At 49.9% G+C, this 68820-nt stretch overlaps 4 protein-coding genes, 2 long non-coding RNA genes and 1 pseudogene across 14 annotated transcripts in view; 4 read left to right on the top strand and 3 right to left on the bottom strand.

The window, feature by feature from the left end:
• Nucleotides 1-2847: 2847 nt before the first annotated feature.
• Nucleotides 2848-6866, bottom strand: LOC115250392 (uncharacterized). 5 transcript variants are annotated; one of them, XR_003888939.1, is made up of 4 exons: nt 6843-6866; nt 6697-6738; nt 4118-5650; nt 2848-3899 (listed from the first exon to the last, which is right to left on the bottom strand). It is a non-coding gene; the product is annotated as an uncharacterized lncRNA (long non-coding RNA). The 5 variants fall into 5 exon arrangements; XR_003888941.1 differs by having other exon boundaries at nt 6705-6738; nt 6843-6857; XR_003888940.1 differs by lacking the exon at nt 6697-6738.
• Nucleotides 6867-8675, bottom strand: LOC115250360 (carbonic anhydrase 14-like; annotated as a pseudogene).
• A 14421-nt stretch (nt 8676-23096) lies between these two features.
• LOC115250359 (circadian-associated transcriptional repressor-like) lies at nt 23097-26793 on the top strand. The gene is given in 9 exon segments (XM_029838557.1): nt 23097-23288; nt 24813-25083; nt 25115-25157; nt 25258-25333; nt 25640-25693; nt 25696-25717; nt 25926-26109; nt 26198-26355; nt 26502-26793. Coding segments are annotated over 8 exon segments (1098 nt in total). The 5' UTR covers nt 23097-23288; nt 24813-24814.
• Nucleotides 26794-34326: 7533 nt separating this feature from the next.
• Nucleotides 34327-39690, top strand: LOC115250372 (U4/U6 small nuclear ribonucleoprotein Prp3-like). Of its 2 annotated transcripts, none has more exons than XM_029838654.1 (17): nt 34327-34517; nt 34866-35019; nt 35396-35526; nt 35694-35861; nt 35935-36006; nt 36117-36340; nt 36420-36538; nt 36619-36806; nt 36898-37064; nt 37562-37641; nt 37729-37872; nt 37959-38058; nt 38160-38273; nt 38352-38470; nt 38729-38806; nt 38892-38947; nt 39057-39690. In XM_029838654.1, exons 2-17 carry the CDS (start codon nt 34875-34877, stop codon nt 39204-39206), a joined length of 2055 nt encoding a protein of 684 aa, XP_029694514.1. In that variant the 5' UTR covers nt 34327-34517; nt 34866-34874; the 3' UTR covers nt 39207-39690. The 2 variants fall into 2 exon arrangements, with proteins under 2 accessions (XP_029694514.1, XP_029694513.1); XM_029838653.1 differs by having other exon boundaries at nt 36408-36538.
• A 49-nt stretch (nt 39691-39739) lies between these two features.
• Nucleotides 39740-58162, top strand: LOC101074155 (threonine--tRNA ligase, cytoplasmic). 4 transcript variants are annotated; one of them, XM_029838617.1, is made up of 18 exons: nt 51653-51859; nt 52679-52848; nt 52927-53041; nt 53170-53291; nt 53558-53666; nt 53742-53803; nt 53879-53957; nt 54419-54565; nt 54640-54738; nt 55176-55345; nt 55474-55636; nt 55949-56086; nt 56383-56460; nt 56888-56988; nt 57303-57404; nt 57489-57561; nt 57678-57792; nt 57878-58162. In XM_029838617.1, exons 1-18 carry the CDS (start codon nt 51779-51781, stop codon nt 58018-58020), a joined length of 2067 nt encoding a protein of 688 aa, XP_029694477.1. In that variant the 5' UTR covers nt 51653-51778; the 3' UTR covers nt 58021-58162. The 4 variants fall into 4 exon arrangements, 3 of the variants coding, with proteins under 3 accessions (XP_011615373.2, XP_029694477.1, XP_029694478.1); XM_029838618.1 differs by having other exon boundaries at nt 51661-51878; XR_003888925.1 differs by lacking the exons at nt 51653-51859; nt 52927-53041; nt 53170-53291; ... (12 more) ...; nt 57678-57792; nt 57878-58162 and adding exons at nt 39740-40079; nt 42359-42488; nt 42609-42766; ... (5 more) ...; nt 45829-45987; nt 46070-48080 and having other exon boundaries at nt 52679-52816.
• A 344-nt stretch (nt 58163-58506) lies between these two features.
• LOC115250397 (uncharacterized) lies at nt 58507-63351 on the bottom strand. Its single transcript, XR_003888947.1, has 3 exons — nt 62940-63351; nt 61733-62136; nt 58507-58692 (listed from the first exon to the last, which is right to left on the bottom strand). It is a non-coding gene; the product is annotated as an uncharacterized lncRNA (long non-coding RNA).
• Nucleotides 63352-66826: 3475 nt separating this feature from the next.
• The window catches only part of LOC105418228 (ADAMTS-like protein 4), a 20306-nt gene continuing 18312 nt past the window's right edge, over nt 66827-68820 (top strand). Inside the window, 2 exon segments of the mRNA XM_029838555.1 lie at nt 66827-67004; nt 68484-68547. Coding sequence (XP_029694415.1) covers nt 66982-67004; nt 68484-68547 — 87 coding nt within the window. The 5' untranslated portion in view covers nt 66827-66981.

Genomic DNA, 68820 nt, shown 5'->3' with positions numbered 1-68820 from the left:
AAGCAACAACATTAACGACTGAAATGTTTGTTTAAATGAGGCCCGTGTGTGTGTGTGTGTGTGTGCGTGTGTGTGTGTGTGTGTGTGTGTGGTTTCTGACAGGCTTTATTCCTGGAACTGACGGTGCGATCCAGCTGCAGAGCAATTATCTGGCATCTGGAGTGAAACAAACGGGCTCGCCAAAGCCAAAGACGGCTCTCTGGAGTCGCGGGAAAACCGATCCCAGTCAACAGAAAGGAGCACGAGCACAACCCAACACGGTAAAACGACGCGGGTCCCTCCTGTTCTGCTTGTGTTTGGCCCGATCCAAAGCCCGGTCCAGTCCTCCTCGTTCGTGTGACACAGAGTTGAACCGCGGCTGTGGCACATCCAGACGCGTCTACAGACTGTTTCATTGTTCCAGGAAAACTCGTCTGGGTGTGGAACCAACCTCCACCACGTCGCTCTCTGCCTGATAGCCGCCGTGCTTTTAACGTGTTGGGTTACAGACGGCCCGGCTCGTCTGCACAGGCCAGAGTGTGTGTGCATCTTCAGCACAACGAAGTCCCACTTCGCTGGTATTTTATCATCTGGACGGCCTCCAGTCACCGCTGGGGGGGGTCACCAACTTACCCAGATGAGAAGCTGACCCGGGCCTCTGCCAGCGCCAGCTCCTGGAAGTCATTAGCGCTGGGCTAAACCAAGACAAGGGACAAGATGTCCAACATGTTGCACTGGGGAATTACCCCGGCGGGGGGCCTTCAGGACATTCCTGGGGGGACAGAAGGGAAATCTGACAAGTTGGAAGAATATTATCAGGATAGGAAACAGGCGAAACACAGAGTGGTGTCCTTTTCATTCAACTTCCTCTGACCCGTTCAGCTTTAAACCTGCGTGTCCATAAACAAGCTTTCCAGTCAGTCGGAGGACGACAGTGAGACGTGGACAGGACGAGGGGACACCTGACCAGGAGGACTGTGATTGAGGGAATGAGAAGATTTCTGTCTCACACACAGTTTATTTCCTCTCACTCAAGTCTCGTCAGCAGAATGAGGCGGCGTGACGTTTAGAGACGTTGCCGTACCTCAAACAGGACAAGAGGAAAAGATCTGCTGAATCATGAGAAGATCCTTTTCTTTTTTTTAACGTTGTCTTCAAACCTTTGGCCCCTTTCCTGTGCAACAGCGTGCTGATTCACCGGGTGATTCGCTGGAACAGCGTCTTTCTCAACATGGTGAAGGGAGGAAAAACGGGACGAGCGAAGAGAGAGAGAGAGGACGAGGCCCTGAGGTGAAGGACAAACGCTGGATCTTGTGTTGCTTCTTGCCGGGTCACGCGTTTTGTCAATGTTTCTCTAAAAAAAGGGGGAAAAGCCCACAAAGAAGTTCAGTAAAAGTGCAGCCGTGTTTTTTAAAATTGTTTTACGCCTCCCTTTCACCCTCACTCTCTCCACACTCATTCTTTTGTTCTTTCCTTTTCCACGATTGTTGGTTTTTGAGCCGTGTGAACGCATGTGTACGCGTGATAACGCACGATGTGATGTGATGTTTCAGGGACAAGGACCGATCGCAGCTCTGCTTCTCCGTCTGATTTGGGCAGATCCCTCAAGTCTCCGGGGTCCTAAAAAAAACTGGTCCCGTTTTCCATTTTGGTTAATCAAATGTCAAAGAAGGGGACACATTGTAAAGTCATCTGGAGCGAAGAACTTTTGTTTGGCATCAAAATGACAGCAGAAAAGCTGCAGAGACGAGAGCGCTGCAGTGATGCCCTGTGGCAGGGTGGAAAATCTAAACGTCTCTTCAGCGATGCCAAAGGCCTTGGTTCCGTACTCCAATAAGCTCAGTCCATTTTAAACCTAAAAAAAATCCTTGATTTGTGGCTTTGAAAACTCCTGCAAATATTTCATCTGGTGTAAAAGATAAAGAAAAGAAACGATAAAGCTCAGAAGCTTCTGGAATGTTCCGTGAAGCTATGATATAGGACTGATAAAATCAGGGGACTCCTGGGTCCACTGGGGAACGTTTTACCTGATCTAAGATGCTGCTGCGCAGAGATCTGCTGCCCCCTACAGGTAGAGACGGGCAACGCAGCACGTCCCTCAAGCTGTGACGTCACGGAGCTGCTGACGTTCCTGCTCACAACATGTGAATAGATGATATTCTAATAGTGCTGAACCACTTTTATGTAGTCAAAGTTGGTGGAAAATAGAAACTAGGTGCTCAGCTGTGGTGGCCTAAATTCAGATTCAGCTTTGTAATCAAATTACATCCATACATCCTCTTTGTATATCCCAAATCCTGTTCTATTTGATTTGATTTGATTTTATTATATTATATTGATCATTTTTTGATTTTTCTCTGCGTGCTCTTGCTGTTGTTGCACTGTAAATTTCCCCGTGTGGGACATTAAAGGATCTGAATCTGAATCTGAAATTATGAAGATAAATAAGGCTTAAATTATGCAAATGCTACATTTTGACACACTTATTCCTGAAGGCTTAAAAAGTAAAAACGCCTCATGCAGCTAATAGGCATTACCTGAAATTAAAAACACATTAATCACACAAACATCCTTAAAACTTGATAACACAGCTCCCATAGAGACGAATACATGAAAAACATCAGCCGAATGTGTTAAATTGAGGATTGATGGTAACGGAAAACATTTTTTAACTCTTTTCTACTCCATCAGCTTTGCCCAAGTTTTAATTAATATTCATGAATCAAAAATTAAAAAGCAGCTCCACCAGTTAGCAGTTCTCCCTCCTGAGGATAAAACTTTATTTATCTTGTAAACTAAACGGAGCTATCATCTGTAAATTTATGCTTTTATTCCTCTGTAGAGTCCAACAAATACAGGAAGTCCAAGTCTTATATCAGGATTTTATTGGTGCAGCAAATCAGAAATGATCTCGGACATTTTGACTGTGGTCGCACTCCTCTGACTTCAACATGTAATATTTCATAAAATCTTAACAAGGACCTCACAAAACCAGTCATCAAACTTGAGTCACACCTGCGTGCACAGGTGAACACGTCACCGTTTACAGTCAACAGGTCGGCCTTATATTTAGAGTTCTAGTCTTAACCTTTAGCTTATAGCACATGCATGAAGTTGTAAATGAGCCTTTGAATCCTACTGACCACTGTAGTGCCTTCTGAACGATCTCGCCGCTTCACATCCGCTGATTTCCCCAAATCATATTAGCAGGAGGAGCGATACTGGCTGAAGTCCCGATATTTGAGCGTGAATTTGACGTCTCCATGTGTCCAGAGGGAGACTCCACGAATGAAACCCCTCTTCTCCTGGCTTAACTCAAGCAGTTGAGATTGATCAGAAGTAACGTGAGGATGGAGAGAGGCAGCCAGAGCCAGGTCGCCGCCAGGCGGGGAGCGTGACCTTTGCCCTGCGGGTCCTGGCAGGCTTTGGAGGTGTAGCCTGGCTTTGAATCCTCGGGGTTCCCTTCGAAATGGACCGGCAGGCAGTCGTCCCCCAGCATCTCGCAGGCCAGGATCAGGTGCTTGGTCTCCTCTCGGACGCTCTTGATGCCGCAGGTTCCGGGTTCGCTCCTCACCGTCACGAAGGTGAACGCCTTCTCGCTGATGCACAGGTTGTCCTTGTACGTCTTCCCCCCCCTTGCCGGTGCACACCTCCCTCACCCTGTCCAGGTCGCCTGGGTTGAGGAAGGACTGCGTGGGTCTGCCGCAGCCAGTTTTGTCCTTGATGTAGTTCTTCCACTCCTCCCAGTCCAGAGAGGTCGGCGTCCCGGCGGGCAGGTGGCGCTGCAGGAAGGTTTTGTAGCCCTTGTTTGAGCGAGCGCGCTGGCAGGGGGCCTCGTTTCTGACGAAGGCGTGAGAGCCCAGCAACAGACAGTAGGAGACTGTGAAAAACAGCCCGGGGGCAAACATTCTCCACCGGCCCTGCAGGGCAACAGACAGGTTAGAGGAGGAGAAGAAGGTTCCACACCCTTCCACCACGGCCCGGAGCCGCTGAGCCAAGCACAGCCTCTAAAACATGGTCATATAAACAACCCAGGGAGGAGCAGCCAGGCACGTCCACAGCTGTTGGAGGCTTTATTTCTAACATGAAACCAGGAGAGGAAGTCAGTGACAGCTGTCTGGAGGCAGGACTTTCTTACCTTGGTTTAACAGAAGTGCAGCTCTTGTTTAAGGTCCCCGAGACCCAAATGAAACCTGGGATCTTTCTGCCGTTCAGTTCTGCTTCAGCATTGTACTTCCTGTGGGAGTGGCCTAAGCTGTGTGAGCATGTGTGTGTGTGTGTGTGTGTGTGTGTGTGTGTCTTGGCTCCACCCACACTATCCTGCTTTAGAGCAGCAACATGGCGACTCAGGATCCCATTACAGCCATGAATCCCAGCTAAAGGTCCCGGGAGCTTTTTTTGGACCCCGACAGTGCGTCCTGCTTCCACGTCTTTCCTTCACATGGTTTTTTCCCTCTTTCGCTTGTTTCTGCTTTGGAAATGAGCAGCCGGCAGGCCCGCTGACACCCTCCGTGCCTTCTTCATGCTCCGCAGGCATTTAGGTCACCGTCGATGAAGAGAGTCCACTGTTTTTGGCCGTTTGATTATTATCGCTGGAATGAGTGTGAAGTCCATCCAGGAATGGAAGTTATTCATCAACTGATGTGGCTGCCTCTGACCTTGACCAGCGTGCACTTTCTGATAAAATAGATTATGTTTTTATGGCTCTGTCACGATGAGCAAGAGTCTGGGGTCCAGGCCTTCCATCCCTCAACACTGAGGAACTTAAGCAATTATCTTGTCATTTAAAAAAATTCCAAGCATTTGTGAAAGCCAAAAGGGCTCATTTTAGTTAGAAAATAGTTTTGGTAGAAATAATCACTTAATTACCAAATCATTATCTAATTCAACTCCCATGCCTTTAATTTTCTTCATATCATCAGCTGCATTGGTTTGGATGAATCAAATACTTGTAAAAAGGATTCTGTATAAGATTTTTGATTTATTAGCATTGACCTGAGTCATTTTAAGGTCTTTTTGGCAGCTTCTACTGGAAGCCTATAAGAACCAAATACCCATAATCTTGCATGAAGAAATGATTTTAATAATGTGCATCCAGTATTTTAATAATGTGCACTGGTTGACAGGTTGTAGTGTATAGAATGTAGAAATTGTTGTGTATTGTGATACAAAACGTGTCAAACGTGTGTAATCAACAGAACAAAAAGGAAATGATAGCATAAATTAAGTGTGAACAACAAGTAAACCCTTTAAATGTTGATTACATTTTCAGTGTGCATGTCTTTCAAGGCAGGATGAAATTATAACAATAAAACCACAAAAAATAAATCAGAGCAAGTATTTACATGAAATCATTCATGACGTTTCAAGCATTGAGAGTCCAAGAAAAAGAAAACAGAAATAATTCAGACACAAGCTAAAAAATACATCTGATACCCAACGGCCAGCATTACTGAGTTTTCATTTTATAAGCAGATCAGGTGATTTGTCCTGTCACCAGATTCAGACATGAACTAATTCCTTTTTTAAAAGTGCGTTTCTGAGACGGCGGTGTGACGTCAGCTAGGGCTCAGTTGGAGGACGCGACGAGTGTTCTTTCTTTTCTCCTCCGGATGTCGCCTTCAGAGCCACGTCGTTTTTAGTCTCTTTAGTCTTCTCGGGTTCCTTCCCCCTGAAACATCAAACGAAAGAATTAATCTCTCTCACCCCCCGCTGCGCTGGTAATTCATGCGTGCGATGTAGTTTGCATTAGTGTCCAGCAGGGGGCAGTATTGGTTAAAGGACACAGGAAAGCGCTTACGTTTCAGGGGTTTAGCAGCAGATTAAATATACAAAAAATGTTAATACGTTACGTTAAAAATTTAGTACATGATGGGAAGAAAAGGTTTAACATGTTATAACCACTGGAGTGGTGTCGTGTGTATCCTATTTTGTGGCTAATTCGGAAGTAGAGGTTGGGTATTTAGCATTTATCTTGCGTGTTCTCATAATCTGATGAATTTTCCGCAAGGGTTAAACCTCTACAAGAACTGTTAAAGTGTCGCACAAGAGGACAGGTCACTGTGAATAGACAGAGGAAGTGAAAAGGACGTATTCAGGAATCTAAAATCTTAGAGGTCGAAGTTTTGGAGCGGTGACCTTGGCATGGCAGCTGGCTGATTATTGGACAGGACATCCCAGCTAGAGGTAGAGCTGTCACAGATCACAAAGCACAATCACACAGTGATAAGCAGAGAGGGTTTCGATTTCTCCTCGGCTAGATAGAGTTATAGTGGCAAATCGACATCACTGATCGGCACATTAAAGTCAGAGAGGTCTGAGGTCTCCATGACAACAGGACACACCATGAAGGAGCCTCCTTTCTTAACTGTTGTGTACACAGAGGGGGATGTTCGCAGGTATGAGGGATGGAAACACATGTCAGAATCGGGTGTTAAACACGTGGCTGGTAGGACGACAGCCACCACACGATGGTTTTAATCATTTTTGAGGGAGAATACGAGGAAACAGCCGTGTTATTGCAGCAGAGGTCAGGGGATCCGATTATCGTCAGCGCTGATCTGGGATTGGTTTTGGTTCTGGAGGCGTTTTAATTAGAGACGAAAGGTCACAGACTGCAAATGCTGCACGTTTAGCACATCAGATGACGTGTTTGGGAAAAGATCTGCGCCTCAGATGATCAGAAGCTCGAACTTGTACTGAAACCACGCGAAGCACCTGTTTACCCCGACGGCTTCACGGCGGAGCAATGAGAAAAATCTGCAGAGACACGGAGATGTGCAATCAGCCCGGCCACAGGTCGGCCGGCACCGGCCACTTTAACCCGTCTGAACCCGGAGGTTGGCGGAGGCCGCCCTCCTTACCGGATGGTTTTCACGATGAAGCGGGACGATCACCGCCAGTCCCACGCAGCCGCACATGGCTCCGATGACTATGGCCGTGACTTCGCCTGCCATGACGCGGGGGTTTTCACAAAGATCGTTAGGGTGACGTCGTCAGTCCGACGTTTAGCCCAGGAGGCTTTTAGACGCATACTCACCAGAAGAGAGCTCCTTCCACGACTCTGCAACACAGGTAGATACAACATTAATCAGGCGGTAGAATTCCTCTGCTCCTCGCTCAGGCTTGTGGAACGATCCTCTGAAGCTGCTGTCAGCAGTTAGGATTCAGTGTGGTCACCACACCAACTGACCTTTGACCCTCAGGGTCCCTCACTCAGGACAAGGATCTTTCCCCTTTCACGCCCCCCCCCCCCCCCCCCCCCCCCCCCCCCCCATCGGTCCTCACTTACCAACAATACAGTTGGTGTTTCATTTGTGTAAATCCTCCTGTGTAGTAACCAGCCAACGAACTTCCTGCCCTCTAAAGACTCTGTTTCCTCAGACAAAGTCAGCGGTAATCCTCAATATTCCCACATTGCGCTCCACATTCCACCCGTGCTAATGACTAGCTCTGGATGGCCCGGCCACTCACTTGATGTTAAGAAGACGTTTGTTAGTGCCATAATCCAATAATGCTGCAATGCTGTTCGGCTTAGCGCTGCGGTTTGTATTTTAAAAAGCTTACGTCCATAGTTCAGAATCACAAGTTACGACTCACATCAGTTAATAAACCAGCTAAGCCACCTGCCAGCAGATGGGAATGTTCGAGCTCCTCCATCCTCCTCTTGTGTCAGTCTTACCTGCAGAAAACGAGGTTAGGACGACTCTGTGGTTGAGCGGCTGTGTGGAGCGAAAATTATCCTGCAGCAGCATCTTGTCTGCGTCCGCAGATCTACTGGAGTAAAGCGTGGTCTCCATTTTTTAGGAGCTGTGGGAAGAGCGGAAGGTTGGTCCACCTTGTAAAACGCAGCCCTTGTCCTAAAGAAAACGGCCCGCTTGGCTCAGTCCCCTATTGAGAGCTGAGGAGTGTCATTATATGAAATTGTGTGTTTGACCTGGGCCTTGAGATTTGGACCCGCTCGTGGAAGAGCGTCCAGGTGACGCTCTGGTGGCAGGGCGGGCGTTGGTGAGGGAACCGTTTGTTGTAGCGGTAGTACCCGCCGCAGATCCTTCGGTAGCAAAGACTGGATGTCAAATCGCTGGGATGTTGACCTTCTGATCTGCCGACGAGAGACAAGAAACACCCAAATGTTCCCCTGGGATTTCACCTTTCGCTGGTTTTAAACTGTCTCCGTCTTACCTGCGTGTCTGACGCGGCTCAGGTAGTTCAGGATGCTGTCATACGCCGGGTTGCTCTCCTCACCTGTCTGGGGAACTAGTGGTAAGGCTTCAATGTTTATCACCACTGCTAATATGTTTATATTATGCTGTATATATGCTTATAACGTTTCTAATCTTATCTGTATTTATTTATTCTGTTTCTATACTTTGTATAGGTTGCTACTACAATTCAATTTCCTCACAGGGATTAATAAAGTACATCTTAATCTTAATCTTAAATCATAAAAGACATCTTATGATTTGTCATTATTCTCGTGTGCTGTTTCCTGCCTTGTTTTTATTACCACAATGAGAATGGCCAGGACGGCCAGGCCGTCCCTCTGGGTCATGGCGGCGGACATGTTGGGATAGAGCTCCGAGTTTGTAGTGCACAGGTGCAGCTGCAGAGGAGAAGATCGACATGACAACTGAAAGAGTGTGAGCACACGCACGATTGACACCTTCAGTAGAGACCTTTTGACTGTCACACGGCATTTTTGCAGCCTGCTGAGCGCCGGTCTGATCAATAGTTGTTTATATTTGCATTTTCTCCCCCACACAATGCCATCGGCTGGTTTTTAATCTGCTTAGAGTCCCGCTGTCAGGCCTTCCGCTTCCTCTCTTGCTCGTCCCCAGATGGTTGTGTGCTGGCACACCTGCAGGCTGAGAAGGATTTACCCTTCTGTCTCCTTCTGCAGATCTGTTAATTACAGCTCTGGAACCTGCAGCGCGCCGTTCAAAGGAAGCGCCACGTTCTCTCTCTTCTTATTTCCATCTCGATCTCTTCCTGTTTTTTTCCAGTCTCACCACCTCACAGATATTGTCACTGCTGTTGCGCCACCAACAGATTCAAGCAGAAGCGCCTTTTTCTTCACTGCCAGAGACTTTTAGTCAGGTTAAAAAGTGCACGAGGTTCCGGTGGGCTGTGGTGTTTCCACACGGAACAAAAAGCGAGGATGATGTGGTGGAACTTCGACGGCCACTCGGAGTTCTCAGAGTTTCGAAAGTTCCAGTGTTTTGTGCGAGCACAAAGGAGGAAATCTGCGATTCAATGAGCCCCCACTGGGTTGAACCCAGACCAGCCGTAAAATCCTCAACGGCACTTCAACGCCGTCCAAAGTTCAACCCGGGGCGGCGTCCGGCTGCACACCGCCCGTCACCATCTCTTTCCAAATATGTGAAATGTGCTGGGAGCTTCTGCAGCTTCCTGTGAGGAAGGATCCTGATTGACAGGTGAACTGATGCATGAATGAGAAGGGAATTAACTTTTAATATTCCCCACTCCTGTTAATGAGCAAAAACCGAAGATAGACAGGAATATTCGACTTCAGATCAGATTGTTGGACTATTTTCAGTTTATTTTCACTTCAGAACCTTTTTAGATTGTAGCTGTGTAGCTCAGCCACGTCCTGCCTGACTTAAACGGGTCTGAAGGAGCATTTCTGGGCTGTTCCCAGTGTGTGTCTCTCCTGGAACCCCTTGATGTCTCAGCTGTGTTCCAACGCACCTCTGCATCTGCACTCAGCCCGTTGATGGTGTGCTCGCTGCCCCCGTGGCTCGGGCCCCCCGCTCCCCCCAGTGGAGGTGCATCTGCACTGCTGTGAAGAGCCACGGCAACCCCGACAGGCCATCCAGTCTGGGAGCTCAACCACAGCTGACGGAGACAGAAACGAGACCTGAACCCCCCGAAGTGCCGGCGTGGCGTGAAGGCAGCGCTGCCGGGGTGACGAGCGAGGGTGAAGCAGCAATAAACAGATGAGCCGCAGCGCTGCTGGGATACCTCCCAGAGAGCTCCCGGGAGCCATATTTACCTGTGTGTCCATTATTGTGGAGAGTGAAGGGCTTGTGTCCGTGCTGGTCGTAGCCCAGTGGGGTCAGAGGGGTCAGGCCGGGGTCAAATCTAGTCCGCGGTGGTCGCCACGTCCACGGGGGACTGAGAGGAGCCGCCGCAGGCAGGGAAATGCTGCGACCACTCGGTCTGGACCCACCAAGCCTTTCACAGGAGCAGAGACAGAAGCGATGAGGTTCACCTGATCACACAGCCCACTGACTCTCAGCCATTCGGTGAAAAGACTCATTGATCTGCCTGATTATACGACACAATTGCTCCTCGGGCCCGGCGCCGCAGCGTCGAGGTTCAGTAGAAAACGCTGAAAACGGAATATTAGAGGGCGTAAAATCCTGCACAAACGCTGCGATTTACAACCCTGCCTGAGTTACAATAACAACTCCACTAGAGAGTAGTTCAGCCACTAATTACATAGATTTTAATCCTATAAAATGATCAATAATACAATTATAGAGGAATTAGCTTTTTTTTAATAATAAACTGTCGTCCAAATGCATTTGACATTTAACCAAGTGTGTTTTACACTGATTACTGAGCTGCGTATAAAATAAATATAAATGTTCTCATTTCCTCCAGCAAATAATCTGATTATCAGCACTACAATTCTATTTTCATAGCAATGTATTAGCAATTAAATTAATAATAATTGACTTGATAAAGATGGAATTTTATTGGAAGACTTAAAAAAAATCAACACTTTAAAGGAAGTATTGTAAATCTGCTAGAAATGTTGCAATCAGAGTTATATTCATTTAAAGCGAATGATTTATATATCTGAATATCTAAAATCTGATTTATTAAAAATATCAAATGCTAAAAAATGTAGAAATGAAACACGTACATTTATTGACAAACAACAACTCCAAATATCAGCTCTACAAATAATTCGCCTGCACCAAATTAATGCACGCGCACATGTAATTCTCAGAAATGTGCACGTTATTCACGTTTATAGAGGAACATTGAGAACCGGGAGCGAAATAAAAGCTGGTCCCGACAGTGTGATGGAGGAGAGAAAAGAATCTGAATTTCAATTGCAGGAATTCTTCACACGGCAGTGGCACAAGTGAGGCTGCACGACGGACAGGAGCCAACATGGGCGAATATGGAAGGATGCGGGCGGTTACACGTGCACGTGTGAACGTGTGCATGTGTGAACATGTGCATGTTGTGTGGTTGCGTTCCGGCGTAGCGACACCCCACATCTCCTGCTTCACTTTCACCTCTAGAATCTCGTCTCCCCGCTCTCTGCAGCAGAGCCCCCCCACCAACCTACTTCAAAGTGCGGCCCGCAGTCCCACTATTGGTCGACCTGGTGCTCTCCATGGCAACCGGGGGCCGATATATTCAGGACTTCTCTGCCTGTTTTCCCTCTCGCTACAGCACGCTACCAGCTTGGAACAAAGACGGCAGAGAATGATGGAATCGTAAGAGGAGGTGATCCCCGCTACTCTTCCTTCTCACCTGCGAGACAAAACCAGCATTCCACTCCAGCCGCGCTCAACTACCCATACCCATGATGCAACGCGGCGCGCACGACGGACCCCCAGACACACAAACGCAAGCGCTCTTCCACAAAGACGGTGGTCTTTGAGGATCCAATGGTTGTCAGTGACACCACTGGGTTTTGCAGCACATTTCCTGAAACCACCTCACTGTTTCCATTGATGCCACCTCGCTCCAGACACGGAGCCCACGGGCCCCCTGTGGGCTCTCTATATGCACCCTGTGCTGGATCCCTCCGGAGTGGTGGTCCGGCCGCCTCATTCATTCCCACAATGACATTGTCCTCAGCATAGGCGGCCAGTGTGTGTCCGCAACACAATTAACACACGGATTATTGTGCGCTCCTAACAATACCAGGGGCCGTTTGCTGTGCCTCTGCTCGCCACGTCCCGTCTCTTTCCAACCCTCCCCATCCCCGTGCACCTGCCTTCCTCTCCGACCCTTCCTCTGTGTCTCCCACCCCTCCGCCTCCTCATCAACGGTGTGATCACGGTTGCTCATGCCAGCTTTGTTGAAACTGTAATTAATCCGGACGGAGAGGCAAGTCCAGGGAAACAGACTGAGGAGGGCTGGAATGACGGGGAGAGGAAAGACACAAACCCCGCTCGGCGTGCAGTTGCTTTTATCCCCCAATCAACCAGCACGACACAAAAACGAGGATTTGTAAAAAAAAGAACTTGTTTAGAAGACTTATTAACACTTATGTGGTGTTTCAATCATAGAGTGGGAACTCGACTTACCAGTGTATGTCCAGGGAATGTCCTCTGAAAAAGAATGTGACAAAAGAAGTTCTTAACTAAAGGTTATTCTTGCCATCTAAAAACAAGTTTACAGCATTACCTCTATAGGATTTACTGTACTCTATGACTGTAGTCTGTTCTATACAGGTTATTATTCCAGGTTCAGCAGTGCTCCCACTTCACACTAATACACCCCACCACTGCAGAACAAACATCTAAAGCAGATAAAATGTCACATGATGCCGATTAGGACCTTACCGGCAGCAGAAGCAGCGCTCCACCGAACACACAGGAGCATTAGGTGGGACAAAAAAAGCCCCAAAGCGTCCATGTTAGCTCTCCCTGCCCATAAATGAATAAATGTGGACAGAGGGATGAGAAGCAAGAGAGAGAGTGAATGAGAGACAGAGTGAGAGAGAGGGGGGCAGGGGGGGCAGGGGGGGGGGGGGGGGGGGACAAAGGGGCAAAAAAAGGAAGAGAACCAAACCTGCCACTGTTCTATTGGACAGACAGGGTCCACTCTGGACATCAATAGCATAGTGGTGAGAGACAGAGAGAGAAAGTTTGTCAAGAAAAGTGGACAAAGATTAGACAGATAACAGCAAAGAGAGGGACCAATGAGGGTCCAGGGAGAGGGTCCAGGGAGAGGGATAGGGACCAGTGAGCGGGTCCAGGGAGAGGGTCCAGGGAGAGGGTTCAGGGATATGGAGTGGTGAGAGGGTCCAGTGACCAGTGAGAGGGACCAGTGAGAGGGTCCAGTGAGGGTCCAGGGAGAGGGTCCAGGGAGAGGGATAGGGACCAGTGAGCGGGTCCAGGGAGAGGGTCCAGGGAGAGGGTCCAGGGATATGGAGTGGTGAGAGGGTCCAGTGACCAGTGAGAGGGACCAGTGAGAGGGTCCAGTGAGGGTCCAGGGAGAGGGTCCAGGGAGAGGGATAGGGACCAGTGAGAGGGTCCAGGGAGAGGGTCCAGGGAGAGGGTCCAGGGATATGGAGTGGTGAGAGGGTCCAGTGACCAGTGAGGGTCCAGGGAGAGGGTCCAGGGATAGGGTCCAGGGAGAGGGTCCAGGGATATGGAGTGGTGAGAGGGTCCAGTGACCAGTGAGAGGGACCAGTGAGAGGGTCCAGTGAGGGTCCAGGGAGAGGGTCCCAGGGAGAGGGATAGGGACCAGTGAGCGGGTCCAGGGAGAGGGTCCAGGGAGAGGGTCCAGGGATATGGAGTGGTGAGGGGTCCAGTGACCAGTGAGGGTCCAGGGAGAGGGTCCAGGGATAGGGTCCAGGGAGAGGGTCCAGGGATATGGAGTGGTGAGAGGGTCCAGTGACCAGTGAGGGTCCAGGGAGAGGGTCCAGGGATAGGGACCAGTGAGGGACCAGGGAGAGGGTCCAATGAGGGTCCAGGGAGAGGGTCCAGGGAGAGGGTCCAGGGATATGGAGTGGTGAGAGGGTCCAGTGACCAGTGAGGGTCCAGGGAGAGGGTCCAGGGATAGGGACCAGTGAGGGACCAGGGAGAGGGTCCAATAAGGGTCCAGTGAGAGGGTCCAGTGAGAGGGTCCATGGAAAGAGACCTAACACAGTGCAGCTGGGACCTGAAGGATAGGACTAGTCACTAGTGGAACTAAAAGAGGAAGAATAGAACTTTTAATAATTTTTGATAATTACCTGCTATATCAAACAATGTGCACATTGACCAGCATCTCAACTGTTATTATTACTGTTAATTCTATAAACCTTTATAAACCATTAGAATACTGACTTAGTGAGGACAGGATGTATGACAGCCATCATAACTTAACATTTCTGACAAAAAGACACTACAACATGTAAGAATTGTGCTCTTTTTTTCTTACGAAAAAAAGCAGGTTGCTATTTTAAACAATACTAATGATATAATGTTTGTGTCCAATAAATCACAGAAGAAGCATGTTAATATGTGATATTAAAGATAACCCACTAGAATGGTGTTGCCTAATTGCTTGTTACATCAATATAAGGAAAGATGAATGGAATCTAACACCTACAGATATACATTAATACACCTATTTTTTGTTATCATTACGTTGTTGTGACTCCTACTCTGGCCCCACCTCCTCCTGGGCAATCAGCTCAACCACCACCACCTGGGCCCTCTCCTGCAGCTGCACCCAATCCGCCCAAACGACTCTGCACCCATAAAAGGCCCCTATGCACTCAGGCCAGTGCTTGATCTTACTGATGTTTTTGGCAACACGTCCCGTGGACCCAGCATCTCTCCAGGCTCCCCAGCGACTCCCTGCGTCTCCCTGCGTCTTCCAGAGACTCCTCTGCAACCTTCCTAGCCCCTCTTCCTCTGACCTCTTCCTCTTCCCCTTCCTCGGACGGATTTCTCCTATCCTCTGGACACTTGGACTCTCCCACAGACTCTCGCCCCTGGATCTCGAACTTGGTTCGTCTGCCGCATCACGCACCTATAGTTTGTCTCGGCCTCTCTCATTTTGTTTCTTCCCTCCTGGTTTTTTTTGCTTCATTAAACCTTCAGAGTTTACTTTTTTAATTCCCGTGTCTGTCTGCCTTCTTTGGGGTTCCCCACACTTGACCGCCAGTCCTCTCGAGCGTAACAGAAAGATCAAGCCAAGATGAGTCAAGGTGGAACCCCGGGGCAGCCGGGCGACCCTAGGACCCCCACGTTACCCTCCCCCCTCGAAAGAAGAGTGGAGGCCCACTCTGCCAGCTCTCCTCCCTTCAGTCGGGAGCTAACCAAGGCCTTCCCCCCAATCCAGGGGGAGATTTTCCGAGCTCCAGAGCTCCTCCCAGACCACCTCCAGTACCCTGTCCGCCCTCTCCAACCAGATGTCCGCCATGGCAACCGTTTTGGCTTCCATTATTCAGAAGCTAAGGCAGCGACCCCGGTGGGGCTGCTCCATCAGAACCATCTCTCCCGCTTTCTCCCCGAGCCGAGCCCCAACCTTGCCAGCCCCCCGTGTGTTCGGCGGGGATTCGACCTGGGCAAGGGGTTCCTCCACCAATGTGAGCTGCTCTTCCGCCATCAGCCCTCCAGATTTGTTTCCGACGAGGCCAAGGTTGGATTTATAACCTCCCTCCTGGCCGACAAGGCATTGAGCTGGGCCATAGCTGCCGTCGACCTGGACCCCCGCCTCTCCTCAGACTACAGCGCCTTTCGACGGGAGTTCAAGGCTGTGTTCGAGCACCCCACCTACGGTGAAGACGCCGCGAGTCGTCTGCTCGCTCTCCAGCAGGGGTCACGGTCAGTTGCGGAGTACACCCTTGAGTTCCGCATCCTGGCTGCAGAGAGCCGCTGGGGCGAGACCGCGCTCCGTAGCGTCTATCGACGGGGCCTGAGTGAGGCAATCAAGGACCTGATTGTGAGAGACCGCCCCTCGTCACTCAACGAGCTGATCACCCTCTCGCTCCAGATGGATGAACGACTACGGGAGCGCCGCCAGGAGCGCGCCCAACGTGCGGGCGGTTCTACCCGCCAACTCTCCCACCGCACTTCCTCTGTCCCTGACTTCTCCCTTACCAGCACTGCCGCCCCGCCTCCTCACATCCTCTTGCAATCCCCAGCTCACTCCTCCCCAGAGTCGGAGAGGAACCATGCAGATCGGCCGGTCCCGTCTCTCACGCAGGAGCGGGAGCAAAGACTCCGAGACCAGTTGTGCCTGTACTGCGGAAACAACGGCCACTTCATCCAAGCCTGCCCCGTCCGACCAAAGGGCCTGCTCACCAGTAGGGGAGTAGTACTGGTGAGCCGAGCGGTGATTCCCCAACCCCCACGAGCAACACAACCGCCCTCTGTCCCCCGCAACTCTCTCCTGGGATAAGGAGTCTATTCCGGTGAGTGTTCCATTGACTCTGGGGCTGATGAGTCCCTGATGGACTTTTCTCTCGCGCGTCAAGCTGGCATTTCCCCTGGTTCCTCTCGATCGCTCCCTGTCCTACCAGCGATCGATGGCCGCTCTCTGGGTAACATCACGCATCGCACCATCCCACTCACCCTAACACTCTCGGGTAATCACATAGAAGTACACCTTTCCGGTTTTGCACGCCCCCACGCTCCACTCGTGTTAGGAAGACCGTGGTGGAAAGGCACGACCCCCACATCTCATGGACTTCGGGTCGGATCCTGGGGTGGAGCGTGGCCTGTCACGCCAACTGCCTTCGCTCCGCCCCCTCTCCATCCAGTAATCCCAGGCCCGCGCTCACTCCCCCCCGGATCTCACTGGTGTTCCCCCTATCTACAATGATTTAGCCCAGTGTTCAGTAAGGACATGCTCTGTCCCTTCCCCCCTCACCGGCCCTATGATTGCCCCATCGACCTCCTCCCCGGGGCTCCCTACCCCACGGTCGACTTTACAATCTCTCCATCCCAGAGAAGGAGGTGATGCGCAACTACATCACTGATCCCTTGCCTCTGGGATCATAAGACCATCGTCATCCCCTTAGCTGCAGGTTTCTTCTTTGTAGCCAAGAAGGATGGCGGCCTGAGGGCCCTGCATCGACTTCCGCAAACTTAACAACATCACCGTTAAGAACAGTACCCTCTTCCCCTTATGAGTTCCACGTTCGAGCCTCTCCACTCATGCCCGGGTGTTCACTAAGTTAGACCTCCGCAACGCTTACCACTTGGTGCGGATCAGGAAAGGGGACGAATGAAGACCGCCTTCAACACACACCTCGGGCACTTCGAATACCTGGTCATGCCCCTTCGGCCTCTCCAACGCCGCCCCGCCGCTTCCGGAGTTGGTCAACGATGTGCTCCGGGACATGATCAACGTCTTGTGGTGGTCTACTGGACGACATTCTTGATCTTCTCCCGCAACATGGAGGACACCACCAGCATGTTCGCCTGAGTCCTACAACGGCTTTTGAGAAACCGACTATTCATCAAAGCCGAGAAGTGCGTCTTCCACTCCGCCTCAGTGGGGTACCTCGGCTACAATCGTGGAGGAGGGGCGGGTGGCGCGCAGATCCGGCCAAGGATCCCAGGCTGTGGTGGAGTGGCCACGCCCCACCGACCGCACTCAGCTTTCGCCGGTTCCTTGGGTTCGCCGGGTTCATCCGGCGGTTGTTCATCAAGGGTTCAGTCAAGTGGCTGCCCCTCTCTCCGCTCTCACCTCCACCTCGCGCCCTTTCGCCTGGACACCGGAGGCTGAGACCGCCTTCTCGGCCCTCAAGGACAGGTTCACGACGGCTCCGGTGCTCGCCCATCCAGACCCCGCTCGGCAGTTCATCGTCGAGGTCGATGCTTCGGACGCGGGCATCGGGGCAGTCCTCTCCCAGCGGTCCGAGGCAGACCAGAAGATTCACCCATGTGCCTACTTTTCCCGCCGTTTTGATCCGGCTGAACGAAATTACGATGTGGGCAACAGGGAACTTCTGGCGGTCTATGGAGCCTTGGTGGAGTGGAGACACTGGCTGGAGGGAGCAAAGCACCCGTTCCTTGTGTGGTCGGACCATAAGAACTTGACCTATGTGAGAACGGCCAAGAGACTCAATCCCAGACAGGGCCGCTGGGCTCTCTTCTTCAGTCGGTTTGATTTCACCCTCACTTTCCGTCCTGGTTCCAAGAATATCCGGGCTGATGCCCTCTCCCGCCAGTTTCCGGAGGAATTCCCCGGCGTCCCCAGGGACCCTGACACCATCGTTCCCCCGGCCCGGGTCATAGGGGTCATCTCCTGGCCGATCGAGACGGCCGTCGAGCAAGCCCAGAGAGACGAGCCAGATCCTGGGAACGGGCCTCAGGGCCGAATGTTCGTGCCTTCCTCCGTCCGGCCGCAGGTGCTAGAGTGGGGCCACTCCAGTTGTTTCGCCTGCCATCCGGGCGTGCGTCGGACGGCGGAGTTTGTGCAGCGGCGCTTCTGGTGGCCCAACCTCCAAGAGGATGTTCGGGAGTTTGTGGGCGCCTGCACGGTCTGTGCCCGCAGCAAGGCCTCCCATCGCTCGCCAGCAGGCCTTCTGCACCCCCTTCCCGTCCCCAGTCGACCCTGGTCTCACGTAGCCCTGGATTTTGTGACGGGCCTCCCCGTCTCGCAGGGGAACGACACCATCCTGACCATTGTGGACCGCTTCTCCAAGGGGGTCCACTTTGTCGCCCTCCCCCAAACTCCCTTCGCTGCAGAAACAGCTGATGAAACTCCTGGTCTCCCACGTGGGGTACGTCTCTCCATGGGATCCCCCTGACGTGGTCTCTGACCGTGGCCCCCAATTCACCTTCTAGGGTGTTGCAGGCCTTCTGCAAAGGGATTGGGCCGACGGTCAGCCTGGTCCTCTGGGGGTACCACCCCCCAGTCCAACGGAACAAGCCGAACGGGCAACCCAGGCTTTGGAAGGCGGCCCTGCGGCTGCGTGACCACCAGCAATATCCTGCCTCCCTGGTCCAAGTTCCTGCCGTGGGTGGAATACTCCCTCCAGCCCATGGAGAGCTCTGCTACTGGTAGTTCCCCCTTTCAATGTTCTTCCTGGGCATTACCAACCCACCTCTGTTCCCCCCCAGCAGGGAGCTGGAGATCGCTAGTGCCGTCTACCAGGGCCATCTCCGCCGATGTAGGCCGGCATCTGGAGACTGGCCCGCAAAGCCATCTTGCGGGCCACTGAGCAGTCCCGGCGTTTCGGCCAACCGGCGAGGAGGCCGGCCCCTGCTTACCGGCCTGGCCAGAAGGTCTGGCTGTTGGCCCGGGACCTGCCCCTCCAGACCTCGCAGACTTCCTCCAGAAAGCTGAACCCCCGCTACATTGGTCCATACACCATCTGCAGCATCGTCAACCCCTCTGCAGTCCGTTTGGATCTCCCTGCCGCCCTCAAGGTCCACCCGGTCTTCCACGTCTCGCTCATTAAACCCTTCTCCACCAGCCCCCTGTCCCCTCCTGCTCCGACTCCACCTCCCCCACAGGTCCTGTCGGACGGAGAGCCGGTGTGGAGCGTTAACAAGCTGCTGGCGGTCCGCCGACGGGGAAGGGGCTTCCAGTACCTGGTGGATTGGGTGGGTTACGGCCCCGAAGACCGGAGCTGGGTGCCCCCATCCTATCTCGCTGACCCCTCCCTCCTCGAAGACTTCTACCGGGAGCACCCGGATGCTCCTGGGCGGTCGTCCGGTGCCTCCCGTAAGGGGGGGGGTACTGTTGTGACTCCTACTCTGGCCCCACCTCCTCCTGGGCAATCAGCTCAACCACCACCACCTGGGCCCTCTCCTGCAGCTGCACCCAATCCGCCCAAACGACTCTGCACCCATAAAAGGCCCCTATGCACTCAGGCCAGTGCTTGATCTTACTGATGTTTTTGGCAACACGTCCCGTGGACCCAGCATCTCTCCAGGCTCCCCAGCGACTCCCTGCGTCTCCCTGCGTCTTCCAGAGACTCCTCTGCAACCTTCCTAGCCCCTCTTCCTCTGACCTCTTCCTCTTCCCCTTCCTCGGACGGATTTCTCCTATCCTCTGGACACTTGGACTCCCCCACAGACTCTCGCCCCTGGATCTCGAACTTGGTTCGTCTGCCGCATCACGCACCTATAGTTTGTCTCGGCCTCTCTCATTTTGTTTCTTCCCTCCTGGTTTTTTTTGCTTCATTAAACCTTCAGAGTTTACTTTTTTAATTCCCGTGTCTGTCTGCCTTCTTTGGGGTTCCACCACACTTGACCCCAGTCTATCGAGCGTACACGTTATTATTATTAGTAGTAGTGGTGGTGGTATTTGCATTAAATAACGTTGTTTGAAAGGTAACGTGACACGCCAGCGTCTTCTGTCAGCCAGCAAAGCAACTCGGAAAGTTATTTAATGTAGTCTCCGAGTGCTTTAATGTGGTTTATGTAATATTTTTCATGTTATTTTTACGGGGAGTAATGCTTTGTATAATTTAACCGCTAGAGGGAGCACTCTCGCACATAAAATAGATAATTGGCTCTGAGTCATTCTTTCCGATTACACGGGTTAATTTAATAAATTAGGAAAGATAAAACTAGTAATATGTTTCTATAAATAGAAAGACACAGAGACTGATATTTTTAATCTGAGAGTGTAAAATATAGCCAGCAATATAGAATTAAGGGCTTAATATTATATATATTTCCCATTGTTGTTCGGAAGGTTCTTCTTCTTTTTTGTCGCCTAACTTGAGGGTTCTTTGGTGGAGATTGTGCACACACGGGACAGCATTAACTTCAAATACGCAAATAAATCGGCAAATGTTAACATCACGACAGACAGACAGGCAGGCAGGCAGCCAGGCAGGCAGGCAGACAGACAAGACAGACAGATAGAGGGTGACGCTGCAGCCCATGTTCCTCCTCTTGTTCCCTCCTCTTTCTCTCGGCTCTTGTGCACTTCACCGCTTAACGTGAAGCGCTTCAGCCAAATTATGCAACAGTGATGCCGTTTGTCGGGATCTGATTGGCTGCTGGGCGCTCCACTCGGAGGGCGTGGTTTTGAATCTTCTGTTCGCCATTGGTGGAGGCTTCGCGAGGGGCGTGTCTCCGGATTTCATTCACAAATTTAGCAGCGCAGCGTCTCTCCCGCATGTGAACGTCCCTCTGTTTATGCCACCGAACACATGTCCGTCTCCATAAATGTGAGCACGGGGCAGAACGCTGCAGCAAAACTCCGCGATCGAGAATATTCTTCGGCCTTCATCCCAAATTGAATTGGCAGACCAGCAGCTCCATGAGTTCACCAGTCCGTTTCGGTTGATTGATTATATTGGAGAAAGGAGAATTATAAATGTATTGATTAAAGGAATCTTTATCATAAGGGAATCTTAATCGGCCCCAGGTTTCCAAATACTTACATAATTGAAGTGAATAAGCATTTTCTTCGTGTTCTTTTGTCCAAAAGGGTTAAATGTGAGGGTGGGTGGGGTGGAAAATGTGGCAGACAAGTGTCAGAAAGGACTCGACAGCATGTCAGTAGTTGCCACCCAGGTCTTCAGGTGATGAAACAGGATATTGATCTGTGCATCAACAATGGCCAGTGTCTCTGTTCACCCAAGATTTTTGTTGTCATCTGGTTCTCACCTGACGTGTTTGTGCATTACAGGTGAGTAGTAATATAATGGATAATTCATCTCTCATTATCAAACCAGCTTAAAGACCATTAGCTTTTTTTAAATTTGTTGTCTTGTCATTGGGAAAATTGGATCATTTGGGACTTTTTATTTAGCATTTAATATCGAAATCTCACAGCAATAAATCACATCATGCAGATATTTGCATCACCCTATTTATAATAAATAAGAATAATTTAATTTGCATTTTGGACCACTCTGATGCACTTGATGATGCACTTTTGAATTAATTAATCTATAGGGCTAGGTCTGAACATGGTCACTCCTATTGAATTCCCAACCAAGTCAATGCAAGAGGTGGGGGTAATGTGAAGAGGATGGCGAGAAAAAAAAGGCAAAACCAAACAGAAACCAGGTGGGGATGGTACCCGAGCTGGGAGGAAGCTGAGACGATGGAATGATGGGGGTGGTCACAGAGACCTATGAACTTAGAGGAGGTGCGCTGGGTTCGTGTGTTGCACAGGAATGTCAGCGGGGGTGGAAAGCTACTTCTGTTGACCTGGTTGGTGCCTAAGTACACACAAACAGCAACCTTTCCAAGACACACATTCACCAAGGTTGAACATTATTGTGTTGTGAGACTAAAAAAGGGATTGACCTACTCACATGTTGTTGACAACCCCAAGGGGCCTTCTAGGGTCAAAGTCCGGTATTGTCAGTCAAACAAGGACGTATTCCTTGGACTGGGTTGAGGGGGTCGGTTGGTGGAGTGTATGTTATATGTATGTACAGAGGGGGATGGGAGCAGCTACATACCAACGTGAAAGCAAGCTTACACCAGTTTCCCCCAGTCTCACCAGTCCTCATGTTTGAGTTTGGTTTTCTCACATTTCACATTGTCACCTGTGGATAAGCATCTTTTAACCAGAGAAAAATGGTCGTCTTTGGATTTGATGCCTCTGCGGTTAATCTGCACATTTAGTGTTATTATTCTCTTCACGTTTCAGGGGAGGGTCAGAGGGTTTGCACTTGCCATTAACCTAATGGTAGAGGTGACTACCTGGCCATAAATTATGGACCCAGAAACTGACCTTCGTGTGTGTCGCGCTCATGCTTTTCATTTGATGCATAAGAGAGGTTTCAACCAAAGACAGTAGCATGAAGTATTTTTTAAATAATGTATTTATTTGACCTTTAATACCTGCTGCTGAACCAAGAGGATTTCTCTCAAGGGCGGAATGCAGCACCAGTTTGTTACAGGCAAACAGCTTCATCAGACAGGAACACAGAGGACTCACATCTGATAATGATGCTGCAACTATCCGAGGGCCGTTTCTAATTTAACTCATGTTAATATTTCACAAATATGTCCAGATCATCACAGAGGAGTCACCAACGCGTTTAGAGAGAAATGTTTTTGTCCCAATTCATTATTCCTATTTATTTTATATTGCATAAATTTGCACATCCAGTATATGAGACGAGCTGATATTATTTAGAGAGCTGAGTTGCGTAAGGTTTTCTTATTTTATTGCGTTTTGTTTGGTGGAGGCGGGAGCTCGGTCGTAGGGAACATATGCCTCCATGGCACGTACGCCGCGTGCGTGCGTGCGTGTGTTTACACCCGCTCCTGTAGTAAGGCAGCCTGGTCCGACTCCGTACACACGAGCGACACATGAGTGGGCGTGGCCGTGAGTGCCCCGACCGCCGTCCAATCAGCGCCTTCCAAAGCGACCACTGGCTGGACGCGTCGGCCAATGGCGCGCGCCACCGGGGTCACGGCGACCAATGGAATGCGCTGAAAAGCTGGGCACGTGGATTCCCGCACATGTTGCTGCTCGTAAACTGTCTCGAGAAGGGGCTCGCGCAGTTACAGGCGCATGAACGGCCGGGTGGAGCGCGTGAAAGAGTCGCTTCTGGCCCCACGGATGCTGCTCCCGCTACGGACCTTATTCTGAAACGGCCGCCTCCTAAACCGCTCTTTTTTATACTTTCGGACAGCTTCGCTCTCAACCGCACGCCACCGACGGTGAGTATTTTAGACGTTTTATTGAAATTGTTTCCCAAAGTTGAGCTGGCACGTCGGAATTTCCTGCCCGCCTCATCCCGCACGCGCCCCGCTTCGTTAAATACCCGTGTTTTATCGGTCGCCGTTCATTCCAAATCCACGCGTTTCGGTTCATAATTGATTCCAGGACCGCTCGTGTCGCTAGAAAACTGAACTGTTGTTCTGTTCAACACCCCTGACTACCGATGTTTTGAATATCTAAAAATTCCAAATGGGAGCTCCGTGGCTCCTTAGTGAGCGGTGAGGGCACCTTTTAGGGCCGACACACCTGGGCAGCATGGTGCTCCCGTCGGCACCTGTCAGCACCGTCCCATCGCCTCCAGACACATGTGCCATCACTTTCCCGTCTGATCTTCCCCACCTCCTCGTCCTCATCCCAGCCATCACGGGCTGTGGAATGTACTGGGAAAGAACATTGGAAGCACATGTTGGGGCCTTTTTTTTTATTGCAGCTTTGTTGACTTGCACAAATGAATGCCCAGAGGGGAAGGAAACGATCCGACACAAATCACAGATTTTAGACAGGACAATCAAACTGGTGTGTGCAAATATCCACACAGAGACTTTGTGGAGACTCAGTTGATGGTTCCTTCTCTGATTTTATCTGTGCGGGCACTGGTATGTTCAAAAATCTATTTGGGAGTGTTCCGGTTCTGGCACGATGAGGGCTGTGTGTGTGTGTGTGTGTTGTGGTGTGTGTGGTGTGTGTGTGTGTGTGTGTGTGTGTGTGGTGTGTGTGTGTGTTCCTGTTTATCCACTAATTTCCCCCTGTGTGTGCTGGCTGGATCAGTGACCAGGTAGATTACACAGACAGTGCAAAAAGAGCAATTTGAGAAAGGCACGTGGTCGAAAAAAAGATAAAAAATGTAGGCAAGTGAGGAGGAGGTGGGAGGAAGAGCAGGCCTGCTCCGTAGAAGAGGAAAGGAAGCGAGGCAGCCAGGCTAGGTGTGCATAACGGAACAGGATAAGCTGAGAGGCATACAGAAACGCAGCCGTACAGGAAGGAGAGTGGTTTGTGTGTATATCCAAGGGGGGGTGGAGAGGCAGCCTGAGACGGGGAGGAGGGGCTAGAGAGATCGAGGAGAGCACCAGAGGCAGTCGGCAGAGAGAGAGAGGCTGCTATTCTGATTTCACTAGACTACAAGCTCCCATCCCCCTCACGTTCTGCTCCTCTCTCCAGTCTCCAATCTCCTCAATGAGAGCCAGACATGCACTACCATTGTGTGCCTACTGCCTACCCCCAGTCCCACTCTGCACCATGTTAAACTGGGGCACTGCCATACCCACCATTTTGAATAAATGGGTCTGATAGCGTGGTGGGGGAAATGTGAGTTTATTAACTGCGGAGGGGTTCTTTGGAGAGATTTTATTGACACAGCCACCCACTCTCGTCTGTCAGTTTGCAATATTGGGTCAGTGACAGCTCAAAGCATGCTGCTGTTGAGGCTCCTGGTTTCTCATCACCTTCCTCTTACACCCCGACAGAAATGCAGTCCCAGGGCAGCACTTCCTCTCAGCCCTCCTTCGATTCCCTGAGCTCCAGCGACAGCCTCCTGTTCAGCGACTCCGAGCAGGCGGAAGACGACGCAGATGTCTTCCTGACAGACGGCTCTTCCTCTGTCATCATCGGCGGCATTGGCAGGGCTGCAGCCAAGGGAGACAAAATCTGGAGAGCCCCAGGTCTCAGTGGACCTGCGACAGCTTCACGGACAAAGAGGAAGAGGAAGAGTCGTATCCGTCGGGCACGGGCAGGAAGGCGGCTCACGCAAGCTTGGACAATAAACGAGGCCGGCTCCCAAATCTCAGGGAGACCTGCTTTTTGCTCAGAAAGTAAGAAACTGTGGAGAAAACCAGCGTTGACAGAATATCTACCTCAAAGTGTATCTCAACCTCTGGGTTAATTGACCTTTTCTCCGCCTCCTTCCATCAGTGTGCTGAGCTACAGGGTTTTGTCAGGCCCTTGCTGGAGCTGCTGAATGGACTGAAGACGGGACGATTCGACCGAGGTAAGCATCGCTCTCCGACTGCAGGGCAGCAGTTAAATTTGCCGATGCTGAACATGGATTATATCATCTCAGCAGCCTCGCTCCTTTGTGCGGTATTGACCACATCCAAAGTGCGGCAGCACATTCGAGGCCGCTGATGTTTTTACGCTGACTCGTCAGCTCCCGATAGTTTACTCATACGGCAAAGTGAAAGTAGTGGACACGTGCGCGTCAGAGACGAAGGCTCTTGCCTTGTGTTTGCGTTATTTTTGTCCCGCAGACTTGCAATGCAAATGCTGATCGTGCGGTCACGTTTCTGATTGACAGGTCTGAGTAGCTTCCAGCAGAGCGTTGCCATGGATCGAATCCAGAGGATCGTCGGGTTTTGCAAAGACCTAACAGCGGGTGAGTTATCATTGGCACGGGGGGAACCCTCCCACCTCTGCTAATGATGTTGACCATATTTCATAAGCTTGGTTACATTTTAACATAAGGGAGATATTGTTTCATCATTGTCATTTAGAGGGTCGTCTGTATGCAGCGTCATGACGCTCCAATTATTTCTCTGTAGAATAGAATTGCTCCATCTGACTTTTATTGCTCTCATTTGCAGGGAGAAGTACCTGAACACTCTGCTCCAGGTGGAGGTCATGCTTAAACTTTGGTTTCCACATATCCGTGCGCAGCCTGTGTCGGCATCTTCCAGCATCACTGCCTTCACTGCTCGCTCCCTCCAAGATTCCTCGGGTTCCATCCCGCCACACAAGCACAGAGATCAGCTACATATTCCAGTAAAGGTGAGCTCACTTGTGCGCCATCGTTAGACACTTTTGGTGTGTCCTATATTCACTTCGTTTAGAAATAAACCGTGTTTTCCTTTTCTAGAAGCGTAGACTCAGCTGGACGGGCACGGAGTCCCCCACGCCTTCCCCTGTTCTCTACAAGTGCCCTCGTCTCAGTTCAGAGGAGAGGGAGAGCTTCGTGGAACGGAGGGACGCGCGCCACCATCGCTGGATTCTGAAGCGAGCCAAGCTTCACCAGATGTGGCCGGCAACAGCCAGCGAAATCAGGACACACGCAGAAGGGACAATGGTGCAGGGGAACTCGGCACTCTGTCAAAATACAAAGCAGGTCACAGCTCTGAGCCAAACCTCACATGGGTTCATATCGCCCCCATCCTGTCTCCGAGGAAGGCCTGCCCTTCACATGAGGGCGCTGTGGTGGCAGGTAGCAGCGAGAGTCACCCCATGGCTGCAGCGCCCCACCTCAGCAGGCGGGGCAGTCCAGCTACCCAAGACAGCTCCGTCTCTTCGACCACACCCAACAGGCACCCAAAAGCCCCGAAGAAGCCGACCCGGTGCCAAAGCCAGCCTGCCGCTGGACACCAGAGCGAGAGCAACGAGACCTTTCGGGGTCAAAACCAATCTCACGCCACACCCAAGCCTTTGCCCGGGGGGTGCTCCGCCTCCTTAGAGACCTGAGGCGCCGCGCCGGGCAAAGTGCCGGCAGCCTCGCTTTGTTACGCCACCTGATTTAGAGCTGCTGCGGCAGGAAGGAGGAAAGAGGCTGACGGCCTTTGATCAGAGATGCATGAAAGACAGGAAGAACAAATTGTAGGGACATCATCCACAACCCCCCCCCCCCACACACACCAAGGCCACAACAAGACCAAAATTAGAAGTGACTTCGAATCAAAGGGCAGCGAGTTGGGATGAATCGAGTTGTAATTGGTGAACACAATTACATGCTGTAGTATAATCGAATCAAATGCACAAGAGTGGGGGGGGGTAAGAGACTTTACAACCTTACAGGCTGTTTACAGATTCAGTCCTGAAGCGATGTGCTGTGTTGAAGAACATCCAAACCCCAGTTTCTCCTCAACAATGAAGAGCGAATATTGGAGACGTTCGAAGCTGTGTGACATGCACATATTAGACGAGATGATGAACATTTCAGAGGTTGCGTGCGATGGCGAAGCAATTCTAATCACGCTTCTAGTCATTTGTAGATAGAAATGAGAGAACTGGCTTGAAGTGGAAACCGAAGGGACTGAACTTTAGTCACTGGTGATGGGAGGAACTCAGAAGGCAGCGTTGTGCCGTACGAGTGATGTGAGAGTCATCAGCCGTGGAAGATCGACGTCATCGTTTCGAGAATGTAACCCAGGAACTGTTTGGGCCGGCGTCGGGACGAGTGACATCGGAAATCACAATCACTAGAGCTGCGACGTCGTGGGTCACGTGTTTCCGCCCGATCTCAACCTGACGGCAAACAGGAAATTCAAGGGAAGACCAGCTGGAGGTTCAATAAAACAGGGACCACTCCTCCACCAGTGACTCTCCAGTCCCACTGTTAATTTATTCATGTGTAGGTTGGACACTGCATTTATTTATTGTTTGTATTTATTTATTGGGCAGCTGAGTTAGCGCCTGCTGTGCGCTAGCATAGCTCGGCCATCAGTTTGGAAATGCTGTTGACAGTTTATTTAATGTGGAGACAAAAGGAAGCGAAATCTGATTGGATTATCGGACTACTGTGCCTTTTACCAAATAGGATGTGTCAGCATTTTGGTGCTCTCAGTGCATTCATACTGCGTTTTTGAATGTTGCGTTGTGAAAAACAAACGAACCCCAACACATTCAGTCAGGAAAGCCCACACGTAGTCTTGCTCCAGCTCTTCACGCTCCAACACGCAGCGTTCATTGACCCACAATCACGTCGGCGCTGGTGATCTGACTTCAGATCATAACCAAGATAATCCCACCGGCCTAATTCTCCAACACACACTCACAGCACGGGCGACTCGCTTTGTCTCGTTCTGTTATTTTATCCTGTTTTTGAGCAAATTAACAAACGGTTTGAACCACGTTGACAGCTGGCGCCCTTAAAAGAAACTTGAAAATGTATAAATGGACGGGAGGAACTCTTTATTTGCACCACATTGCACTGCTGCTATTATCTGAATTCCAGTTGTTATTTACAGTCGATGTCCAATGGGGGGGGGGGGGCTCACTGCATTCGTCTGAATTTCACGGCACTGCAATCATATTGTAAATATTTTTTAATCCGCTACGGGCGGCTCTTTTTTACGACCCAGAGACGGAGGGGAAGTTCATGTACCAAACTCTTGGAAAAGCACCACGTGTGAACACAGAGCCATCGGCGGCCTCCTCGTCACCGCCTCTGTCTGCGGGGGGGCGAGTGGACGAACCTTCAGATCCGGTGTCGCGCTGTCTGACCCAGCAGGTGTTCCGGTACGGCCCGCGAGACACTGATCCCCCCGGTGGGGGGGTCCTCCTCCACCCGGCTCCCACCTTTTTTACAGTTGTGGTGTGACAGAGAAACTGATTGCACTTATTTTTTCATCGTTCTGTCTTGCGTGTTTTTTACTGCTCGTCGGTCTGTGACGACACGTCTTTGTTTGTTTTAGCTGCCTTGAACTGTAAAAGCTGACAGTAGTCCCCCCCCCCCACCTCCTCCCCTCCCCCCTCCACTGCACTTGTCTGCCCTTGCTCATTCTCCTTCATCTCCCTCAATCCCGTTAGTATCGTTTCTCTCTCTCAACTCTGTCCCCTTCAGCTCCCCCCCCCCCCATAATGCTCTGCCTACTTGCTCTCAACAACAAACAGTAATTTTAATAAACAACATTTTTCTTGGAGAAAGTAAAGCGTGCCTGTCTGTTTTTAAGCTTTCATTCATTTTGATTTGGACTTTTTGGGGGGGTAAAAGCTCTCACTGAACAGATGTGCAAGTCGACGGGGTGCAGATTTGCAAACTGCACATTTTTGACTTGTTAGTGTGTCGGGGGGTGATGAAGAGAATCAGGCTGGCGTGCAGGAGGGGCAGCAGGGTGTGACTCCACAGGCCTGATAATCTGACCGGCAGTAGTGTGTGTGTGTGTGGGGGGGGGGGGAGTTGATCCTGCAACCAGCTGCTTCTATAGAGTGTAAGTGCACATAACACACGTACGCGTGTGTGTGTGGGGGGGGGGGGGGGGTGTTTTATTCATCAGGTCCAGAGAAAATATGCAGTAGTGCCACGATTCTGTCCCCCCATGAGTGAAATCAGGTTCACGCCCTTAAAAGGGAAGGTTAATGTCTGACCTTGGTCACCGGACCAGAAAAAGGGTCCTTCAAGGGTCCTTTTAATCAGGGATCCCCTTTTAAAGGCTGGGTTCTTTTCTTTGATTTTAAAAATGTTCTATAGGTTAAATCAAACCTTTTTCGGCCGAGATTTTAAGCAATAAATTCATAAATACTTACTTCTGTTTAACTCCAGAGAATAAACATTTCATGATGTCATAATCTGCAGTTAAAATCTGAAGCCCCTGATATGAAACCTTAAAGAGGACGAGCCATCCCCCATTTTGTGTCCACTCCATCACCGCACTCGTGCACATGTGCGCCGAGGGGCAGGAGAGTAGTGAATTTGGGGAGGGTGTGGTCTGATTCCTCCTCGCTCAGACGGGATGAAATCACCCGTGCCACATACGCACAGTTCTAATAACACCCCGGCGCGTCCGTGCCACTCCCCTGCGCATGCTCTGACGCACCGGTTTCGTGATGGGCCCATCTCTGACACACTGACTGCGCTGCGTTACAACAACAGAAGCCCCTCCCCCCTCCCTCCCTCTGTCTCCCTCGGCCCCCCCTTGTATCCATGCAGTTTTTAGCAGCCCTTGCCCGGATCCCCCATCTCTTCTGCCCCCTCCTCCCTCCTCTGGAGGATGGAAATGAGGATGAGGGGCAAGAGGAAAACAACATCACACTGAAGAGGATGACGCGTGGAGGGGCAGTTAGTTTTAAGAAGAGGGGGATCCATGTTTTTCCTCTTGATGTGCCTATGCTGACATTTCTCTTCACCTCCTCCAACCACGTGCGCTCAGTTTCCTGCTCCTTCACGTTTAAGACAAAGTTTCCGCTCGGCTAATTGGGAATAGTATCCCCATTGTCCTGACTTTGTCAGGCGCTGTCCAAAAAAAAGCATGTGTCCGTTTAATCCAGCATGTGTGCGCGCGACAATCGGATTGCACGTAATTAACTTACCGCCCCTCCGAGTCCTCGCCGCGCGGGCTTTAATTGCGGCTCCACTTCCTTCATTTGCCCTGACAGGTTGGTGATTTGAGGCTGTCTGCTGGGTGGCTCTGGGAGCGCGGACGGGACCGACACAATGAGGTAGTTATTCACTTATTCCAGCCTCCCCTCCCCCCATAACTCTCCCAGTCAAACTCACGTGAGGTGAGGCTGCGCTGTGACTTTACACACACACACACACACACACACACACGCTCTTACTCACGCACCTCAGGGGGTTTTGGAACCAACTAGTGCCAAAACAGCCTGGATGCTCATTAAAACGGCCCTTTGATGCAATCAGGGCTACTACTGAGCAGCCTTGGTGGCAGAATGCTGGAGAGGTGCAGGATGACCTCCATCGGGGGTCCCTGCGACCGAAGGGGGGGGGGGTAAACAAGGAGCCACAAGGACTTTGTTCTCAAGGACGCACGTGCTTGTAACTCCTGACATTGTGCGTGATATTTGGGACACACCCGAGCCACAGGCGAATAACATCCTTATCTGTTTCTTTGGCCTGAATGTGCTCTCGGTGGGGGGGGCTGCCCAGGAGGAACGCTACTCCACTGTTGTTCAGGAGCACCATAGAGAGGAAACACCATGTGTATGGGCTGAGCTACTGAAGGGGTTCTGAATGAGAGAGCACATGCAAGATTACACTCTTGCTGGACAACTGGGGATTTGGTATCTGCACGTGCGCTCTGATACCGATACGCACGTCGAGGCCCCGGCAGCTCATGTGTGAAGTCCCGGGAGATTTTTATCTTCCGAGGTGATTTACTGTCCCTGTCAGATACAGTGAAAAAAAAAACAAAGTAAAATCTGGGTCGACGTGATTAAATATAACATAACCAAACACTTGATGAATCAAAAAGCTGGTTGATGGAACGAGGGGAACATCCAGAGTCATAAATTATGCAATTACGTAATATTAATAGCAGTGCGACAGCACACACAAACGTTCTCGGCTGAAGTCGCAGCGTCCAACGCGTTTAACAAATGAAAGGGGACACTTGAGACGGCCGTGATTGTTTGGAATTCGCTCGTATGCTCATTTGTCCAACGTTTCGTACATTAATCCCCTCAAGGCGGCCATGATGCTGCTTTACTGTGCATGTGTTTGTTTGTGTTCAACAGACCAGCGAAAAACACAGGGGGAGTACAGGCACGTGTGTGTGTGTGTGTGTGTGTGTGTGTGTGTGTGTGTGTGTGTGTGTGTGTGTGCTGGGCTGGTACAGCGAAGTGATGGTATTGTTACATTATGTGCTGAGGTGTCATTACATAATAGAGCTGGTATTGGGGGTGGGGGGCGTGCATGTGAGGTACCAACGTGGAGTTCAGGGTGTGAATCTGAATGAGCGTGTGTTTGCAGCCCCGTGTTTATGAGAACGCTTAATAGGAATTGATTCTGAAAGCTGTGAGGGTTGCTGTGTATTCTCCTCCCGTCTGAGCCGTCGTCTGTGATATTGGGATATTTTGATATTTTCAAGCACATTTTAAACAGTATCGATGTTATATGTGCTGCTGTGTTTATGTTATTATGCAGTGCTAGACGTTCAGTTTACTCACACATACACACATGCACAAGATTTTAGAATTTAGAAAGGATTTGGTAAACATGATGATAAAATAGAAGATTCAAAGTAATCTTTAAAACAAGCAGGTCAATAATCTACCTATATAATAGATGTTTCTACACCTTAAAGCTTCGACCTTTGTCTTTTCCCCCCAGTATAGGTTTTAAGGATTTGAAGACAGAGTTGCTTCTTTTTCTTTTTGTCAAATAAGCCACAAAAAGGCCACAGGGGAAAGTGGATCCCAACATACACAAAGAGGCTTGGTGTGCTGGAAAAAGCTCACATTTCACAACATCACAATCCTTTATACTGTGGCGTTAAGTGATAGGTTTGAATTGAGCAGCTCTGCTCCCCCTGGGCAGTGAGCCGAGGTGTCGTAATCTGTGCGCATCAGTTTCAGACATATTTGGGCTACAGCAGCAGGTAAACAAGTGAAAAACAGCACCTCAAATGTACATTAGGATGGCTGTGTAATCAATGGATGATGATGGTGATGGTGATGGTGATGATGATGATGATGGCGAGGATGATGATGGCGAGGATGCACATGCACTAGGAACAGGATCTGCGCCACTCTGCGACATGCGCTAACACGCTAGCATTTGTTTTGTTTTCACCTGGTAAATAAATGATGACGCGCGGTGGTGGAATAAGTATTCTGCCCTTTTACTCATGTGAAAGTAGCGCAAGTACAGCGATGCAAAAGTTCTATATTACAAGTTAGAGTCCTACATCAACACCCCTCACTCTGTAAAGTGCAGGAGGCATCTACACTTCTGGTGAGATCAACTTCACCCACAGTAAAAAGACCATAGAATGAAAAAAATAATATAACAAGGTAAGTTATTGAAAACAAGACACTTGAATTTCTCTGCCTCTGCAAACAGTTACAATTTCTATGGCTTGTAAAGATTATTTAACTGTATTTATAGTCCATTTTTTCATGTGTTGCTCTAATTTGAGGCTTCAAATGGAAGACAGGGTTATAAACTTAAGAGCACATCTAACACTTCCAAAGCGTCTCTTTGGGATAATTTTGCCAGCCAGGAGGAGGCTCAGTATAGTGTTGGCAATTCCATCCCAAGCAGCAGTCGTCTTTATTAACTCCAATATCCTGTTTGAACAAACAGGACAAAATTGATCAATGTGGAGTCATATAAAGCATCGAAAGCACCCCCCAAACCAAAACATTTAATGATAATTTGCAGTTTAATAAATATAGATTATATATTTAATGTTTTGCTCGCTATTGGTCCATCCCATGATGAGGTCATGAGGTCATTTGGTAACTTCTGGGAGCGTCAGTAGCGACTTTCCTTATGGAGGAGATTTCATTTGGGTCGATCGTATGTCTGAGGAGGCAGGTTGTCTTCTAACTCGTGAGGTAGCAATATTGTGACTCCAAGGGTCCGGAACGCAGCCCTGAACACACTTTACGTGTTTTTGCATGATATCCATGAACTCCTGTGTTGTTAATAAAAGAGAAAAGAAATGTCCCCTTTGTCACTGTGTCGAATACGGAACTTTTTGGGTGCATGACTGCATGATCTTTTCTTCCTCTTCTACATTCGGGTGAAGGGGGAAAGATCGTGTCAGGGCAACCCTGACACGATGTCTGGCAAATGATCTGCTGATTGAATACAGTTCAACCCGGCAACGATTTACTGTAAATGGCACTGGAGCACAGTGAGTCAAAAGATGGAGTGGTGGATTGTTGGGGGAGGTGGGGGCTGTGGGGGCTGTGGGGGGGTGATGGCAGACTGGTAAAGCCTCAGGCACTGGTTTGTGTTCGTGCTCACGCTACTACAAATGCACTCCGATGACCCACATCACGCAACATTGGAGAAAAAAAAATTAAGGGAGGCTCTTAACATAGTTAGCATAGGAAATCCCCCTTCCACCACAAAGGCACTGGTTTAAAGACTACTTTGGATTAGTGAGTGAGTTTTAATTGAATTGCATTTCCTGCCATAACTGGGATAAAAAGCGGTTTATTAACATCCAGTGAAATGTATTTTTCCAGAACTAATTCAAATGAATTTTCGCCCATAACTTGGCCAACAAATCTGTTTATTAACATTATTTATAGGGTGTTTTGACCTGTTATTCTAAGTACAAACTGAAATAAAAGCCATTTTCTATGCCTCCTGATCTCCCCAGGGTGTCTAAACATGTAAATATATTTTTTACAAAAATACATGTGTTGTGTTGGATAATGTTTAGTCTTTTGTTTAAATTAAAGACAGTATATCAACTATAAAAGAATACACTATAGCAAAATCTACTCGTTCCAAGTAGAGCATGCAGTTCTTCCTATTGTTGCTAGGTGGCGACAACGAGCAATTACGTTTCTGTCCGGAAAGAGGTCACGAGGAAGAAACAGTTACCATTTCCTCTTCCGGGTTTTAGATTAGCAACGTTGTCTGCACGGCGTAACTAGAAAGAAAGTTTTGTAAAAACAACAATCAGGCTGAGTGGATTAAGTTTGAACACAATAATTTTTGTTTGACGTCTTGAGCATTGGTAGCCAGACAAAAGAATAAGCAGAATCTAAAGGTTTGTATGCTTAGAAGGCCACACGTTTCCCGAATGCTTGTAGCTCGTTGATTGCGGTATGCTAAGAAAATTAGCGGGCAGTATAAAGATTAAACTAGGCACCGTGGTCACGGGGAATGCTATTGTAATTTAAAACATTATACTGTTCGGGGTTGCAAGTGTTACGTTCTCGGTGTTATGTGGGACTACGCAGCTATTTTGGACACATAGTGATTTATATTGTTTGTGAAGTTTCTGGGATTCTGATGCTTCTGACTGAATGAGAGCGGGCTTCAGCCATGGAATGGTGCTCTGGAAAATGTGAAGAATTGGAACCATCATGTATCATATGTCTTTTGACTCTTTGAGGTTTGGACTATGTCGCTGAATAAACGGGAGGTGGAGGAGTTAAAACCATGGGTGGAGCGTACTGTAAAGAAGGTGCTGGGATTCTCAGAGCCAACGGTGGTAACAGCAGCTTTGCACTGTGTTGGCAAGGGCCTGGACAAACGGAAGACTATAGGTAAATATGAACAACCCAAGACTCGAGTGTTAGCCTGTCACAAGTGCTTCTGTGAATGGGAAATGTGTTCGTAAATATAGTCCTTGGTTTTATTCAGTCATATTTGTTATCTTTCTTGCCCACACATCCTCAGTATCTTTAACATTCGTGACAAGTCTGGTGTAATCCCAAGGAGATCATCTTGAGTTTGTGCATATGTAAAAAGGGGGTTTTACTAAGCAGGGAATCAAAACCAAGCTTCATTAAACAGTTTAATTGTGGTTTTATGTTGAGTAATCTAGTTGGCAGCACACAATTATTCTTTGTTTTTTTCTAAAACTTTGAAATGTTTTTATTGTGACACTGGCAACAAGTCTGAACATTTCTGTCTTTAAAGACCAGCTGCGTCCTTTTCTCGATGACTCTGCTGGAGGGTTTGTCGAGCGTCTTTTTGAAGCCGTCGAGGAAAGCCGCAGTTCCCGTAGCAACAAAGATGGAGGAGAAAGGATCCGTAAGAGAGACCTTAAGGTAAGCATTTGTATGCCACTGAAAACTCAATATAAAGACCATAAGGTAAATTATGGGTTAACTGTAGCCTCTTGTCAGGAAAGTGTTGCTTATAATGATCGATTATAATGAGTGAATAGAAATGCTTAATGTAATTATGTGTTTCTATTTGTCTGACTGGTTTTTAGGATGCTTTTGGTGAAGAAACTGAAACTGTTACCATGCGAGAAGCTCGGGGGCCAGGAGATGGAGTCACTGCCAAGAAGAAACGGGTCCCTCATTTTGAGGAAGTAGACGAGCCCGAGGTCATACCCGGACCCCCAACAGAGAGCCCTGGCATGCTCACCAAACTGCAGGCATGGGATAATATCTGTGTTTGTTTCTGTGATGAACATTCTACAGCTTCTAATATGTTCTTTCTGTCACCAGATTAAACAGATGATGGAGGCTGCCACAAAACAGATAGAAGAGAGGAAGAAACAACTGACCTTTTCTTCTTCGGTGACGTCTCCCTCAATAATTGTTAAATGTCAACATTTCCAGGGTGTTTATTTAAGTAACAAATATCCTTTTCCTTGTCGGACCGGCGGCTGCCTTCTCCAACACAATAGTCCCAAACCGGTGGAGCTGCAGGCGGTGCCTCTTCCATCGCCCCCTCCAAGGCCGCCAGCTTCATGAATGACGCCATCGAGAAGGCCCGCAAGGCTGCGGAGCTGCAGGCCCGCATACAGTCCCAGTTATCCATGAAACCCGGCATCCTCGGAGCTTTGGGAAACACTGGGCCTCACAACCTCGTGGCGCTAGCTAATCTACATGCTATGGGAATTGCCCCCCCGTAAGTAACGTCTCAGTAGAAAGAACTTTTAAGGGAACGACAGTAAACACGGTGTTTTCAATTTAAGCGTTTTTAATAGGAAAGTCGAAGCCAAAGAGGTGACCAAGCCAACGCCTCTTATTCTGGATGACAAGGGAAGAACTGTAGATGCCACTGGCAAAGAAATTGAGCTGACACACCGCATGCCCACACTGAAAGGTACCCTGACCTCATTCAACCTGCGTTCTTGTTCCGGTGACGACGGCGTTTCACACCTGTGCCCATCTGCGTCCCTGTAGCGAACATTCGTGCTGTAAAAAGAGAGCAGTTCCGTCAGCAGCTGAAGGAGAAACCGGGGGAAGACTTGGAATCCACGTCCTACTTCGACAACCGCGTGACTCTCAATCAAGCCCAACGTCCTCGCAAAGGCTTCAAATTCCACGAGCAGGGGCGCTTTGAGAAGATCGCCCAGAGAATTAGAACCAAGGTTGTGTTATCCCCGTGATATGATGTTACCTCAGTTGACTGAATCTTCTGCTACAAAGGAACTTTTATTCATGGATTCTGGTGTCAAACAGGCTCAGCTCGAGAGGTTACAGAATGAGATTTCCCAGGCAGCCAAGAAGACTGGCATCCACGCGTCGACAAAGCTGGCGCTGATCGCTCCGAAGAAGGAAATCGAAGATGGTGAAATTCCCAACGTGGAGTGGTGGGACTCCTTCATCCTACCGTCATACATTAACTTGTAAGAAAATACACAGAAGCCCTTCACTTCTATACCTGTATTACCACTTATTGCCCTTAATGGGTGGCTATTGTCCTACTTTATCACAATTTATAGTGGGTCACATGTGGAAAACTTACTTGTGGATAAAACCCTAAATATTTAAAACATTTTGACTTACATAGGTAGCAATTGTTTTGATGCAATGCATTCTGGGACGTGGCAAAAATTGAGTCTCAGCCTAGGAGAAAAAGACAAGAAAAAGATTTAAAAAAAAAAAAATAATGTGCAGATTATAAAAAGATGTGGCCGAGACTGGATTGATCGTTGAGTGATTACCCAGAATGCACTGCGACATTAACAATATGACGTAAAATCATCACATTTTAATGAAAAGGTAGCCTATTATTTTTCAAGTTCACTTTTATTTACAGCTGAAACAGATGTTTATCATAAAGAGCTTACGAGTCGGGGAGAGCTGTTTCTCGCTTTCAACATTTTAATTTTCTCTTTTATAGAGCAGAAACAAATTTCGATGAGGTGGAGTTATTTGGTGTGACCAACCTGGTGGAGCACCCTGCACAAATTAGACCTCCTGGTGAGTCAACGTTAAATCTTTATGATCAGGGTGCCTACAAACCACATCGTACTCGAAAGGTAACGAGATTATTTACGACTGTTGTAGTTGACACGAATAAACAAGTAACGCTGGGAGTTTACCTGACGAAGAAGGAACAGAAGAAACTGAGAAGACAAACGCGAAGAGAGGCACAAAAAGAAGTACAGGAGAAAGTCCGTTTGGGGCTGATGCCTCCACCAGAACCTAAAGGTATCCCCGGATGAAGGATTTGCCATTAATTACGCCATGGTCGCCATTTTAGATGGACGTAACCGATGTTTGCTTGTCTCCTCCAGTGCGTATCTCCAATCTGATGAGAGTGTTGGGGACAGAGGCCGTTCAGGACCCCACCAAGGTGGAGGCTCACGTCAGAGCGCAGATGGCCAAGAGACAGAAGTAAGAATCCGACTCCCTCCGTCTTTCTGTCCCCTCCTCGCGTCCTGCGCTGATCTGAGACCTGGCCTGTAGCTCTCAACCTTCCTGTCCTCCGTTCACAGGGCTCACGAGGAAGCCAACGCAGCCCGCAAGCTCACAGCAGAGCAAAGGAAAGAGAAGAAGGTGAAGAAGATAAAGGAGGACCTCTCTGACGGCGTGCACATTGCCGTGTACAGGTGTGTGATGGTGGAAAGGGCGCAGGAAACAGGAAGTGAAGCCTGCCTGGTTCAAACAAATCCCGTTTCCTCATACAGGATTCGCAACCTGCAGAATCCGGCTAAGAAGTTTAAGGTGGAGGCCAACGCGAACCAGCTGTACCTGTCAGGAACGGTGGTTTTGCATAAAGATGTCAACCTAGTCGTGGTGGAGGGAGGTAGGCCTCAACCTTTATGGACTAGACCTTTGTGTTCCAGGAAACATCATAGCTTAAATAAATCTGCTGACTACATCTATGGTCAGAAACAACTGAAAACTATGAAGGGGACGAGGAGAAGCTTTTATATATGCTAAAAAAAAAAAACCAGTTTAGATGATACCATTGTAGATTTCACTAACCAGTCTTACCTGTCTACCCTTACTAATCCTGTGATGCACAACTTATAGATTCGTTTATACGCTCCCAATTTTTTAGGGCCCAAATCTCAGAAAAAGTTCAAGAGGCTGATGCTGCACCGAATCGAATGGGTGGAACACAGCAGTAAAAGAGACGGTAAGACCCCCCCCCCGCACGCCGCAGCCTTGTGCCAAGTGTTGTACCTCTGTGTTGTTTGATGGATGCTTTTACCTGCTCCCAGATCCAGATAATGACGATGACACGAAGAGGAACAACAAATGCTGGTTGGTTTGGGAGGTGAGACAAACGTCTGCTTTTGCTACGTCCTGCTGCTCTTCACAGTCCCGCTAACACGGATTGTGTTTTCACCTACTAGCAATGATAAAAGCTGTCATTTGTTCTCCAGGGGACAGCTAAAGAACGTAGTTATGGGGATATGAAATTCAAGCAGTGTCCCACGGAGAGTATGGCCCGAGAACACTTCAAGAAGCACGGCACAGAACACTACTGGGACCTGGCTCTCAGCCTGAGCGTACTGGAAACCTCAGATGACTGAAACCCGCTTGGGACCGCGACGCTGCTCCCACCCACTTCGTGACAGCCGATATTCCCATACTGCTGCCTTTGACCGGGCACAGAAACGCGTTTCACCAATAGACTGGAGTGTAAAAGTGGCTAAACAATAAACCTGTGTGGGTTTGTGCAAGATTAAGGGACAGACTGTGTGTGTAACTGTGTGTTCCTGCACCTGGCCCTGGGTTTGGCTGTTCAGTCAATGTGACTGACTTTACTGTGATGGAGATCTTCTTTTATTGCCTCCCCCTCCAAACATGTCATGTGGGAAACCCACTAATAATTAGCGAACCTGCCATCTTAAGCCAAACATGTCCAATAAACCTGTAATTGTAGAACACTGGTAAATGACTGTTGTAATTGCAGGTGGATTTTTTTCTCAAGCAACTTCTTGTTTGGAGTCTAGTTTTATTTGCTCATCATTAGCTAACGTTACGGTTTCCGCCTTAAATAAACAAGTCAACCGATTTGTGTGGTTTATTTCACTTTGCTCCGCGTTGGTGACCATGAGGGAGCCGTGCGGGGTTCTGCCCGTGCGTCCCATGACTTGCATTTAGCCGCCGCGGCCGTTTTGTTGGAGCCGAACACGGAGGCGTGTTTCCGAGCTGCTCGGCAGCTTCTTCCGACCAGACGCAGCAGAATCGGCACAGAGCAGCAAAGATGGCGGCCGGTTCTGGGGCTGCGAGCGCTCATGGAGCCCGGAGCTCCAGCGCTGCTCTCGAAGCGTCTCTGGACCGGCGATTTCAGGGAGTATCCAACACTATGGAGTCGATACAAGGACTTTCGACGTGGTGCATTGAAAATAAGAAGCACCACGGCCTGATCGTCCGCTCCTGGATGAAGTGGCTCAAGAAATGTAAGTAGCTCGCTGCACAGCTCGCAAGCTAGCTCACCTAAGCTAATTGTAGCGCATTTCTGAGTTGACGACAAAAACAGGTAGCTTTTCGTCCAGGGTAGAACAAATTTGGGATATTCATTTCGTCAAATGCAACGAACCATTTCAAGTTACAGTACAAACTGGCGTCAATATTTGTCACCACCTGATGCTAGGTATGCTAGGTTGCTGCTGGCTAAGCTAACGCTGTTTATAGTTGGGCCTCTTGGGGCTCATGGTTGAGCGAACTGCTGATTCTGGCTTTGTTTTTCGCCGATATCATTTATAGTTTGATACGTGGAATGTAGTTTCACGTTCAACTGTAAATACTCAAGCGAGTTTGTAATGTTGGGAGTTAGGAAGTGAGAAGCGCCCTGAAGTAGCGAGTAGTGTTGGACAATAACGCCAAATTATCCAGCTCTCATTTAATTCGCTCCCCCTTTTCTTACACATCTATACGTGCTTATTACAGTTTGGATGGATAATAAACTGAGAATGTGGCCAAAAACAATTGAGAACGCCACATTGTGCATTATGATATTGGTTAAACGAGGAATTGATGTGAATCTTAATGAATGGATACAATTAAATGTTTGGCTCCTCATTTAAGCCTTCAGGTTCATATTGTGGGTGCAGGAATTCCCTATATGCCCCTTGGTTTGTCCCTATTCGTAAAACTACTGCAGACGCACCCGTTTTTAACAATTCTTTACTTCGATCTATTGATTTCCGTGATTGGTTCATCTTTTGCCACACTGGGCAGTCGCAGGACTGGCGGGACTAAAACCGATGCTGACAGCACACGCTCGAGAACAGCTGCCCTGTGTGGGAGCCAAAGGGAGCAGGGCCAAGTAGCTACTGGTCAGGTTGAATATCAGCTTTTCACTTCCTCCGATTGACCTTGTGATACAGCGAAAAGGTCGGGTTCAGATGGACGGGACTTAAACAGGTAATCCAGCGACTGTAACTTGGGGCTAATTGGCTTTGTTGTGTGTGTGAAGGTGTCGGAGCTGGTGCTGAGGCTGTTGAGCGCAATTCCACGTTTCAGAATCCAGAACGCAATTCTGCATGATTGCAGATGCGGCCGAGATTTTCCGGTGCTGTTTTGTTGTTTGGTTCTCGTCTTTTCTCCGCCTGCGTGAAAGTGACGATTGAAGTGTCCTGTACGACAGAGCAGCAGCGGTTTTAGCTGGTTTCTTCTTCTTTTTCTTCTGTCTGGGTTCATTTCACCACAGTAATTTGACATCAGCCGCTGTTTCATCCGATGTGTGTGTGTAGTGTGGTTTAAGTGTGTGTATCACAACACTGCGACTGTAAAAATGTGAGTTGTGAGGCTGTTAACAGGAAGACAGACGTGGGTTCAGATTAACTACATTTTACAGCCTCAAAAACACGATAAAATGGGGAAAAAATGCTTAAAATTGTGGCCGGATGTGTACAAATGTTGTAGGAAGACGTCGGTCAGCTTCATCAAACACGGTCGCTAATCTAAGAGCTAACAACTTTATCCTCATATTCTTCTTCACCTTCAAAAAGGAGAGGAAGTTTATTTAACCTAAAATCATGTCAGGCCGCTGACCAGGTTGATATTAATCTAAATTTATTCGCGGATCATGATAACGCAACTTAAATCGCCGTCCTTGTTCTGCTAATTCCGTCAGCAGAGACTCCAAATTTCATATTGTAATATTCACAACATCATGCTACAATAGTACAAGAAATACCTTCATAAAGTGTTGCACAAGTCCTGCTCTGGCTTCCTTAAAGAACATCAAATGATCTCAAAACCTTCAGGTTTGTGCTTCGTTGTGAGCTTTAAGGTTTTTGTGTCACCAGGAGTGAAAAGTGTGTGGAGATAAAAGATGAAACCTCCCTCCGAGCTGAGGGAGGAACCGTGTGGTTAGGATATATCGACGGTTGCTATCTTCACTGCTCGTGCTCTGCTGTTCGTGCGGACGTGAACGTGCCTAAAAGCTCTTTACAGACTGTGGAGGTCGACATCACGAGTCGGTTTCAAGCCACTTTTGCGGCTTTCGTTTATTCCCATTCTCCTATTTTGATGCCTGTGACGCAGGTCCGTAAAGTTCTTTTTACCGTCAGGCACAGCTGCGGACGCCCCGAGGTCCTTTCCTCCAACAGCTGCTGGTCTTCCTGCTCCTTTCACGCACGTTGCTTGGAAACGAAAGAGCCGTGTCTCGTGTTCTCGCTGCTGTCCTCTGCACGGGTGTAACGGAGCGCACGCCACTCTGCTCTTCTTCCAGCCGACAACAACCACCGCCTGAACCTCTTCTACCTTGCCAACGACGTGATACAGAACTGCAAGAGAAAGAACGCCGTCATCTTCCGTTCCGCCTTTGCAGACGTCCTTCCCAACGCCGCTCAGTTCATCAGGTGAGCTCGAGGGGTGTGGAGGGAATGAGGTCATTGAAGGTCACTGTCAACGCCGCCCGTCCTGATCGGGATGGCGCTCGTCTGCTGCCGATGCTAAAATGAGGTCGTTTGGTTTGTCAGGGATGGGAAGGTGCGCAAGTCGGTGGAGAGAATCTTTACGATCTGGGAGGAGAGGAGCGTGTATCCCGAGGAGGTCATCGCTCAGTTCAAAGCTGGCATGAACAAAAAAGAGAAGGAGAAGCCCAAAGAGAAGGTTAAAGAGGCCACCGCAGCAAAGGGTTGGTTCACTTTTGACCTTTTCTCTGAAGAAATCGCATCAAATGATTTTTCTGGTCACAAATTCATACTGAAAGTTCTGTGATTGAATTCCTCTGAACTTTTCAGCTCCTGGCAACACGAAAGCTGCCCTCAAGAACAAGATTGTTGCAGAGTTCACAGTAAGTCGGGCTTCTGTGTGTATGTGTGTGTGTGTGTGTGCGTGCTTTCCTATTTCAGCCTGGACCACCTGTCGTTGCTGTGTGTGTGTGTGTGTGTGTGCGTGCTTTCCTATTTCAGCCTGGACCACCTGTCGTTGCTGTGTTTGTCTTCCAGCCTCAGTCCCTCCTGGAGCAGCTGACCAGATACAAGCAGACAGCTGCAGAAGAGGAGCTGAGGGAGAAGCAGCTGGGGGCTCTGAGGGTGGATCTGTGCAGCCCCGAAGCTCTGAAGCGACTGAAAGGTCAGGTTGTCTGGTCATGACCTCCCCTGTTGCACCACCTCCAACGTTGTTGTTGTTGTTCAGGACAATGGTGCTTCTTCCTCTTTTCCTCCTTCCCTCTGTTGATTTGTTCCTGTTCCTGTTCCTGCCAGTTAATATATCTAAACGTCTAAATGTTTATCTGACCTGCTGGGCCACTTTCTTCTCCGCTGATTCAAGATCCAAGATGTACTTTATTTACTTTATTCATCCCCGTAGGGAACTTGAATTGTAGTAGCAGCCTAACGTGGATTAATGTAACTGTAGACTAGGTTTTGTATTTACAAAGTATAGAAACAGAATAAATAAATACAAATAAGATTAGAACATTATAAGCATATATACAGCATATATAAGCATATATATAATATATATATACATAATATAATATATACATATTATAAGCATTATAAGCATATGTACATAAATATAGAATAAAATAGAAATAAAATTACAACATGAACATTACAGTTATTGTTATTGGCTGGGTTATATAGTCTGATGGCGGACGGCAGGAAGGACTTCCTGTAGCGTTCCTTAGAGCAGCGAGGCTGCAGGAGTCTGCTGCTGAAGCTGCTCCTCAGTTTGTCCACTGTGTTATGGAGGGGGGGGGGTGGGAGGGATTGTCCATGATCAGTTTCAACACCATCCTGTCCCTCACCACCTCATCCAAGTTTGCAAGTCTACAGCCAACAACAGACCTGCCTTTTTAATGAGTTTGTTGAGTCTGTTGGCATCCTTTGCTTTAATGCCTGCTCCCCAGCACACTGCAGCACAGAAGATGGTGCTAGCCATGACAGACTGGTAGAACATGTGGAGCATCCTGCTGCAAACACTGAAGGACCTGAGTCTCCTGAGGAAGTAGAGTCTGCTCATGGCCTTCTTGTAGACAGCATCAGTGTTTGTGGACCACTCCAGTTTATTGTCCAGCTGAACACCCAGGAACCTGTAAGATGGGACTAGTTCCACATCCTTCCCACTAATGCAGACTGGGGAGGGAGGGGACTTGCTTTTTCTGAAATCCACCACCATCTCCTTCGTCTTGGTCACGTTGAGCTGCAGAAGGTTCTCCCTGCTCCACCTAACAAAACTCTCCACAAGGTCCCTGTATTCGTCCTCTTGTCCATTCTCCACACAGCCGACTATGACATCCGAGTACTTCTGGAGATGACATGTCTCAGAGTGGTACTGGAAGTCAGCTGTGTAGGTGGTGAACAGAAAGGGGGAGAGCACAGTTCCTTGGGGAGCTCCTGTGTTGCTCATCAGGGGGTCGGACACACAGCTCCGCAGTCTCACAAACTGTGGTCGACCTGTCAGGTAGTCCTCGATCCAAGAAACAAGGGGAGCATCCATCTGCATGTTCTCCAACTTAGCCCTCATCAGTCTTGGCTGGATGGTGTTGAAGGCAGAAGAGAAGTCGAAGAACATGACTGTGGTGTTTAGTCTGTCCCAGGAGGAGTAAGCCCTCTGCAGCAGGTATATTACCATGTCATCAACCCCCACCTTGGGCTGATAGGCAAACTGCAGAGGGTCCTGAAAGGGGCTCACCAGAGGTCTGAGGTGTGACAGCACCAGCCGCTCCATGACCTTATGCTTGTGCATGTCCTGATGCGTAAACACATGAAAACGTGCAACATTTTGCCGACGTTTTGTTGTTTTTGGGTTCTTCTACAGACAAGGCGGAAGGGAATAAGTTTGCCAAGGATTTTGAGGAGAACAGTCAGAAGCTGCAGGAGTTTGTCGGCTTCCTGGAGAAGGAGTTAAAGTCTGGGCCTCCTCTGATCGATGCTCTGGGCAACGCAGACATTTTTTACGAGATGCAGTACAAAGAGGTGAAGATCGTGGCTAACGTGAGTGTCTCGTTGCTCGTTAGTGGTTTTGCCTTCGCTGTGGCCTCTGTCTCATCTGCCGACCTCTCCTCTCCCAGGCCTACAATGCGTTTGCCAATCGCGTGGCCAGTCTCAAAAGGAAACTGGATTCTCTGAAGTCTACTCTACCTGGACCTGAGGACTCGCCCATCCCCTCACCCTCTGAAGACGCCCCCTCTCCCACTGGCTCAGATTCGCCCTTCCTCGTGCTGGGGCCCAGCAGGGCCCAGGTGGATCCAGAACTAGACGGTAAAGCCATGGATGATGGAGACGGGCCCATTGACAACAGGGACACGGAGGACATGGACATGTCTGAGGAAGAGGCCGATGTTGCTGCAGCAGAGGGTTGGTGCCGACAACAATGGAGCCAACTCCTCCCACCGGGCCGTAAACGCTGTCCGGTTGGGATTCCCAATTTTAAAAACCTGTCTTTTAACTGTGACTTTGGCAGATGACAAGAAAGAAAAAAATTCCAATGCTGGTGAGAAGACGGCGAAGCCAGGCGCAGCATCGAAGACGCCCAGCACGCCCACCAAACCCGCCAAGAGTAATCCTGCCCCGAGTGCTCCAGGGGGGGTCAACCTGGAGAAGGTGGACCTGGGAAAGATCAGCTCCATTCTGAGCTCCCTCACATCCGCCATGAAGAATACAGGTAGAAATAGAAGAAGTGTAGCTGCGGGAGTGTCCCTCGTTTCCGTGGAGATAGCAAAGTGTCTGCTTGTCTGAATCTGTGCAGCCAGCCCAGCTCAACCGCCTACAGGAGCAACCACCTCTTCTGGGCCGTCGGCGTCCGCCAAAGCCGCTCCCTCCAGCCCTGCGCTGGCGAGCATCCTGTCCCGTGTTGACATCACACCTGAGGGCATCCTCAATGCTCTCTCTAAAGCAAACACACCCGGTGAGCGACACACACACACGCCACTTTGTTACGTTTGTGACTCGATGCCGCCGGATCGAGTAACGTCTCCGTCTCGCTTCAGGTTTGTCCTCCCTTCTGCAAAACGTGACCAACGCCTCTGCTCCTCACGCCCGAAGCTCCCCAGAGTCATCAGGGGTCAAAGTTCTTCTCAGTCCAACCAACCCAAAAGCTCGACCCGCTTTGGTTAACAACTGTAGCCGAGATTCCAGGGAAAGGGAGGAAGACAGACAGCTCTCGCCGCCGCCGCCTCCTCCTCCTCTCGCACCCCCCTCTCATCCCTCAGCTTCTTCTTTCTCTCCCCCCAGCCTGGAATCAAAAATCAATAGTTTCTTGCAGGGCAATCCAAACTTTGGTCTTACTCTAGGTGATGACAGTCCCGACGGCGTGGATGGGACGCCAGTCAGAGACGAGGCCGCTGGCACCCCCACCCAAGACGAGATCATGGACACCCCCGGGAGTTTACCAGAGTCAAGAGGAGCCTCCCTGTCCCCCACAGCCTACCGCAATGACCCGTGGGACGCTGTGATCACGCCATCTGAGAGCAATAGTAACGGAGAGTTTGCGGGCTCCTCCTCGCGGTACGCAGCTGGGAATAAGAGCGGCACCAAACTAAAAGACGAGAGCGCCACGCACGTGAAGAAGCACGTCCCCTCGTCCCCGGGCGCTGACATGAAAGGGAGGAAAGACGGGCAGCACAACCTGCTGGGGATGGTTGGGGTCGGCAGCAGAGCCGGAGAAAAGAGGGCGTTTGCGGGGGCCCGTAAGGCCTCCGATGATGGGGGTCAGCGGGAGAAAGCGGGGGAGAGGAGGAAGGAGGCCGCGGGCGAGGAGGACGGCCGGTACCATCGCATCGAGACGCTGGTGTCGCCCTGCACCGAAGGAGCGCCCATCCAAACTCTCGGCTACTCCAACCGTCCGCTCGCTGGAGAGCGCATCAAGACAGTCGAGAGCATTCGCGTGATTGGAAGAGGCTCTCGGCGAGAGGGGGGGTCAGTCGGGCGGCCGGGGGGAGTGATGTGGTACGAAGAGGAGGAATACATGGAAGCTCAGCCTCTTTCCCCCCACGCTCGCCCGCCTCCTCTGGGCATCAGCCAGGGAGGCCCAAAGGACAGCGCGCCCCCGATGCCCCCACCTCCGCCCATCCTCCTTCCACACCTCCACCCTCCCCCGCCCCTTCCACCCCCCCCAGGTCACTTCCAGATGCCATATCACACGGAGGGCATGCCTCCATCCCTCCGCCTTCAACACCCTCCCACGTCCCCTTGCTTCGGCACTCCTCCCCCAATCCCTCGACCCCCTCCGCCACCCATGTCACAGCTCCCTCCACCTACTCACCCGGCTGTACCTTCTGCAGTCATGGTGGGGGGCGTCTTGGTCCCCGTCGATCACCCCTCTTCCCTCCCCCCCCCAATGCGGCCTGATGCTATGGACAGAGGTGGGGTGGGGCACCGAGGAGGCAAAGCTGGCCCTCTGCCTCTCATGTCCTCATTGCTAGGTGAGCCCCCTAAGATGCCCCGTCCTGGCACAGTCAAAGAGCATTATATGCCCCGCCATGTAGCCCCCCTGCACCGTCCAGGTGCCCCCACTGTCCCTCTCCCCTTACTGGGAAGAGTAAAAGAGCCCCTTCAACCACCTCTGGTCCCTCCCTCCCCCACATCCTCCACCACGTCTCCCTCCACACCCAACTCCCCTGCAGTCGACGCCATCTCCTCCCGCCTCACGGCCCCTCCTCTCCTCAACCCCCCCACCAGTCCTCCAAGTCAGCCTCACAACCAGGCCTCCGGGCCGGTTCCCCTCCTCGACTTACCCAGCCGGCCGCCCATCCTCTCGCTGCCCATGTCCCAGAGACCCATGCTGCGGGGCCGACCCCCCTCCCAGCAACACAACCGAGATCACCCCCGCGGTGGGATGCGTGGAGGCAAGCGGTCCGGCCCTCCGTTTGCCGGCGGTCCCTTCCCTTCGCACAAGAGACCCTACCTGCCGCCACGCTACTGAAGCGGCCGCCGCTATCAGGCCGAACGAGAAGAGCAAACACCCCGCACTGCAGTGCTGAGTGTGTTTTAGCCCTGCTGGTATGAGCCCAGAAGTCTTTATTCTGTTAATTAGCTGCAATTAAACGATAAGTTGTGTGTAAATAGCTGATTAAATCTCCTTGCTTCAGCTCAGCAGCCCGACAGTCACCTTATGCTGCTCAGTGCAGCGGCCGCGTTGCTCAGCTACGTAGTGCAGAATGTTGTGATAACCTTCAAACTATGAGTCTGTTACTGACAGATGCATTCATGAGCTGTGGCCATAGAAGGAAGCCACTGCTAGTTAACCAGCGAGAGGAGGAAGCTACAAGAGTTTTGGGGGGGTTATTAGAAATAAAACGGTAGTTTGACAATATGGAAACTAAGTTTATTTGCATTTGTGTTGACTAACAGCATCATTCACACTTCTAGCTCGTAAATGTGAATCATCCGGAACATTTTCAGTTTAGTCTTGTAGAAAAGCCAGATGACATATTTCTAGTTTCCAGAATGATGAAGTATTCCAGGTCTGTATTTTCCATTGAACTGAAGAGTGCAGTGTTTCCAGAACTAATCTCCTAATCCACAAGTGTATATGTGTGTGTTTCCTTTTGAAGTCAAGAGATTTATGTGCAGAAGAGGGTAAAAATTAGTCCCCCCCCCCCCCAGTGTTGTACATAGTATTTTTCTCTTACTTTTTTTCCTTACTTTCATCTCTCCCACTGTAAATCTCCAATTATGTAAATATAAAATTTAAGACGATTCAGCTTTTTGTTTTCCCATTTCCAGCTCTCGTTTCTGTTAACGAGGACAGTGACGGTCGCACCCCCGACCCGTCTTTACTGACGAGGCCTCGCGTGAGCTTTAGCCCCTGAGGAATTCTCCAGTCGCACCTTTTTGCCCTCTGGTTTTTGAAATGACCACCGAAGAGGCTGTTGAAGATATTCTGTGTTTTTATTAAGTTTAGACTGAAGATCTGGGGAGTGTGATGGCGCATGGTCTTGTACCATGGACTTGAATAAAATGCACAATATCAGATGGGGGGGGGGGGGGGGTTGGGTCACTCTGACTTGAATTGCGCCCTTTTCATTCACACTATTCTCGGCTGCAGACACACTTCATCTTCCCTTTGCTGATAGATTTTTTTTTTGTTAAGATTGAATGGGCAGATTTTCTTCAGAGCAGCACAGTAACCATCGAATCCTTAGGATAGCTTTGAAATGGGTTGTCGTTTTGGCTTTCTTATTATTTTCAAGCTTTTGTCATCGCCTCCCCCCCCCCCCCATCACCGCTTTGCTCACACCCTGGTCCTTTGCTATCTCACCCCTCCCTGGGGTAAACAAGGGTCACAGCACAATGGTATCGATCCTTCTGCCTGATCAGGATCCAGGGCAAAATTGTTCCCCTCCATTCTACACTGACGTAGAAGACCTCGTGGGGGGGGGGGGCTTAACAGCATCTCCTGTGTTCCAATGATCATGGAGTGTGTGTTGTCTCCTCGTGTTCATTTACAAGTTCAGTTGAAGACACAGATCATAAAGCTGCACTGGGTCTCTGCAGAAACATTGAAGCTACATTAAAAGATGTGCCAACATATCATCACTTGCTGGTGTCCAGACCCAGTCTCTGAGGACTGGGGTCCAGACCCAGTCTCTGAGCACTGGGGTCCAGACCCAGTCTCTGAGCACTGGGGTCCAGACCCAGTCTCTGAGCACTGGGGTCCAGACCCAGTCTCTGAGCACTGGTGTCCAGACCCAGTCTCTGAGGACTGGGGTCCAGACCCAGTCTCTGAGCACTGGGGTCCAGACCCAGTCTCTGAGCACTGGTGTCCAGACCCAGTCTCTGAGGACTGGGGTCCAGACCCAGTCTCTGAGAACTGGTGTCCAGACCCAGTCTCTAAGGACTGGTGTCCAGACCCAGTCTCTGAGCACTGGTGTCCACACCCAGTCTCTGAGAACTGGTGTCCAGACCCAGTCTCTGAGGACTGGGTCTGGACGCTGCACTGGTGTTGGCACCATTGTAGTTCTGATGTTATACTGATTGTTAAGTCTGTTACTACCTTCTGTATTCTGCCTGCAACAATGGATCAAAGCCTTTGCTGTGTGTGTGTTTGTGTGTGTGTGTGTGTGTGTGCGCGTGTGTGTGTGTGTGTGTGTTGCACAGAGGGTTTAGTTACTGTGTCAAACGTTTGTAATTGACCCTGTACACACCTGTCATTTCTCTTTACTTCCACTTTAGCAAACGCAGTTTGAAGTTGTGGACAGTCTGTATATGTTGACTGAGTTGAACTGCTCTCACTGCTGTTCTCATCAATGATGCTTCATCACTGGTCTTCAGGTGTCCAGTCTTTTCTGCTGTGATAAACATGCACACATGACTGTCACAGTTCTCATGCCTCTCTACAGGTGACACATCTTTAGAGGTTTAACACTGGCAAAAGGAACATTACACTCCTCGGTACATTCCTGAAGAGGTTTTTAATGATCGGAGCTTTTTAGCGTGTTGTGACTGCACCGTGTTACAGCTGGTGCACTCTCGTCAGCGCACGAGAGATTATTTTGCTCTTTTCTAGTTTTCACAAAAAACAACATCTAATTGCCTCCTTTGATAAACAGATTTCTCCTCTTTTATTGACACTTGCACGTCTAAATGGAGCACATCATTGAAGTGACAAGTCTTGGATATCTCATTGTGACCTTTACATTAATGCTCTTAAGTAGTTACCACTATAACGCGAAGAAATGTTTTTGTTTTTTTGAGAGGCGGCTAAAATAGTAAATGTAGTGTGAGATGGGCTGATTCGTGGCCTCTGTCTTAATCTAAAAAACTCATCCACACTGATAGACACATTGATAATGCATTTATTCTCGTACATAACAGAGGAGTAAATATTAATTTCATATTTTAGAATCCACAGATTTCTCCAGATTTACTTAAACTTTCCAGAATTGAGCATGCAAACATTGCTTGTCATAGATTTTTTCAGATACACTGATGGATCTTCTGAAATCTGTTCTTAATCTACATTAACAATTTAACGCCCTGCTTTTTGTACGACGGCACAGTGGCTCCACCAAGTGGCAGTTCTCTGGTACTTCACCTAGTTTTTAAGTGCGCAACTACAAAATATAAAAAAAAATTCCACGAACATCTAAGAACTGCTGGTACGTCATTAGGTTTTTGTTTTTAAATAAGCGACTTGGCATAATTTAGATTGTGTTTTTCCGTGAGTACGAAATCGGCGTTTTCTGTTGTGCAGTTGCAGCTGGTGGCAGAGCTCCGTGTAACGGCGCCTCACTCCTCTGCCTTGTGCTTTAGTTCGGTCTCTCTCTGGAATACCGAGTTTTACAGCAAGGGTTGGCTCACCTGTGAGAGCAGCTCATTTAAGATTCTGACTGCTATGTTTTCCGTTTCTCCTTTCCTTCCCCACAGTGCAAAGTGTCGTTTATAATTTGGGCATTTCGTTTTTTATTTTTATTGAATTCATGTATTTTTGAAATCCCAACGCGAAATGTGCATGACTGAACATCCACACGTGGTTCTTTTCTGGCAGCTTCAGGTGGAACACAAGCGCATCTCCTAAAGGCGCGTTCAAAACTCTGGACGTCCGGGAGCGCGCACGTTCCTTGCTTGTAGCGTCATGACGTCTTTGCTGCTTCCCGGATCTGTGCTTCCGGTGTCATGGCGGCTCTCACAGAGAAGGGGGACAGTAAAGTCGGGTGTTGAGACGTAAAAGCTCATGTTTAAGTCGCTGTGTCGGGATGGCCGGTACTCGGTTTCGGATGGTTTTCTGTCGGCCAGTGCTGTGTGCTGTACGCGGAAGGCGCAGGAGCTACAGCCAGGTGCGACTACAGCAGAACTGTGAGAACGGCTAATGCTAGCTACGACCTACGTCATATGGTCGGTGTGCCTGTCAGAGCTGGAGCCGCTGTTAGCTGCTCCTGCAGGACTCCGGGTGGCAGCTAAATGCACGTTCTTGTTAGTCAAATAGATTAAACCTATTTTAAGGTTAGATTTTTGGGTGTTTCAGCCATGTTTGAAACTTAAATATGCAATAGATAGCACTGAATTTTAAGTTTTAATGTGATTTTTAATATGTCAAGGTCCTTGTCCTCATTTTATAGTTACCATTTTCATTTTGTTAGTTGCAAATGAACAAACTGGGCTTTCAGCACTGTTAACTAAATGATCAGTCTTACACAAATGTGTCTGATCAATAGTTGTATTATAGTAGTTACTAAAGGGTGATAGATTTTATTGCAGAAAATAGTATCAAATTTGTGTGGATGAGAAATATGAGATGTTGATGCCAAAATGAAAGTTGGACAGAAGAGGGTGTTTCAGAATGTGTCTGCAAATGCGTAGTCGAGCTGTAGTAACTTCACAAAATTGTGCATCAGATTGCAGGCAGATGGTCTGTCGAAGGGTTTTCTGTGGCTAAAGGTGTAAAATTCCATTGATTTATACTCTAATTTAAAAAACAAAGCAAAAAAAACAAAACAGTAATGCAGGAAAATAACTGAAAACTGCCAGCATAAATATTACAAGGCACATTTTTCTAGAAACCTGTCAGTTTTTGAGTACAAATTCAGTCAGTGTAGATGTGCGAGTGCCTATTTTAATTTTTTTATGTTGTTTACCTGTGTCCTTTTTCTTCACAGGTGTCCCCGGCTTCACTGGACCGACTGCAAATCTTTGAGTCTCTCAGGGAAAAACAAAACAAGAGAGCTAAAGCGACGGAGGCACCCCTGAGCATCCGCCTACCCGATGGCCGGACGGTAGCCGGGACAGCTGGTGTCACCACACCTCTCTTCGTTGCTCAGAGTGTGCGGTAAATATAGAAATAACGATTGTTTCCCCTTCTGTTCCATTGAGCATGTCATAATTACATTTGTCACCCCTTGAACAGGGTCAAAGGAGCATTGGTCAGTACAGTGAATGGTGAGTTGTGGGAACTTGGACGTCCCATGGAAGCGGACTGTGAGCTGGACCTTCTTGGCTATGACACGGCTGAGGGACGACAGGTAACGTTTGCCGGTTCGCTTGGTCAACGTTGGCGATGAAGCATATTCCATTCCCATCACGATGGCTGCTCGGCCTCTGTATGATTGTTATCTGCCCTTTTCCTTCTCCCTTATGCTTCCTCTCTCAGGCAGCATGGAGGACAGGAGCTTGTGTCCTGAGCGGAGTGTTGGAGACTGGCTTTGGAGCGGAAGTATGCAGAGAAGGAGCATCCGAATTTGGGCTCTATTGTGACCATGTGCTGAGCAACAGGTGAGGTAATAATGAGCAACATGCATAGACATGTAATATAAATGTTTTCAGCACTAATGACAGCTCGTTACCCTTTTTGTTTACTTCAGGTGTCTGTTTTGACTTAATACCACCTGGGTTCTTAAAATATAATTAACCAAATATCTATTTTTCTGGTTCATCTCTTAGTTATGTGTTTGCACCCTCAGTGATCCTGATTACTGAATTGGTTTTGTAGCCGTCATTTTTGGGACATTCCTCACACAAATCTGTTCCTCTCCATCCAGATCTTTATGTCTCAGTGCTGTGGAGGAGAAATGTAAAGAGGCAGCGGCCCTGAAACTCCCTCTGTCCAGACTGGAGGTGGATGCAGAGGACGCCAGAAGGCTTTTCCAGGTCAGCAGCACATCATAAAGTAGAAGGTGTGAGAAGGTCTCGGTGGGCCCACCTGCCTGATCTGTCTCCTTACAGAGCAGTAGGCTGAGACTGCAGCTGGTTGAGCGGATGAAGGGCTCCAGCATCACTGTCTACAGGCACGTTCCTCCACAGTCGCACGTCTGATCAAGACCTCTCAGATCTAAACCTGTTTGATCTCCGGTTGTGCTCAGGTGCGGGGACAGCATATCGATCTCTGATGGCCCCCTTCTCCCACACACCGGCCTCCTCAAGGCCTTCAAGCTTCTTCAGGTGTGTTTACCTGTTCTCTGTCACTCACTCTTTATGTTTATGTTCTGTTTTCCTCTTTATTCTCTGACTTTTCAACGCCTGATGCCAAACTTCCTCTGCCTAATCAGTCATGGCTGGTAGAACTTGTTTGATTTGGACATATTTGGCACGTCTGTCCTCTGGGACACATAGTGGGAAAATGAAAGTGTTCTCATCTTTATTGATCCAGCGGGAGGGGGACGTTTCCATATCGGGCTGTTACTGGGCAGAGTGGGATTTCATGGCAGCCAGGCTGGAAATATCAGCCGCAGGATGTTGTGTTTGTGGGAGGCCAGTTTCCTGTTCTCTTGCCTTCCAAACACGCTGGCATCCACCAGACCTCCTGTAACCACCCCTTTTTCTGGCTGACCCCCATCATCCCTTTATGCTGTTGACACTTTATTCCCTCTCTCTGTCGTCACTCCATATGTGGAACATCCCAGCTGTCACCAGTCACCCTGGCCAATGAGACAGAACCATCGGCTCTGATGCGTCTCCGAGGTGTGTCCTTCCCAGGAGAGAAGGACAAGCAGGAGTGGGAGAGGGAGCAGGAGGAGGCGAGGAGGCGAGACCACAGACGCATCGGAACGGTGGGAGGACAAAAAAAGCCAGTTAAGGAAACAATCCAGAGTCATAAACAGCAGGTTTGCGTGTTTTCCCCCAGGACCAGGAGCTATTCTTCTTCAATGACGTGAGCCCCGGCAGCTGCTTTTTCCTGCCTAAAGGAGCCCACATCTACAACACCCTCACCGACTTCATCAAGGTGAACACACAACATGGCTTCACCTGGGAAGAGAAGGAATGAGCTGAGGCATCATAATGAGGAGCATTAATGAGATGCATCGCTATATTTAAGTTGCTGTTTAGTTAAACTAGTTAGTTAAACCAGGCTTGTGTGAAACGGCAATCACTGATGGCGAACGTTGTGGTCATCACAACACATCGGAATGAAACCTCGTGCTTTATTGATCAATGATGGTAAAAATCTCTGGGACACGTGTGCACATTTCTGCTAATTCGTGCGCAGTTAGCCATAGTTAGCCATAGTTAGCCATAGTTAGCCATAGTTAGCCATAGTTAGCCACATCCTGCGGATGGTGACGGGATGCTGCTCGTTAGCTGTTAGTTAGTGCACCGGGGGGCCAGCCTGGCCTTGACGTGCACAAACATCACACGTCCTTCCTCCCTGTCTTCTTGAAGGGTGAATACCGTAGACGAGGCTTCACGGAGGTCGTGACCCCGACTCTGTACAGCACTGCATTATGGGAGCGCTCGGGACACTGGGAGCACTACAGCGAGAACATGTTCACTGTGACGTCAGAGGGTTCCCAGACCTACGCGCTCAAGCCCATGAACTGCCCTGCACACTGGTACACACGCACACACACACCCACACACACACACACCTCACACACACACACGCACGCACACACACACACCTCACACACACGGCTGTGCTGTGTTTACACAGCCGCTCACTTCCTTATCTCTTGTTAAGTCTCATGTTCGAACAGCGCGTTCGCTCCTGGAAGGAGCTTCCCATCCGATGGGCCGACTTTGGGGCGCTGCATCGCAACGAGCTCTCCGGCGCCCTTGGAGGTCTGACCCGGGTTCGGAGGTTCTGCCAGGATGACGCTCACATCTTCTGCACTCCTGAGCAGGTACATTATGCTGGTGGGAGTTTTTGCCCCCTGTGGAGCTGTGAGTTGTTTAGACACTGTAAATAAGGCACATACGGTCCTAAATTAGAGCATTCAGATGGTTTGCTTCAGCATGATGTTCCAGACTGGATGAACTGAGCTCTTTGTTGTGCTCACATATTCCATCTCTCAGTCCGCGCCGTCTTTACAGTCCTCCCAGAACGGATGCATTTTCCTTCTTTCTGCTCTCGTTTTCTCGTCCTTCCGCCGCTCTCATCCTCCTGAGCTGACTTGCCGATCTCACGTTTCCCCTTTTCATGTTTTTCTTTCCAGCTGGAGACAGAGATTGTGTCATGTTTGGACTTTGTGAGGCACGTGTATCAAGTGTTTGGGTTTTCTTTCCATTGCCTCCTGTCTACTCGACCTACACCATGTTTAGGTGCGCCTGAACAGTGGGATAATGCTGAACAGGTGCGGACACACACACACACACACACAAACATTATACAGTGTCTTTCTCAGACAGATTCTTCTTATTTGAGCTAGATGGAGTTAAGGTAAAAACTCAGTTGCAAAAGTATGAGGATGTTGTTTCGATAGAGCTCCGACCAAGTTATTTTATGTAAAATGGAGCAGTTGACCAAGCTTGAAGGTTGTGGTTCCTGTCTGTCAGGACTCATTAGCACTCACGCAGTAAGAGACAGAGATGATGGCCGTAGCTTAATGGCTTAATGCACTTACACCAAGCACTGTGTGTGAGGGAGCAGCAGCTGGAGAGGAGTCTGCAGCAGTTTGGGGAACGCTGGGAGCTGAACCCAGGAGACGGAGCCTTCTATGGACCAAAGGTGAGTCTGAGTTCACACTCATGTGAAGGAAACCGCTTCCTGAAGACACCTCAGGCTTTGGCCTTGGCAGAAATAGAGACTAGATAAGCTAGTTTAGTGCGAACCCTCCCAACTGAGAGCAGCTTTGCTGCCGCCGCTTCTGAAGTGTAGAGAAATCTGAAAGCAGCTTTGGAAAAAAACGCCATTTCCCATCATGTTGGTAAAAATCAAGAGGTCAGGCTCCAACACACCAGGGACCGTGTGGAGGGACGGAGGAAAGTCAAGTCAGGGTGGGGTTAAATACACACACACACACCCAGCTCGGGTGCGTTGCCATAGAGACGGACTTTCTGGAAAATCCTTTCATCCATATTCCGGTCTGAGCTTGTGTTAGTATCATTTTTTTGGAGAGATCCACTGTAGCTCGCGCTGCTGCTTACTTCCCCAGATTGATATCCAGATCAAAGACGCCATTGGCCGACAGCATCAGTGCGCCACCATCCAGCTGGATTTCCAGCTGCCAATCAGATTTGATCTTCAGTATGTGGGGTGAGTCGAGCCTCCGCCGTGAGTCATCAAGACAATTTACTGCTCCAGCTTCAGTTGAAGTCGATAATGATTTAAGCCTGTTTTCATGACGTCTCCTCTGATAAATGTGTTTGTGTTTAAAACGTCCCCCAACTCCAACTTTACCGTGACCCAGTTTGCCTGAAAGATTCACGCCTCGTTTAAACTCTCAATGAAACGAATGATATTAGATCATATATTTTCTTAGTTCTTCACCAGTTGTTTTCTAATGATAACTATATACCGTAACTAGTTGGCTGCACTTAATTCTATGATCGTACGTGATTAAATTTCAGCCCGGACGGACAGTTGCACCGGCCGGTGATGATCCACAGAGCGGTGCTGGGATCACTGGAGCGGATGATCGCCATCCTGGCTGAAAACTTTGGAGGCAAATGGTGAGATGGGTCCAGCGTTGACACAGATTGGTTTTATTTGCTGAGCTGTGACCTTGCTCATCATCTGCTCTGTATTTGGGCCAGGCCTCTGTGGTTGTCCCCGGCTCAGGTCATGGTTATCCCTGTAGGGGGCGACAGCGAGCCGTACGGCAAACAGGTCAGTGGCGTCTGTTGCTTTGTTAGCAGAACACATGTGCTTTATTTCTGTTTTTTGTCCTGATATGACAGACCTGTCATGGACTCAGTCTGAGGGGATGTGTTTGTCCTTTTAAGGTGGTCCAACAGTTCCGCCACGCTGGATTCATGGTGGACATGAACAGCGATCAGAGCGCCACCTTAAATAAGAAGATCCGCTCTGCTCAGTTGTCCCAGTACAACTACATATTTGGTAAAGGTTTATAATGGGGTAAACATCTGCTCACTTATTCTAACAACGTCAGGCTCCTAATTGTATTTTTTAATGAAACTTGCAGTTGTGGGGGAGAAGGAGAGCAAGAGCGGAACTGTAAATGTGAGGAGCAGAGGGGGTAAACAGCTGGGGCAGAGGCCGAGCGAGGAGGTGCTGACATCCCTCACACAGCTACGAGACACCAGGAGCAACCTGGAGGAGTTGTAGTGGAGATTCTGAGCCAGTGATGTCATTGTTTCACAAATAATGTGGAGGAGGCTGCTTACATTTGTAATAAAAGTGTCCAAAGAAGTTATTTGTCCTTTTGATGGAACTCAAACATTAAAGTTGCAGTGGGAAAATTTCTTAAGATCACTGCCATATTCTTGTGTTTCCTACATCCATTAAATATGTGAAGCTCCTGCTTACATAAGCATGTGTCATGGCTTGAGAATAGAAGGGCAGTCATCCCTTTAAAAGACTGGCAGGACGGAGAGATTTGACTAAAATAGGAGATGGAAGCAGCCATGTTTTCATGTGTGTTTAGTGGAAACACCGGAGTCAAGGTAAAGGCCAAAAGGATTTAGGTTTCCTCTTTAATTGAGAGAGGGCAGCAGGACAGAAAAGACATCAGTCACAACAGTGACACAGAGGGAGGCGTCGGCACCGGGGAGGATAATCGGAGCTGACCGGACAAATGAGACAAGTCCGGCAAATCTGACTGGGGAAACTGGAAGACTGGACCGTGCTCAGTTATTCCGGAGACGTTGAAGCGGTTCAGTGGCGGAGAGGTGAGGGAAGTTCACGGTGAAGCCTCCGCCACAGGCCAGGCGCAGGTCAGCTGGGATTGGACTCAACCAGAGGCGGAGAGATGAAAGCCAGCAGTGGTGCTCTGGAAACCTGAGGAAATGGCACAATCCTCCCTGATAAGTCCAGGAATTCCAGGATCGGGATGGTCTGAGTTATGACCTTGCTCGAATATGAATCCCCAGTGGTTGATAATGAGGCTGTTTGTGATACAACCCGCCATAACTTGACCTCCAGCTTGTCAGAAGGGAGTGGGAATCGAGGGGAATCTGCCCTTTAAGACGACGCCCTCCTCTGATTTATTCTTGATATCACACCATATTTTTAGCTCGTGCTGCCTGTTTTCTGACCGCTGTGGGATTTGTGAGATAAACCCGGAGCCAGACATCACAACCACCCGCTGACGCTGCACGGTAGTTACGTAGTGATGACACGGGCCCTTAGCTCCAGTAAACACTCCAATCCTTGGAGATAATTCCAGGCCCTTTGCCCTCTCCGGCTGCTATCTTTCCCCTATGCACGTGCAGATGCGACGCAATCCGTCACGTGTCCGGAACGGTGCCGCCGCACGGGTCCGTCTTGGGACTTTGTCCCATTTTCTGTCGCCCTGCTCTTCTCACCGGTCTGAAGAGGTCATAGGTGATGTGTCATGTGATTCTTTGCATTATTTACCTCCCAAATTGCTCCATTTCCAGCTGTAGTGCTGCCAAATTAGCCAGGATTCCCGCTGTCTTCCCATTCACGTTTCCCAGAGCTTTAATGGCTATATGGGGCTCCGTGACCCCGCCGGGCGCTCGTAAATGTGACACATTTGCATCCCCGTTGTCCTGGAAGTGCAGTTTTTCCTGGAGGCAGCGGGGGCGACCCGGGGCGAGGAGGCGGAGCCGAACGGGCTGGTGGCAGGAAGATAAACAGACTTTTCTGCATTGTTCTCCCGCTATCACTGAGAAACTGTCAGCATGACTGATGGACGGCACAAACACCCGAAATAGACTCACTCAGGCCGCGCTGCCTTCCCAACTCACCCTGTTATAAATAACCCCTGTGTGCAAGTGTGTGTGCGCGTTGTGTTTATGTGTGTTTTGGGGTTTTTGAGCAAGAAAGAAAGAGTTTTTGCGGTCAGGGACAGAAATATGGCGACTGTGGTTTTAGAAGCTGAAGCCACCGAAAACAATAACAGGAGGTCGCAGAGCCAAACAGTGACAGACCCTCCACTGACCTTACTGTAACACACACACACACACACACACACACTCCTTGCTTCTGCAGTAGCAGCAGCAGAAAGCAGCTACAGCTACAGCTAGAGGAGCAGCAGCAGCTACAGCTAGAGGAGCAGCAGCTACAGCTACAGGAGCAGCAGCGGCTACAGCTAGAGGAGCAGCAGCTACAGCTACAGCAGCTACAGCTACAGCAGCAGCAGCTACAGCTACAGGAGCAGCAGCGGCTACAGCTAGAGGAGCAGCAGCTACAGCTACAGCAGCTACAGCTACAGCAGCAGCAGCTACAGCTACAGGAGCAGCAGCGGCTACAGCTAGAGGAGCAGCAGCGGCTACAGCTAGAGGAGCAGCAGCAGCTACAGCTAGAGGAGCAGCAGCTACAGCTACAGGAGCAGCAGCGGCTACAGCTAGAGGAGCAGCAGCTACAGCAGCTACAGCTACAGCAGCAGCGGCTACAGCTACAGGAGCAGCAGCGGCTACAGCTAGAGGAGCAGCAGCAGCTACAGCTAGAGGAGCAGCAGCAGCTACAGCTAGAGGAGCAGCAGCAGCAGCAGCAACTAATCCACCAGAGCAAAGCTGGGAGGAACAAAAAAATTGTCTTTTGCCTGTAAAATATTAAGTTGTCAGAGAGAGTTTTTCATTTTTTCCCCCAGTCCCAGAATCTCAGCCCACCCAGGCTGCCCCCCCTCCTGGGTCCAGTTCTCCGGCTGGGCTCTGCTGCAGGCTCTTTGGAGCAGGCGCTGCTCTTTATTTGTTCTGGCTCTCCTCTCATCCCGTCACGCCGTCTCCGCTCCTAATCTGCCGGCGTGCAGTTGTGACGCAGGCGTGTGTTTGCGAAGGGCTTTGGACGAGACCGGAGGTGGATGCTCCAGCGTGCACACGGTGGTGCTGGCAGCAGCAGCGCCGGCGGAGGGGGGACCTGGACCGCCCGGGCCCCGGCACAGTGGTTCACAGAGTCTGCTCGGCCCCATTCTGCTCCAAAGTATGTCTGCTATGCTCCGCCCTCGGCTGACCCGGTTTCCAGTCCCACTCTCATCAGAGCCGGACACCTAAAGGGACAACGGAGCGGCTCCTCCAGTCAGGAGCCCTTTGGGCCAAAGAGACATTGGAATGATTGTTCTAGCCAACCTGTTGCATGGCTCGCAGGAGGGGGGGGGGGGGGGGGGGGGGCTTTTACGGGTTCAGGGAAGGGTCAGAGGTCACGCTGGCTCTCGGGACGCTGAAGTTAGCCCAACATCTGCCGTTTCCCTCTCACAACTATGCACTCTGGTGGCTTTGCCAACACATGGAGAAGAAGCTACGGTATCCCACAATGCACCTGTGTCATGTATTACTACAGATGATAATCATTGACTTTGTCTGTTCAGGAATCCATCAAATGCGCTCTTATTTCTCCCAGCGTGCGTGTCAGAGGAGGAGCGCTGACCCCCGCTGTGGCCTCAGGTTCAGGATTCCTTCTTTTGGGCGTCAGTGAAACCTGAAGCTGGCCGAGCGGCGCCGAGAACAAGCGCTTTAGCAGAAGGCTAAAGGAGAGACGTGGATCCTGGACCGCTGACGGTTCCCGCGGCTCTGGATCAGAGTCCAACTGCACGAACCGGAACATTTACCCACCTGCTCGCTGACTCGTACGTCTAAGACATTTTGGTTTGAGGGGTCAGTTTCCTGAAGAATATTCTTCAGAAAGAGACCAGCAAAAACCAAAGCTGGCTTTATCTCAAATATTTGCTCTTTCGCTTTATTTTTTCTTATTTTACGCTTCTGCTGAGGTCAGATTCGAGCCTGTCAGCCCCCACCGGGCTCTGCCCTCCCCGGGCCCTCTGCACCCGCCCCCATCGCCCTGTTTCATTTGTCATTTTATAATTTGATCACATGCAAATTTGTGTGGGAACATAAAGGGTCCAGACGGGGAATCTCACCTGATCCGAGGGTCACTTCCTGTCCCGCAGCTGCCGGAGGAATCGACAAACTCCCGGTTATTTGTTGCCATTTGCGTTTACATTTCACGCAAAAGCTGCGTTTAGTCTGAGGAAGCAAAAAAACTCTCTTTTCAAAGCAACACACAGAAACTACTCGGCCCACTTCGGAGTGAAATATGTCGGCTCCTCCGAGCTGCAGACGACATTTCCTCTGGCACGTCCGCGCCGATGATTTACATAACGGGGTTTTGGAGGGAGCAGCTCCGGCTGGATGGTGATGAAAGCGAAGAGAAGCGAGCGCTGCTTCCTTGGCCCGGAGCGCCGCAGAGTCCCGTTGAATCCGAGGAAAACGCTGGCGACCTGCTCGCACATTATCTGGCGCCATGACGGAACCAAAGCTTGAGCTGTAAATACAAAAAAAAACCCTTTTTATTTGGGTGGGAGGGGGGGAGAAATCTGCGCATCAAATAATGGCGATGCGTCATCGGAGCGTCGTGGCGGTCCCCAATCGAGGGCTCCTGTCGCCGTCGACGGGCCTGGAGGCAGCGCACACTGGTCCGGAACCAGCCGACCATAAACATACCACAGCTCTTTGTTGTTGCGGGGGTGTACCATGGCGAGCTATACCATACATGCGCGTTCACACAAACATAAACTCTCCTGCTTGTCCATGTTTTGTGTACAAATGTGGCCCAGTGGTTTCACTGAATGGGCAACAATTGGTCTTTGTGTGAATAATTGGAACAAGGTTATTTCAGCAGTTTGGTCGGCCAATTAGGGCCCACTGAGCCAACCCCCCCCATGCGCTACTCTCACCAGCGACCACTGTAAATGCTCATTAGGACCCTCCTTCCAGCAATCACTTATCTCCCACTGTTCCCCCTTTTGAACCCTTAATGTCTCTTTTCTTTTCCATGTTGACGCCACCCACCCAGCCCCTCTTAGGAGGGGGAGGGGGGGTCATCAATCAGCTGGAGACGTGGGCCTAAAGCTCAAAATGCTTGCAGGGGCCTTTTGGGCCTCATCAAAGTGGCGGCGGTGAAGATTGTAGCGCTCTCCTCCCGTTGCAGGGCGCTTGTTCCAGGCTTTCATCAGCCCCTGGCACCGGACCGCTGGAACGGAGCAAATATTGACTCCGCCTGAGCCAAACCAACCCCCCCCCCCCCGGCTCCTGCTTTCACTCCTTTACACTCTCCTCTCCACTTACCCCCTTTCTCCAACATCCTCTTTCATCCCTTTCTTCCCGCTCCTGCCTTTGTGCTGCTGTCTGTCAGTGTCCGTCTCTTCTTCCCCCCGGATCAGGAGCCGCAGCAACACGCCGGCCCAGGACGCTGCGACGCCTCGCGGCGACACAGGGCGGCCAACGCCACAGATGAAGATCCGGCCATTTATTAATGCCGGTCGAGGTCCCGAGGACAAATTCCCGTTCGGCGGAGTGATCCTGGCAATGGTGGATGTTTCTGAGGACCACTGATGGCGACCGGGGCCGCATCGGCTGGCTCTTTGATGTTATCTGGCCCAGTTGTGCAACCGGCTCTGTCCTGAGAATCAAAGTTATCGCTCTCTCAGCAGGGGTTTGTTGACGCGTCTCCCTGAGTCCCGGGACAGTTTGGTTGACTCTCTTGGCCGACTTTCTTCTGCAACACAGTTTCAGATCTCAGGGGGATGAATAGAAGCCGAACGATACATAAATAATTACAAACTGGTTCCATACCGAGACACTGGCCAAGGAGGTAAAGCTGCAGCTGCGCACACACACACACCCACACACACACACACACACACACGCACACACACACACACACACACACACACAGTCCCTCCCTGACCCCACAAGGACGTTCCAGGGCGCCAGAATCTGCCAAATGCCAACGGCGCCTTGTGCGACCCGCAAGTCCAGCAGGCTCAGTGGTAACTGTAAATCTAGCTGGAGCCGTGCACAAGCTCATGCACGGGCGGAGGGGGGTCACACGCCCTCCGCTCTGAGGAGAGAACAAGTACTCAACGTTCATTTTTGACCCCTATTTGACCTCTAGAATCCTCTCCATCTCCTCGCCCCCAGTGGTCCAGCCCTCTATGTTCAGGAGAAGCCTTATCAGATTTTTTAGGGGGGGTATTTCTCAGCGCAGAGGCTGGGGTGTGGTTTCTGGACTTTCCTGCATCTCCCATGAGTCTTTGCTGTTCTGGACTTTATTATTGTTGCGTCACAGACGTTTATCTCCCGGCGCTGCGCCGTCAGTGGTGCATGTAGATGGAGGTGGTGAAGGAGATGTTGCTGCATGTTTGGGATGGGGGGGGGGGGGCGGCTATAAGTGGTCACGCACCACCGGTGACCATGGCAACGACCTCTGGCTAATTGTGGTAAGTGAAAGTACAGAGATATCCATCTGGCCAGTCACACAGGACACACGCACGTGCGTGCCACTGCACGTGCGCGCACTTGGGGAACCTGCCCTCCTCCCCGCTGGGACGCCTTTAGCATTCATTTTCTTATTTTGCCAGATCCCATCTCCAGCCGGCTCTCTCATGTGGTTCCGCTCGGCCTGTTTGAAGTCCCAAATCTGCGGCGGCGGCGCGGCGTCCGCGCCGTGAGGAAAAGCAGCGGCCTCGTCCCGGGACGACGCTCGGCCCCCGGGAGTGTTAATGCGCGTCAGGCCGTAACCCAGCCGCCCCGCTCACATTTCCTCCCGGAGGCAGACGGAGGAGAAATGTTAATAAGCAGCTGCGGGGGGAGGGGGTGGGGAGGGGGTCAGACGTCCTTGGACCAGCGACCGTGGCTGCGTTGTCATGCTGATGAGCCGAACTCCCCGAGGAGCAAAGTCGCCGTTCAGGGTGGCACCAATAGTTCTACCCAGTGATTCATGAATCATCGGGCTTTATCGCTCCCCTGCTCAACCTTTTTTGGGGGGGTTCTTTGGCTGTGTGCCGATCCAGGATGAGGGTGTCCGTCCTTCTGGGCCCCTCATCCAGCTCAAATACTCGTATTTAACATAAACCTGAGACACGTGCATTGGCTATATCTCATAGAGTCGAAAAAACCAAAGGGAAAAAGTCCTTTTCCAAAAAGAGGAAAGTTCTCCGTGTGATTATGGCCTGTTGGGCTCATTGGAAATGAAGCGTTTTTCACGGTTTTGCTAAAAATGGAAAACATGCTGGAGCGAAACCAGCCCTCATAAGTCCACAATGGCTGTGACAGCTCACTATTTCACTTCACTCTCAGATAAAAGGATTCCTCAGCATTCCAGCATAAGTCTTTCCGGGAGACAAACAGGAGTAAATCTTTTTTTCCCACAGAGGTCTTTTCATTTTCTCTCCTTCCCTCCCTCCTTCCCTCCCTCCTTCCCTCTCTCCTTCCCTCCCTCCCTCTCTCCTTCCCTCTCTCCTTCCCTCCCTCCCTCTCTCCTTCCCTCTCTCCTTCCCTCCCTCCTTCCCTCCCTCCCTCCCTGTCTCCTTCCCTCTCTCCTTCCCTCCCTCCCTCTCTCCCTCCCTCTCTCCTTCCCTCTCTCCTTCCCCCCCCTCCCTCTCTCCTTCCCTCCCTCCCTCCTTCCCCCCCCTCCCTCTCTCCTTCCCTCTCTCCTTCCCTCCCTCCCTCTCTCCTTCCCTCTCTCCTTCCCTCCTTCCCTCCCTCCTTCCCTCTCTCCTTCCCTCCCTCCTTCCCTCTCTCCTTCCCTCCCTCCTTCCCTCCCTCCTTCCCTCTCTCCTTCCCTCCCTCCCTCTCTCCTTCCCTCTCTCCTTCCCTCCCTCCTTCCCTCTCTCCCTCCCTCCCTCTCTCCTTCCCTCTCTCCTTCCTTCCCTCCCTCTCTCCTTCCCTCTCTCCTTCCCTCCCTCCCTCTCTCCTTCCCTCCCTCCTTCCCTCCCTCCTTCCCTCTCTCCTTCCCTCTCTCCTTCCTTCCCTACCTCTCTCCTTCCCTCTCTCCTTCCCTCTCTCCTTCCCCCCTCCCTCTCTCCTTCCCTCCCTCCTTCCCCCCCCTCCCTCTCTCCTTCCCTCCCTCCTTCCCTCTCTCCTTCCCTCTCTCCCTCTCTCCTTCCCTCTCTCCTTCCCTCTCTCCTTCCCTCTCTCCTTCCCTCTCTCCCTCCCTCCCTCTCTCCTTCCCTCCCTCCTTCCCTCCCTCCCTCTCTCCTTCCCTCCCTCCTTCCCTCCCTCCTTCCCTCTCTCCTTCCCTCTCTCCTTGTCACTCTTTACCTCCCACTGTCCTCTCTGAAGTTATTGTTCTGCACACAAACTGTCCCGTCTGGGAGGGAGGTGGAACTCGGTGTGTAAACAGTGTGTAAACAAGTGACCAGGGTAGTTTTCACATCTGGACTTTACGGGTCCACACACACACACACACACACACACACACACACACACACACACACACACACACACACACACACACACACACAGCAAGCATAACCAACCTCCAAGTGTCTATTTTGGAGTTTTTGAATGTAATTAAGGTTCTGTGAAAACCTCAACTCTTTTCATGCAGGCAGCGAAACATAAATCACTTCCCGCTCGCGCGGTCCACTTTTGTAGGAACAATTAGTGTTTTTACTGGCACAACTGTAAACCCATTATAGCTTTGTGCCTCTCCTCCCCCCCGCAAAGTGTCTCTGCTGCAGATGCTGCCAGCTCGGGACTGTTTCCGTCAACGGGCAGATCATTACCCCTGATCGGTGCGACCCGGCACAATGGAGCATTCTTATGTTGGATTGTGCAACTAAGAGAGCGGCTCAGAGAGTTGTTACAGCTTAGTCAGGGCCCGCACCAGTGCTCGTATGTGTGTGTGAGACACAGGCAGTGGGAGTGTGTGGTTAATGCGTGTGAAAAAGGGAGTGGGAGAGAGTTGTGTAATCTGTCCATTTTGTGCCTCCTGGACCACCACCCACCCCTCCCTGGCCCCCCGGTTACCAGACGTCACAGCAGTTTATAATAAGGATCCCAAAAAAATGGTTGTGGAGTGAAGAGATTGAACCAGAGGAGGGAAAATTGGGCCCTTCCTACTTTTCAGAAGAAAAAAAAAATCATAGGGAGTGACTGTGACAGGAGGAAGGGGACAGAGGGAGAGGGAGGGAGAGAGATAGAGAGAGGCAGAGAGAGAGAGGGAGAGAGAGAGAGAGGGAGAGAGAGCAAAAGAAGCCTTCCCAGGACCTCATCACGTTTCTTTCAGGGCTGGGACGGACCAGTTGGATCGATCGATCCCATCGATAGCGGTGATCAGCTGCGGAGTGAGAAGCGAAGTGTTTCGGGACACTCTTGGAGGAGTATGCGGCTCCGTTTCCTTTTCAGGTAAAACTTTTTGACTTGAGCCGCCGCCTGTGTGCGGGTCAGCGCGCACACATCAGCACATGTCAGGGCTCCGCATCCATCTCCCAGCGGCTTTTTACGCCTTTCTCTCCCAGTTGGAACACTTGTTGAGGGGTTTTAGGGTTTTTTTTGGCTGCGGTCTTGAGGCGAGGTTTGTGGCTTTTACGCACGGTACCTTGTTGCGCGCACACGCGCTTTGCTGGATATATGAAAGGAATTCACCCAAAGGCGTTTCACTGGGCTGAGTTAGAGTTGCTGTTTCTCTCTCCTCGGGCTGGATTTCCTCCGCTGAAGATCTCCCTCTCCCTCTCTGTCCCTCTCTCCCCGCAGAGTTTATCCTACAATGTGCCACTGTAGCGGCCCGGGGGAAACGTGGACCCGGGTAGGGGGTCGTTATTTCAGCCTGAGCGGCTCTGTTGTGTCGGACTGTGCGGGACCTTTGTCTGGGTTTTTCGGGGTAGTTTTGCAGTCTGGTGGTGGGGACGCTTCCAGAGACCACGGTGGTGCACCACTCTGGAGAGAAAGGACCAATTACTCTGACTACATGTGGCCTGCGGACGGGTAGTTGCGGTGATGGTTTGGTGGCGGTGGTGCATTCATGTGTCCATCCGAGTAAAGCGGCCAGTATCATGTTCACTCTGTGTACTTTGGCAGATATTTGGGTATTTCACTTGTTTCTGAGGCACTTGCTCGCCTACAGTGGAGACTGCCGAGTCGATCCACGAGTATATAAAGTACAGATGGTTTTAAAGCGAAACGCTTTAAACATTTCCGGGACGTTTCAGGACGTCAACCTGAAAACCGGGCAAACAAACATCGTTTTGTTGAAGTGACGTCTCACTCCGACCCAAAATTCAAAGACCCACATGTCAAACCTCGAATAAAAAGTCCCTCAATCTGCGACATGGCTTCAGATGTTGTGATTGTTATGTGAGCGTGGTGTGCGCGTGAGCGAAACTGCTTCCTCTGTGTGTGTGTGTGTGTGTGTGTGTGTGTGTGTGTGTGTGTGTGTGTGTGTGTGTGTGTGTGTGTGTGAAATCCCAGAGAGAGGCAAGCAAAGGGAAAACATACTTGCAGTTTAAACCAATTAGTTTGTTCGTGCCTACCAGGCTTCCACAGGCTGATTGAGATATTTTGCTGCCAACCCTGAGGGGGAAAATAAATGTTGTGCTCATTCCCCCTGTGAGCACCTGTAAGGTCAAAAATAAATCACTCACTAAAGCGCAGTTAGGTCAGCGGAACATTTGATCGAGTGTTTTTTAAATAATTCACATCTCTGGGGGGAAAAAAAGTTCACGGACGTTGATGCATTTTACACAGAATGAAGGACTCCTTTATGTGTTCACACACCATATAGTATTTTAACGTTTAGGTCATGGAACAATTATGGTCTGGACAAAAGAAGTATTCAATCTGCTGATGGCTGTTATGTGTTTAACCCCTTGTTCTTCACCCCTTTAGGCTCTATGTGCTGTGGGGATTTGTGGTGGTCACGACCTCCGTGACCAAAGTTACAAAGAGGAAGGTGAGTCACCAGCTCATCATTAAATTAGAATTCCTGCGCAACTGCGCCGCTGTGGAGGGGTCGAATCGGAATGCAATTAAAACTGCCTGTACGTTGCCAATGATGCATCTTTTGCAACATTTTATTTAAAGCCCCCCCCCTTTAACTCACTCAAACACGAGGCCTAAAGCTACTAAACTGTTTCCACCAGTTTCAAGCAGTGTGAAAATGGTTGCTGGTATTGGAAACATCTGACCCAAATCCACCGTTCCGTGCAGCTTGTGCTTGCTCAGC

The sequence above is a fragment of the Takifugu rubripes genome, chromosome 7 (assembly GCF_901000725.2).
Source record: "Takifugu rubripes chromosome 7, fTakRub1.2, whole genome shotgun sequence".
In the NCBI taxonomy this organism is placed as follows: Eukaryota; Metazoa; Chordata; class Actinopteri; order Tetraodontiformes; family Tetraodontidae; genus Takifugu; species Takifugu rubripes.
This window is presented reverse-complemented; position numbering and strand designations above follow the sequence as displayed.

Excerpts from the sequence above, each read along its gene's own strand:
- LOC115250372 (XM_029838653.1), top strand. The coding sequence starts at position 34,875 with ATGTCGCTGAATAAACGGGAGGTGGAGGAGTTAAAACCATGGGTGGAG. Across the intron at positions 37,065-37,561 it reads CTACCGTCATACATTAACTT|AGCAGAAACAAATTTCGATG; the intron begins GTAAGAAAATAC and ends TCTCTTTTATAG. Across the intron at positions 37,873-37,958 it reads GCCTCCACCAGAACCTAAAG|TGCGTATCTCCAATCTGATG; the intron begins GTATCCCCGGAT and ends TGTCTCCTCCAG.
- LOC101074155 (XM_011617071.2), top strand. The coding sequence starts at position 39,884 with ATGGCGGCCGGTTCTGGGGCTGCGAGCGCTCATGGAGCCCGGAGCTCC. Across the intron at positions 40,080-42,358 it reads GATGAAGTGGCTCAAGAAAT|CCGACAACAACCACCGCCTG; the intron begins GTAAGTAGCTCG and ends CTCTTCTTCCAG. Across the intron at positions 42,926-43,079 it reads AGATTGTTGCAGAGTTCACA|CCTCAGTCCCTCCTGGAGCA; the intron begins GTAAGTCGGGCT and ends TTTGTCTTCCAG.